This window comes from Nipponia nippon, unplaced genomic scaffold, assembly GCF_047370975.1.
Source record: "Nipponia nippon isolate SJK-2023a ecotype South Korea unplaced genomic scaffold, ASM4737097v1 scaffold_59, whole genome shotgun sequence".
Taxonomy (NCBI): domain Eukaryota; kingdom Metazoa; phylum Chordata; class Aves; order Pelecaniformes; family Threskiornithidae; genus Nipponia; species Nipponia nippon.
In genome coordinates, this window is record NW_028262379.1 from 419,632 (window position 1) to 486,004 (window position 66,373).

The 66,373-nt window shown below is 59.4% G+C and overlaps 5 protein-coding genes across 5 annotated transcripts; all 5 read right to left on the reverse strand.

Moving 5' to 3' along the window:
- Window positions 1-12,108: 12,108 nt before the first annotated feature.
- On the reverse strand, window positions 12,109-20,090 carry LOC148051664 (sperm-associated antigen 4 protein-like). Its single transcript, XM_087735490.1, has 12 exons — window positions 20,085-20,090; window positions 17,582-17,688; window positions 17,247-17,331; window positions 16,616-16,703; window positions 15,945-16,006; window positions 15,703-15,743; window positions 15,356-15,449; window positions 14,697-14,772; window positions 13,996-14,108; window positions 13,222-13,389; window positions 12,772-12,861; window positions 12,109-12,240 (listed from the first exon to the last, which is right to left on the reverse strand). The coding sequence occupies exons 1-12, from the start codon at window positions 20,088-20,090 to the stop codon at window positions 12,109-12,111; spliced, it is 1,062 nt and encodes a 353-aa protein (XP_087591616.1).
- A 1,100-nt stretch (window positions 20,091-21,190) lies between these two features.
- LOC148051665 (SUN domain-containing protein 5-like) lies at window positions 21,191-26,946 on the reverse strand. The gene is made up of 11 exons (XM_087735491.1): window positions 26,664-26,946; window positions 26,329-26,413; window positions 25,698-25,765; window positions 25,027-25,088; window positions 24,785-24,825; window positions 24,438-24,531; window positions 23,779-23,854; window positions 23,078-23,190; window positions 22,304-22,471; window positions 21,854-21,943; window positions 21,191-21,322 (listed from the first exon to the last, which is right to left on the reverse strand). The coding sequence occupies exons 1-11, from the start codon at window positions 26,944-26,946 to the stop codon at window positions 21,191-21,193; spliced, it is 1,212 nt and encodes a 403-aa protein (XP_087591617.1).
- A 3,328-nt stretch (window positions 26,947-30,274) lies between these two features.
- Window positions 30,275-36,029, reverse strand: LOC148051666 (SUN domain-containing protein 5-like). The gene is made up of 11 exons (XM_087735492.1): window positions 35,747-36,029; window positions 35,412-35,496; window positions 34,781-34,848; window positions 34,110-34,171; window positions 33,868-33,908; window positions 33,521-33,614; window positions 32,862-32,937; window positions 32,161-32,273; window positions 31,388-31,555; window positions 30,938-31,027; window positions 30,275-30,406 (listed from the first exon to the last, which is right to left on the reverse strand). The coding sequence occupies exons 1-11, from the start codon at window positions 36,027-36,029 to the stop codon at window positions 30,275-30,277; spliced, it is 1,212 nt and encodes a 403-aa protein (XP_087591618.1).
- Window positions 36,030-39,356: 3,327 nt separating this feature from the next.
- Window positions 39,357-45,112, reverse strand: LOC148051667 (SUN domain-containing protein 5-like). The gene is made up of 11 exons (XM_087735493.1): window positions 44,830-45,112; window positions 44,495-44,579; window positions 43,864-43,931; window positions 43,193-43,254; window positions 42,951-42,991; window positions 42,604-42,697; window positions 41,945-42,020; window positions 41,244-41,356; window positions 40,470-40,637; window positions 40,020-40,109; window positions 39,357-39,488 (listed from the first exon to the last, which is right to left on the reverse strand). The coding sequence occupies exons 1-11, from the start codon at window positions 45,110-45,112 to the stop codon at window positions 39,357-39,359; spliced, it is 1,212 nt and encodes a 403-aa protein (XP_087591619.1).
- A 3,328-nt stretch (window positions 45,113-48,440) lies between these two features.
- On the reverse strand, window positions 48,441-54,020 carry LOC148051668 (sperm-associated antigen 4 protein-like; the record flags this gene model as incomplete). The annotated part of the gene is made up of 11 exons (XM_087735494.1): window positions 48,441-48,572; window positions 49,104-49,193; window positions 49,554-49,721; window positions 50,328-50,440; window positions 51,029-51,104; window positions 51,688-51,781; window positions 52,035-52,075; window positions 52,277-52,338; window positions 52,948-53,035; window positions 53,579-53,663; window positions 53,914-54,020. Coding segments are annotated over 11 exons (1,056 nt in total), but the record flags the coding sequence as incomplete, so codon positions are not given.
- Window positions 54,021-66,373: the final 12,353 nt, after the last annotated feature.

The following is a 66,373-nucleotide window of genomic DNA, read 5'->3' on the forward strand; positions in this document are numbered from 1 at the left end:
AACATCACATGAAAGAAACTAAACTAAACTAACATGAACCAACATAACAAGACAGAAAATAAAATGTAGTAAAATCAAGTAAACTAAAATAAAATCCTGTGTCTACTTGTATCGCTTTTGATTTGTGTCCTCGAAAGTGTTTCTGGAGCTGTAAACCCCCTGGCATTTCAGGCAAAGAGTGGTCTCCTTGCTATGCGCCTCATCGTGAGTGCAGGGAATAGAAGAGAAGAGAAGGGTTGAGTTGGCAGGGACCTCCAGGGATCCTTCAGCTGAGGTGAAGACGACTAGCAGGAGCAAGACAAAGGCTGAGAGGGCTGCCGTCACTTTCAGGGAAGGTATTGAGGGTGAAGGTCAAAGGAGGAGAAAAGCTCTTGAGTGCAAGGAAAAAGATGGTCAAGAAGAGAAAACAATTTGGGACTTCTTTCCCAGAAGAAGACCTCACCATAAGCAGGGTAGTAGCAAATGTCCCTTGGTGCATCGGTCAGGAACGGCGAGGCCATCCTGCACGTGCTCTACGTCTCTGCACAGTTCACGCAGAGGGAACCCAAAGCCTTGCTTTCACCTCTGGCATCCCCACAACCAAATGAATGGCTATGGTACAAAGAGCCTTCACGACGCAGTCTGAATGTCCAGATGTATTTAGCGGGACGCCCAGCGGCTGTGCCCGGTGCATGGCCAGCAAGGGCAGGGACAGCCCCCTGAGCCTCCTGGGCCCAGGGACTGCCTCGGGGCCAGCAGCCCAAAGGCCTTCCTGGGAAGGATGCTGGGCGGAGGGCCGGCAGGCGGGGCTGCGCAGGGGGGGCCCTGTCCCCCCCGTGTCACAGTGCCACCACCCAGCAACGCAGCAGTCACCATGCCCCGGGACAGCATAAAAGGGAGCACGCTCCCACGGCCCGCTGCCATAACTGGCCTGGGGGCAGCCCAAAGACGAAGTGCGAGAGGAAGTCCTTGAGGAGCCGGTGGAATTACTTGGCGAGGGCTGAGGGAGGAAGGCCGGAGGAGGCTCGCCGAGGCTGCTGGAGACGAGAAGAACCACCAACACGTGGAGGTTCCCGAGGCTGGCTGGCCTTTTCAGCTGGGTAGCAGTGGCAAGAGCAAGGGAATGCCTTCTTGAAGAGCACTGCAGAGCTCACCGTCCTCATCCCCTGCGGAGCCAGTGGCAGCAGCCGTGAGGAATGGGATGCAGAGATGTTGGCGGGGGTCCCGGTGCTTTGGAGCAGCCACTGGTGCCTTGCCAGGCACAGGAAGGATCGTTGCCCCCCCGATAGATCAGGCCATGGGCATTTTGCCCCTCTGGGAAGGCCCTGAGGTGGCAGCAGGTGGAGGGAGAATCGGGCTTGAGCATCTCCTGGGAGGCGTGAGCAGCCTGTGGGCCGAGGAGGCAGGTCTTGCTCACGTGCTCAGGGAATAGCCGATCGCCGGCGGCGCTGGGGTCAGGAAGGAATTTTCCCCCGGGGCAGACTGGCACTGGTCCCCAGGGGTTTTTTGCCTTCCTCTGCAGCATTGAGCATGAGCGCTTGTCAGGGCTCCTCTGGGCCCTTTTGGCTGGGTTACTGCCTGCTGCTCATGCACCACGAAGATGGCCTCTCGTGCCCTGCAGCTGGGGGAGGAAGGCTTTTTTTCCCCCACGCTGGGCTAGTAAGTGTCCCAGGGGTCTTTGCCTTCCTCTGCAGCACTGAGCACGGCCCCTTGCCAGGGCTCCTTTGGGCCATTTTGGCTAGGTGCCTGCTGCTCCTGCTCCACGAAGGTGGCCTTTGTGTCCCACATGCGGGGGGAGGACACTTTCTAGACTCCCAGGGCGGATGCCCAGGGTGGCCCCTGGGGGGTTGCTTCTTCTCCTCTCTAACAGCATTGAGCGCAGCCCCTTGTCAGGGCTCCTCTGGGCCCTTTGGGCTCAGCTCTTGCCTGCTGCTCTTGCACCTCCGAGGCGCCGCTCGTGCCCTGGCGCTCCCTGCCTCTTTTGCCCATTGCAGGTTTGGAGCAGGAGCGAGCTCTGCTCTTCCCTTGGCTCCGTTTCCCGAGGTGTTCTTGCTTGTGCAAAACAGCCTGTGCTTGGAAGGGCTCCAGGCTTGCTGCGCCCTCCGGAGCTGCCGCTTTTCAGCTCTCCCTGCATGCGATCCAAGCGCAGGGCAGGCAGGAGAGCGCTTTTCCTGCCTCCCTGGCCAAGAAGCACAGCGGAGCAAGTTTTGGAAGGCAAAAGGTGTGCTTGTCATCGACACGTGTCCGACTTGTGAAAATACCCCAGGGCACCACACCCCTCTTCTTCTTCTACTTTTCTGGGTGTGGTCGGGACCCATCCTCCTTCTTCAAGTTCTTCTGCACTGTTGAGAAACGAGGGACTGCTTGGCCCGTATTCCTGCTGCTCCTTTCTGCGGCTTTCCTTTGCCACACTGCAGGGCATGATTTTTCCAACTAAACTGAAGAACACATCAGCCTGCTCCTGGCTCCACATGCGCATTGTGTTAATGCTTGTGAGCATCGGCTCTGAAAGAGATTCAGCAAAATAGCCTAAAATAGCCTCAAATAAAATAAGATAAAATAAAATAATAATAAGATAAAATAATAAAATAAAATAACAAAATAAAATAAAAACGCATAAAGCAAGGTAAAGTAAAACAAGATTAACCAACATAAAATAAAATAATAAAAAATAAACCCAAAGAAAATTTAATAAAATCAAATACAATAACATCACATGAAAGAAACTAAGCTAAAATAACATAAACCAACATAAGAAGACAGAAAATAAAATAAAGTAAAATTAAGTCAACTAAAATAAAATCCTGTGTCTACTTGTATCCCTTTTGATTTGTGTCCTCAGAAGTGTTTCTGGAGCTGTAAACCCCCTGGCATTTCAGGCAAATAGTGGTCTCCTTGTGTCCCGATCCAATGTCGGGGGAGGTTTCGATACGATCCCAAGGATGAGATTAAGACGCTGGAATCGGTCAGATGACATACAACCTTTCACTTTTATTTGAGGGGAGAAGAGAACAGAGGGAGGAGGGAGGGCAAGGGAGGAGGGGAAAAGAATAGGGGAGAGAGAAAGAAAGAGAAGAAGGTTACCACCACCACCTCGAGTCCTGATGATCTTCTGCTGGGTCTCCGGTGGCCTCGGGCGTCGTCGGGGACCGAAGCGGGGGGGAAGGCTTGAGGGTGCAGGACCAGAAGGAGTGGTCTCTCGCGCGCCGCCGCCCCGCCGAGGGGCACGTGTGGTCCTTATATAGGGGCTCACGCGTGCGCGGCTCACAAATGCATACATGCGGTTCGCCACGGATGTGCTGTCCCCGCCTCTGCTCTTTTCACGCCTTTTTGTCCCTGCCTCGGTTCTTTTCGCGCCTTTAGTCTGTGTGCAGACACACGAGGTTGTTTTTCTCAAAGCTGTGGAGAAGATGGTCTTTTCGAAGCGCGACGCTGGATGGCGCTATAGCGGCAATGTCGAGACAAAAACCATGTTTTTCTATCGGTCCTTTACAGCCCCCCGTGGCTCGACATTGCAGCTTGGTGGCATAAGAGAAAGAGAGAGGAAAAAAGGGGGAAAGGAAGAAAATGGGAGTTGAGGGAGTTGGGGATAAGGGTGGAGGAAAATTGTGGGAAGGAAGAAGGGAGCAACATTGTTTCAGGTGAAGGAACATCTTAAAACAGATTAACTGAGGTATTGCTCAATGCAACTTCGGAGGATGAACATTAGGAATGGGGTTAACAGTAACTGGCAATATGCAATTTCTTCCTTCAGGAGGAATTGGGAATGGGTTTAAATGATTGGTACGGAGGTTGGTTGTGGCTAATGGATGGTACGGATTTTTGTTACACCATCAGGTGGAGCGCTGGGAAGAAATTGCATATTTGACACAACATGTCGAATTAATTGAATAAAACAGGGAATTATGCAGGGTAGGAACAGTAAGGTGGCAGTTGCACATAATAGATACAATATTAATTGTTCCACCCTGGGTGCCCCTGGTAACCAGGACCACAAATCGCCATTCCAACCATTCCAGGTTTGAACAGGGACGTGGGCTATTTTCCTGATATCTTGGGTCAATTGGAGGACTACTTCTCCCACATCATCTATTTCTAGGCAGCAGTTAGAGACATTCAGTTTTCCACACACTCCTCCCTCCTCAGCCAATAAATAATCTAAAACCATATGGTGTTGAAGGATTGCCGTGCGCATTTGTTGCGATTGTCGAGTTAATAGGTCTATGGCATCAGTGGTTTTGTTGGTGATAATTTCTAGGGCCGCTTGTAGTCTCATTATTTGATTTAGATTATAAATCGGTTCTCTTGCCCCTGCAATTGGCTCGTTAGGATTCCAGGTTGCTGGCCCATAGTGTTCAATTATTCGCTCAGGGGGCCATTCGTCATTTCCCCATTTTTGTGTCCCACCTAAATTTATCTTGGTAGATTGCGTCTTACGGGCAATCCTTCTATCCCCGAGGTTATCATACACTTTTACGCCTAGTTGGGGTCCACCAGTTTCTGGCAGGAGGAAAAATAGGGGCCTTATAATCCCTATATAACAAACTCCCGACCAGCCCGCGGGTAAGAACTTATATGCCGTGTTCCCACAAATCCAATAATGCCCCTTTTTGGCTTTATTTCCCTTAGCAAATGGCCCATCTTTCCCCGGTGGAAACTGAAAATAAGTTGTGTCTTTGTCACCCAGAGGGCTGAAAAAGGTGGTTGCCCCATCCCTTATTCGGCCGGTACAATACCAAGCCCCATAAGTACCCCTCCATTTACAAGTTTGTTTGTAATGCCAGAGAATTAAAAACAGAAACAGGAACAAAACTCGCTCCTTGGGTTAGAAGGAGGGAATAATCCATTTGGTGTGGATTTTGTGGGTTCTCCCACTGGTATCTTTCGCTTTCCAGGTATGTTTGTTTAGGGGGGTATCTAATACAAGAGGCACAGCTCCCACGGTAGGAAGCTCAACCAGGACCGGCTGACCAGGAGAGAAAAATGGTGCACTGGGGAAGTTGGGGTTTCGAGAGACAGATACCATGGTTGGGGCTTGCGGGCAAAATGCCGCAATTTTCGGGCACCCGTTTGTACCCCAGCGATTATTGACATTGGTCACCACCTCCCCCACCCGCTCGGCCCATCCCGGTTGGTGGGGTTTTAAAAAGTGCTTAAGCAGCCCGTTGGTCCGTTCCACAATTCCGTTTGCCTGTGGGTAATATAGAGTGTGGAACATGCACGAGATCCCTTCCCGAGCCGCCCATTATTGGACTATTTTGGCGGTGAAGTGCGTGCCGTTGTCTGACTGGATGGTCCGTGGTTTAGGGAAGGTCCCAAACCATTCTTTGAGGGCCTTTACAGTATTTTCCCCAGTTGCTTTTGCACAAGCCTGGGCTTGTACGAGTCCGGAGACTATCTCAACCCCCACCAATATGTATCGTTTCCCTGCGGATTTTTGGAAGGGCCCAATATAGTCAATCTGCCAGGCCTCCCACAAACCCTTCCCTTCCCTGAGGTGCAGGGGCTCGTTTTCCAGGGGGTGTCTGTCCAAACAGACACGGCATTGTTCACAGGAGGATATGCAAGTCTTGCACTCCTCCCTAGTGACTGGCCATCCCCGAGCTTGTGCTTCCCGGTACAAATCATTGATCCCTGAGTGCCTCCACTTTACATGTAGCCACTCTAGTAGGTGTTCCCAATTTTCCTGCACTTGGGTGCTCTGTAGCGGGGCTAGTCGGGCCAACTCGTCCGCCTCTGCATTCCACCGGCCCGCTGGGCTATCGGTTTGTTGGTGGGAAGCTACCCACGCCACCGCAAATGTCCCCCGTTTTGCAATTTTGAGAATATCTTGCCACTTCTCCTTCTGCCAGATTGGTAGTCTGTTGACTTCCCAGCCATTCTGCTCCCAAAATGGGAGTCACTCTGTGCAGCCCTTGAATACTGCATAGGAGTCTGTATAAATGTGCACAGGGGAGGTGGTCTGGCTTTCGCGTTGAAAAACGCTCCACACGGCGACCAGCTCCCCTACCTGTGCACTGCCTTCTCCCTCTGTAATTATTTTCTCCTTAGTTGTTACTTGAAGGGCTACAGCCCGGTATCTCCAAACCTTCCCTTCCCGCTTTAGGGAAGCGTCAGTGAACCATGCGTTTAGGACCTGCTCTGAAAACGGGGGAGCTACTTTGACCACGGGGGGCAGTGGACGGTATTCCTTATTTAAGTCTGCCTCGTCTTTTATAGTTAGCATTTTAGCAGCCCCTTCGGTAACGGAGAAGACCTCACAATAGTGTTCTATCTGAGCATACCATTTCCTTACGGACGCTCGCTGAGCCACCCCGTCGGGGGGTGGGGTTCCTGCCAAGACTGCCTTAGTCACCTTAAACGGGCCCCGAAGGACTATCGGCTGTTTCCGAATAGTTCGTTCGGCCTCCCGTAAAGCTAGGCTAACTACAAACAACCCCTTCTCCCAAGTAGTGTATCGCTTTTCGGCATCCTTGAAGCTGCGTGAGTAGAATCCGATGGGCCGGGTGGGCCCTTCGGGTCCCTTTTGCCACAGGTGGATGGAGAGCCCGGTACGGGCAAATCCCCATTCGATCTGAACCGGATCGGTGGGGTGAATTGGCCCTAGGGCTTCATGGGCGTTTGCCTCAAAAATTAGTAGCTGCAAGGCTTCCTCGTGGATTGGGGTCCACTCCCACTGAGCCCTTTTCCTTAGTAGGTCGTATAGTGGCCTAGCAATAATCGAAAAGTCGGGAATATGTTTTCTCCAAAATACAAGCAGCTCTAGAGCGTGTTGCAAGTCTTTTTTGGATTCAGGCATTTTGAGGGAGTCTAATGAGGATAGGGTATCCGGAGGAATACAGGCCATTCCCCCCCCTCCACCAGATTCCTAAAAATTTTACCTCACTGGAAGGGGTTTGGACCTTTTCGGGTGGGATTGTCAATCCTATCCATTCCAGGTGGGTGACAATATCACGTTGTGTTTTTCCAACGTCCTCTACCTGGGTCCCTCCTATAAGCCCATCATCTATATACTGATAAAGTCTGACTCATGCTTGTATAGGGATAATTTCAAGTTCTTGTGCCAGTGCATGGTGGGCCAACGTAGGGGAATGTTTGTATCCTTGGGGCAGTCGAGTGAATGTATATTGCTGTCCCTCTCACGTGAAGGCAAAGCGCTCCTGGTCCCCAGGCTGCAGCGGGACCATAAAAAACATGTCTTTGACATCAATGGTAGCCATCACTGGATGGGCTTGTTCCTGAATGGTTGCAATTAATTCAGCAATATTTGGCACGGCAGCTGTTAAAGGGCCGGTATTGCTATTGAGGCGCCGGTAATCTACGGTTAATCTCCATTTACCATTGGGTTTTCTAACAGGCCACACAGGAGAGTTAAAGGGGGATTGTATGGGAATTACGACCCCTTGCCGTTTAAGGTCCTCTAGTACAGGGGTGATGCCTTCCCTTGCTCCCAAGGGTAGCGGGTAAGGTTTCACATTGGTCAACCGGGAAGGAGGAAGGGGAGGCGCTGCTTGCAACAGGCGCATTTCTGCACTAGGGCTCCTGGCTAATCTTCTGACCTGGGGAACACCGAAGGACCACGAGTTCCCTTGGGTGTCCCACCACTGTTTCCCTTTTAAAACATCTATTCCCAGGAGATTCATTTGAAAAGGTCCTACAGCCGCCATGGTCTTCACCGGACTCTCATCTCCTGGTAGCCATAAGGTTACCGGGCTCATGGGCACAGATTGGGTTTTCCCTAGGGCATTTAATACTATCAGGTGCTTAGAAGGGGTTGAAATGCCGCACCGTTCTGCCTCACTCTGTTTTATTGCTGTAATTTGGGCCCCTGTATCAATTAAAAAGGTCATGGGCCTCTTCCTCGGCCCTACTGCGACGGTAATGAGGAGGTCCCCTTTATTGTTGCAGGTGAGTTGTCTAATGAACATCCACCCTCCGCCTGCCCCCTCTCCCTGAGGGGGCGGAGGCTTTAGTTTCCCGCCGCCCTTTCGTCCCCTTTAACCCCATCCTCCCTGTCCAATGCCGGTGCAGGAGGCGGGTTCGCTTTGGGAGGGGGTCCTTGCCCAGACCACCTCCGCACCAGGAGCTCCAACTTTTTGGTGGGGAGCCCATCCGTTAGGTCTCAGGGCACACCCTTTTGCAGTCCCTTCTGCCACAATTCTTGTCGGAGCAGGGGTTTTTCCCTTTTTGTTAGGTCGGGGCTTCCCCCTGAAGGAGCCAGCGGTTTGTTTGCCGGCTCCGTTGTCCGCACGGCCCTAGTTTCCACTTTATTGTAAGTTCTGCCTACTGGCCCATATTTTCTCCCATAGTTTATTAGTTCCTGGGCTATCTCCCCCCAGGTCCACACCTTCCTCCCCCACTGCCGCTGTTCGGGGGTTAGCGTTCCCTCCAGGGCAGCTGCAATTCGCTCCTCGCGAGGCACATTTTGAATTCTCCCCTGTAACTGGATCCCGATAGGTTTTAGAGAGTCGGGGAGTCCTCTTATTAGCGGCGTCAGCCACTCGCAGTCTACCGGTAGCAACATTGGAGAGCTTAGAATTGGTTTAAGTTCCCGGTCGTACATCATTTGTAGGCAAGCCGCCTTTTGTACGTTTTCTAGTAGTTGATCGACCGAACCAATTAGAGCTAGGGGATCCCCCTCTCCAATGGGTTCAGCCCCCCCGCCCAATATGCAGCCCTCTGGGTCAGAGACCATGGGGCTCGGCGACCGCCCGTTGTGAGAAAGACGCCCGGGCCCCAATACCCCTCTGCTTCCTTTTCCGATAGCATGATCCCATCCCCCCGACAGGGATACCCTCCACACGTATTCGGTTTTGGACTCCCTTGCTGTTCTAGCAAAGTCCTTTCGGAGCTTAGCCAATTCGGTGGCGGTAAAAGGGATTTCTTTCGTTACAACTTGGGGACGGTTGTCACTATCGTCCTCATATATGTATTCTGTCTTTACCAGCGGGCGCACATGGGGGCGGTTATCCACAGTCTCCCTTAATCACTTTAGATCTTTCTGGGGGTAAATTTGGCGTACCCCTTTCTCCTCCAGCATTACCTCCGCCTCAGCGGGGGTGTCTGCCTCCCTCAGGAGCTGAACTCTCAGCTCCTCCTTCAGAATCATATTCTGGCGCTTCTCCTCCTCTAGCACCCGTTTGGTCTCTAGTAGTTGCTCTCGCAGTGGTATTATTGCTGCTTGCAACGAAGCGGCCAGAGCCTCCGATGGGCAGGGCACTCGTTTCTTATCCTCCACCGCCGCTGCCAGACACGCTCCTAACACAGCACATACGATGGCTTTCCCTTTCCCTTTCTTCACTCTAGCTTCTTTATGTAAGACCGCTATTCGGTCCATAGCACTTTGCAGTTGGAACCAGTGGTCCCGTGCCCAATCTTGTCCTGGGGGTGAGGGGCGAGAGCGGTACGTTTCTAAAAACTCATATAATCTCTCCGTCTCTTCACAAAAATCGCCTGCCTTTTGGGCGGCCATGTCCTACAAAGGGGAATTCGTCCCGGGAGGGTCAAACCTTAAAAAAGACCAAGTTTCCCCTATACGCTCCCAGGAGGCCAATCCGCACACTATTACAAGAAAAAGACAAGCCTACAAAGGGGATATCGTCCTGAGGGGGTCACACCGTAAAATTCAAGCTTCCCCTATACTCCCCCAGGAGGCCAGACCATAAGCTAGTATGAGACAGAGAAGAGCCTACAAAGGGGATATCATCCTGAGGGGGTCACAGCATAAAATTCAAGTTTCCCCTATCCTCCCTCAGGAGCTCAAATCACAAACTAGTATGCACGCTTCAGTGCCAAGGTCTCAACACCCACTCCTTCCTTACGCTTCGTTTGTCTCCGGCTGCTTCCCTCACGGGAGAGCAGAACCGCGGATCGGAACTCCGCACTCGCTTCGTACTTATTTGTACGTCTCGTTCACACACAATCTCTCAGCACACCATAAGATTGTATGACACTCTCATCTCAAAGGATCCTGTCCATGATGCCAATTAAATGTCCCGATCCAATGTCGGGGGAGGTTTCGATACGATCCCAAGGACGAGATTAAGACGCTGGAATTGGTCAGATGACATACAACCTTTCACTTTTATTTGAGGGGAGAAGAGAACGGAGAGAGGAGGGAGGGCAAGGGAGGAGGGGAAAAGAATAGGGGAGAGAGAAAGAAAGAGAAGGAGGAGTTTATCGCCACCACCTCGAGTCCTGATGATATTCTGCTGGGTCTCTGGTGGCCTCAGGCTTCGTCGGGGACCAAGTGGGGGGGGAAGGTTTGAGGGTGCAGGAACAGAAGGTGTGGTCTCTCACGCGCCACTGCCGCCGCCGCCCCGCCAAGGGGCACGTGTGGTCCTTATATAGGGGCTCACGCATGCGCGGCTCACAAATGCGTACATGCGGTTCGCCACGGATGTGCTGTCCCCGCCTCTGCTCTTTTCGCGCCTTTTTTGCCCCCGCCTCGGCTCTTTTCGCGCCTTTAGTCTGTGCGCAGGCGCAAGAGGTTGTTTTTCTCAAAGCTGTAAAGAAGATGGTCTTTTCAAAGCGCGACGCTGGATGGCGCTATAGCGGCAATGTCGAGACAAAAACCACTTTTTTCTATCGGTCCCTTACACCAACCCACCCCTTTGGCCAAAGGTTTCCAGACACAGCTGTCCTAGGGACTTTGGCCCGATAGGATCCAATCCTTCCCTTAGGTACCTTTACAGGCCAACCCTGCGAGGCCTTCGCCGCGCCTGACGGGCAGGCAACCGCCCTTTCAATCCGAAAAGGAATGCCTTTACCTTGCCAGGGGTCCTGCTCAGAGCTCTTCGGTCCGCGCTTCGGAGGTTCTTCCCGAGAATCCCTCGGAGCCGGCTGGGGGTCCTGCGATGCCGCGGATGCGTTGAGATTCAGAAGCAGAGTCCCATCTGGGTCGCCCAAACTGTCACCGAAATGGGGAATCAACCTCTTCACAGCAATGTAGCATCGAGAAGCAGGCATTCTCTTTATTACAGCGCTGGATGCACGGGGGATGGTCCCACCTAAGGTGCCTACCGTCATGCAAAGCTAATGGGCAAATTGCCCTTTCTGCTTAGCTTTAGAAACCATTTGCAGCAGCAGGAGAACCCCAAAAGCAAGCGGGGATGCCCACTCCCCAGCCCCATCTCTCAGGAACCCCTTGGCAGCCTCCAGCACCCCCCAGGGAATGCTCCTGCCACCCTGACCCCCTCCCAATACTCCCTGCTGTTAGACAGCTGCCAGGAAGACGGGCTTCTAACCCTCCCCATCCCTGGAATCCTTTGGAGGAGCTTTCCGAGTGGCTGCCCGCGATGTCCTTAGCGGAGAAGGCGTTGTAGCCCAGGACACGATGCCCATGATAGCAACAGCGGGAGGGAACAGCCAAGTGTTGCAAAATGCAGCACTGGGGGACCGAGGGGCCTCGAGTGTTAGATGGGGGAGCCCATGACGGGAACAGCGCAAGGGCTGCAGAACCGCACAGCCTTTCCGGGAAGCGCAGAGACGGTGGTCCGTCAAGAGGAAAGACGGGTCGGGGTCGTCCCAATGCCAAGGGGAGAATAACCAGGGGCCAAACGCTGGAAAATTCCCCGTCGACACTAATCAATGGGACACAAAAGGAGCCCCGACAGAGAGCAGCGAGCTCTAGAGCGGGGACGTTGATGGGCCGAGGAACGGGGGGGTTTCCCACAGGCCACTCAGACAGGCTCCCCACACCCCTTTCACAGAAACCGCGGGGTAACCGACAAACCGACAGCCGGGATGCTGGGAAGGTGCTAGGCCAAACGGTTCCGTCTGCTCCTGCGGCAGTTGTAAACTGCAGCCGGGCCCCTCTGCCTGCCCTGGGCTGGTGCCACTTGCGGAGCCTGCCGGGGTGGCGGGAGAAGGAGCGGTGCCAGGCTGGGCCTCTCCTCTCTGGAGTAAACCTTAGGAGTGCTTACTGCCTTCCTCAGGTTGAAGAAAAAATTCAGGAGAAGTCCTAACGCTTCCCACACGCTCCCGCCCTCCCCCCAGAGGGCCTTCTTGCGCACCCCGCTTTGGAGACAGATCTTCTGCACCAATCTGAAGTGCCACATCTTTTTTATTTTTTTCTTCCTTCCCCTTCTGCTGCTCTCTTCTCTATGCCCTTCTCTTTTTCCTCTGGTTTCAGGCGAGGCTTTCGGGTTTTGCCATCTTCCCGTGAACCTGCACTCGATAAATGCAGGTGTACGCTGGGTTTCCCCAGTTGCTCTTCACCAGAAGTTTGACACGGGCAAAGGCTCTGGGAAGCGGCGCGTTCTGGCAAGAAAAGCGGGAAAAGGAAGCGGGGGTGTTTGTTAGGAGCGACAATGCGATGAAGGTGTCTCCCCCTGCCAGCCCTGCTCCTGCTCAGGAACGAGCTCCTGAAAGTGGGTGGGAGCGGCTGCGGAAAGCTGAGGCTCGCTGCTGGTACCGGGGCTGCTGGGGAGGCTGGGGAGACGGGAAGGGGGAAGGCAGCTGGCAGCCTCTGCATGCCGGCCCTGCTGGGGCTCAGCCTCCCTGCCCTCTGCCCGTTCCCTCTGCTGCTTGCTCTGTGCTGGCAGAGAGGCCGGGGAGGTGCTCCTGCGCGTGGGGCGGCTGCTGTGCAACCCCACCAAGCTCCCGCTGTCTGCTCTGCCTGCTTTCCTCCTGGCAGGCGTGAGAGCACGGGGAGAGAAGGGGCACGCTGTGCTGGGAGGAGAGGACACTGTCCCTCGGCCCAGGGAGAAAGCCTTCACGCTCTTCCTGCCATGGACTTGCAGGCAAACCTGGTTTGCTCCCCGGCACCTTGCCCCTGCGCGTGGACCGTACCTTCAGAGGGAAGGTCTGCATGGGCTCCTTTGCCACGTTGTACGTGAACGTCCCAAGGAGAGTTTCCTCTTCTCCGTCCGCATCCACTCCCTCAGGGGCAAAGCAGAAGGAGAGCAGCTCAGACTCGTCCCCACAAAGAGGGGACGGAGGTGCGGGATCAGCCCTGCTATCTCCCCACCCTCTCCTGGGGCTCTAGCAGTAGGCTAGCACTCGCTATGGTGGAGCTCAGTCTCGGCCTTGACTTCTGCTCAGGAACCCTGAGGTGCTTGTCCCGAACAAGTCTCAAGAGGGATGAAACCCCTAGAGGCCTTGAAGTGTCCCGCTAGGGCCGTGCAGTGCTCAGGAGAGAGCAGGATGCAAAGCTCAGAGGACACACAAAAGCAAGCAAGACGCTGCCATGGCTTTCCCCCAGGGCCAGATCCCCGCCAGAAGCGCCCAGCAGAGACTCACAAAGACAGCGACGTCTCTGGGGGCGCTGGTGACGGTCCCATCTGGAGAGACTTCTTTGGAGATGTGCTGCACAGTGACGGCAGTCAGATGGACGCGTGCTGGCAACCTGATGACCACCTGGCCCTGATGCCCTTGTAAAGGCCAGCAGTTTCCTGGGGAAACATCCGGCTGCAAGCAGAACGCGAGAGCAAGGAAGAGTGAGAGAGTGTTGGGGCCAACACAACGGCGCGCGTAGCTTGAAGCGTAGGCGCCGTTGTGTCCGTGGGGTCTATTTTGGCTTGCAAAGGAGGCGCGTGGGAGGAAATGGACAGAAGCAGGAGGCCTTCGTCCCTGCCTGACTGAAAGGGGGCCCTCAGGATTATGGGGCAGAGGAGAACAGCGGTTCTGAAAGCGTCCCAGTCAGGGCCTAGCAGAAACACCTCTCTGCCCAGTGGCTCTGCAGGGCACCCCCCACCTCCCGCCTGCCAGCCCCAAAAAGGCGCTCTTAGGGATGGGCGTGGAAACGGGGTCACCAGGGAGAAAGTCTTTCACCCAGCTGGGGCAGAGCACTGTGGGCGAGGTGCAGCAGTTTGGCTCCGTTCAGCTCCATTCCCCTCCGGAGGGGAAGCGCTGATTGCTAGCAAGCCCAGCCCTGTGTTGGAGCTTTGCTTTCGGGAACCTGAGCAACACTGTGGGCTTGAGCAGTGCCACTGGAGCGAGGGGAGAGCCCCTGAGGTCGGTCCTCAACTTCAGAGGGAGGCAGGAAACCTTCCCTGAGGAGTTCTGCTAGGATACCTGCAAAATAGTGTCGGGAGGCTTGGCAGCGCACAAGAGCCACAAAAGCCTGCAGCCCCAGGTCTCTTTGCAGATGTAGGTCTCGGAAGTTCTCTGCATGTCGATGGTGGCACCTGGAAGGGAGGGAGAGCAGGTGACTACTGGAAGAGGGCACATTCTAGGAGCACTCGGTGCTCAGACAGTATTTCTGATGCTGCCGGCCAGCTCCACGTCTGTCAGTCCTCTCCTCCTCCCCACGCTGCTGGGGGTGCCCAGCTGCACAGGGGAATGACGGCAGCCACGTGCCTGGTGGTGACTGCGTCTCTCACAGCGCCACGAGGAGAAGGTCTGAGGGTTCTGGGAGACGGCGGGCGCCCACGTCAATGACAGCAGACCAAAAGTGAGGGCTTGCGGCATGGGCAGCAAAGGATGGCCCAGCCATTCCCTCTTCGAAGGCAGCGGAGAGGAAGAGAGCCCTTCCAAGAGCACGGGAACACGGGCGGGGGCAGCGGCGGAGGCACCCGTGCCGAGGCCCCTGTGCGGAGGCCGAGGGCAGGACTGGGAGGGAGTCTGAGAGAGCCACTGTGCCACAGCCTTGCTCTTGGACCCCAGGAAGCACTGAAGCTCCCCCACTTTGGAGAGCGGCGCCCGGAGCACAGGCTTCTTTGGGGAGTGCTCCAGGCAAGCGCAGGGCAAGGAGACTGGGCTGCTTGTGTCCATACCAGAGCTTTTCAGGGCCCAGTCAGACATCTCGACGGAGACTTCCGAAGCCATGTGGGACGCTGCCTGGTTCACTTCCTGGGAACGCCATAAAGGAACACAGAAAAGGACCACATCAGCGGGCAGCTCAGCGTGGCTGCTAGCGCCGGCAGAGGCAAAGGGTCAGTGTCAGAAAGGCAAGGCAAGCCTTGTCCACAGAGCTGCAAGACTCGCTGCTGCTGACGTGAGCCACGAGGAGTGAGGAAGAGAATCTGTGTCCGCGGCCGCGGCCATGGCCGGCAGGTGGGCTGACGAGGGTCCCCACGCCCTCGTCCCCACCCTCCACGCTCTGCCCGTCAGCGGGGAGATGGGCTCGGGCCCTGCAAGCGACGGCTGGCCCCGTGAGCGTGCCTGGGTCTCATCCCTGCCTCAGGAGCCCAGCCAGAGGAGCCAGAGTGCCGGCGTGCCAAGGGAAGGCTGTCGGGAGTCCTGTGCTGCCTGAAGCAGCCTGCTTAAAGTGGGCCTGGAGAAGGGCCTGTGCAGCGCAGCAGCTCACCCAGCAAGGCCCTGGGGCAAAGGCTGGGTTGCTGCAGTCAGCAGTGCGACCCCACCAACAAGCCCAAGGAGTGCTTTCTCGGGGGTTCTGCCCAGCCAAGCCTCCTTCCCCAAAACGCAGCATCACCTTTGCCCTGCTGATCTCTGCCCTCAGTTGAGCCACCTCCTCCGTCAGAAGCTGCATCTTCTGGCTATGCTCCGCCAAGGAAACGCAAAAGTTCCTGCATGACAGGAAAGCAGATCTTGTCAGAGAGCGGCCCGTCCCCTCTGGGGAGCGTCTCAGCTCGGCAAGAAGGAGAGACACGTGTGCTTTCCCTGCTTTGCGCGTGCTTCCCTTCCACACCAGTTTGAGCAGAAGGCAAAGGCAGGTAGGAGGTATGGGAGCCCTGGCTGTTAGCAAAAGGAGTGCAGGGAGCACGAGGGCGGCTGACGCTTCTGCACAGAAGCAATTCCAGCTCCGGAAACGTCTCTTACCGCAGGGTCTTCAGGTCTTCTGCAGACACAAGGGCCAGCTCCTGAAAGGGAAAAAGGCTCGGTTCGAGCATCCGCTACCAGAGCCGCCGGGGCTTCCCAGGAGAGGCTTCCCTAGGAAGACTCGGCACAAGCTGCTGCTTCTTTGGGTCAGCCTGCGTGGCAGCAGGAGAGCCCGTGATTTCTCCAGCCGCTCTCAGCAGTGCTGTGTTGCAGGAGGTGCCTGTGGCAGAGGAGTCACCGACCTCTAGCAGTGCCTTTGTCCGCATTGTCCACCCTGGCAGTGAGGTCCCGCAGTAAACACCAGCTGCAATTCACATCATCAAGAGAGAGTTATTTTACTGGGGTCGCTAGCGATGCCTGCAGTGGCGTTGTCTGCTGCCTGTTGCCTTAGGGGTGGGGCAGCAGGTGAGCTGAGGAGGTGGGGAAGGTGGGGTGCGGAGAGAGGACGCGCCTCTGGCCGGAAGCCATCGGCCCAGGCTGGAGGGGACTGCGCAGCCGTGAGCCTCAGGTGTGCTCAGTGCCCCAGAGCTATTCCCCGCTTCCCCTCGCTGCTTCGGGGAGCCCCGAGACCAGGCTGCATGGGCTAGGAGAGGTACCTCCCCATGGGTCCCCCTGCACGGCCCCTCCCCTCTGGGAATCCCCACTTCAGGCTTGGAAGTAGCTACGCCCTTCTCTCGCGGACTTGCAGACTAAGCAAGCCCTGTGGTCCAGTGGCCAGAGCAGCAGCATGGCTGGGAGGCTCCCAGTCTTACTGGCAGTCCAAAAGGCAGTCCCAGTGCAGGCCGTAGTCGGGAAGCGCTTGGGCCATGGGAGTTTCCGCCCAGAGCGGCCCAAAAGGAAAGCTGGCCAGCTGAAAGCTGGCATGCAGCACAGCCTGGCTGTCGCTCTCAGGTGTCTGCTCATGCAAACTCACCAAGAGCCACGGGGAGCCACAAGAAGACGACGTGGAAGATCCTCTTCTTCTGCAGGGCCATCTTTTGCCTGCAAAAGAGGAGGGAGTCCTGTGGCTGCCAATGCTCCAAGTCTTGGGCAAAGCCCTCCCCCGGTGGAGTTCCCTTTTCAGGCCGGAAAGCCAGCCTTTTGGAAGCCTCCTGCTGCCAGAGAGCTGCCAGAGCAGCGCCCAGGAGGAAGACGATTTCTGTCCACACCGTTCAACACTGCCGGCAGATCTCGCCCAGGGGAAGGGCTCCAGAAGCAGCATCCCAAAGGGACTGAAAATTATGCAGGGAAGTAAAGAGGCCGAGCAAATGAAGACTGCTTTTCAGCAGTCTTTCTGGTGGGGACCTTGCTCTCTCTTGGGCTGAGAAAGCAGGCCTGTTCTCACTTGCGATCACACAGCTCTCTCTTAGGGGTGCCGAGGGGCTTTGCTCTTGCCTCTCCCTGAGAACGGCCACAGCACGAGCAGCGCCCCAGCTTGGGCGCCCGACTGGGAGCCCTGGGCTGCTGCCTGGGGAACACCCTCTGCTCTCCCCTTGGCTTGCACCGGCCCTCAGACATCCCCTTTCTCTCCCCCGTCCACAGCAGAAACGTGATGTAATACGTACGCGGCGGAGATGCACGTCCTCAGCAGACGTCTCCACGGGGAGAGAAGGTCGCCTGCCGGATGGCAAGTAAGGCTGAAGGCTGTCCCTGCGCAAGGAAAGCAGAGAAAAGTTAGGCCTGCCTCTTGAGGTCTCTTCTCTAGGATGCCCAGCCCCGCGTGTCGCAGCTGCCTGCGGGGAGGCGGGCACCGTGTCCGACACACTCCCTCCCTGGGGCAAAGAGCAGGGCAGCCTGCACTTCTCCTGCCGCCTGTGACGTTTGGCCAGAGCTCCAGCGCAGCGCAGCTCTCCAAGTTCAGCCCCGAGGAGGTCACGGCAAGCAGCAGTGCTGAGCTTACTTGCAATTTCTGTGGCCTTGTCGCGCCACTTGGCAGGCCCTTGAGTGGCTGAGCCGGGAGCTGACATGGAAGAGAGTATCCCCAGCTCCACCTCCGTGCCGAGGTTCCTGTCGGAGGAAAAAGACAAGTGCCCGTTGCCCACCGTCCCCACGCCGCGGGAGCCGAGGCGGGCAGGAGTAGCCTGAGCGGCGGCCCTTGCCAGAGGACGGGCTGTCCCAGCAGCAGCGAGAGAGGCCAGCACAGCTGGGCTGCTCCCAGCGGGCCCCCCTCTCCTTTCCCCATCCTTTGCTTTACAGGCCTGCAGTGGGAGCAAGCTGGCAGCAGCAGACCCGCGCCTCGGGAAGCCCAGCCGGCAGCACAGCGCGATTCTCAGCCCGTCCCTCCCTGCTCCCTGGCCCCTGGCCCCAACCTGCCCCGCGGCAGACACCTCCCAGTGGCCGTTCGCAGAGGGGGCACGGGCTGCTGTCCCCCGCCACGGCCCCCCCCACCTCTTCCCTGGGCACTCCCAGGTCTCCCGACCCCTCTCTGCGCCGCACAGCTGCTCCCATCAGCCAGGCAGGATCGCGCCTCAGCGTCCCGAGGGGGCCAGTCTCAGGCCCCAGGGGCTTGGCCTCCCCGTGCACCAAAAGCGCCCCGTGCAGCAGGGCTGGGCTCCGACCCTGCAGCACGAGGCTACCGCCTCCCCAAAAGCCCCTGCTGCACACTGCCTTTTGGCTGGGAGAGTGAGGCAGGCTTTCCGCCGAGACCCGTCCCCACAGAAGGGGGGCTTCGCAAGCCACGGGGCTCTTCTTCAGAAAACTTCTGTCGGCTTCCCCAGGCTGCTCCGCACCGCGCTGACCGTGCTAGGCCACGTCCCTGCTACCAGCCCAGCCTGATGCCCCGGGCAGATGCCAGGCTTCGTACCTACTCGTCTGGCAGCGGCTCGGCCCCGCTGCCTCCCCTGCCGGCTGTTGGCCAGCCTCGTTCCCCAAGGAGCCTTGGGAGGGCCCTTGGCGTCTTCTCTCGGGGGCCTTGCTCCTCGCCATCTCTGGGCAAAGGCAGGCGCCCCGCTCCGCTCTTCCCCCTCAGCCCCAGCAGTGTGGCCTGCCCAGGCAAAAACAGCTCCGGCAGCAGCCCCACGCTGCCCCACAGCAGGAGCGCGCCTGCCCAGGGCAAGAGCCACACGGCAGCTGTGGGCTCCTTGCCCGCGCGCCACAGGGCTGTGCGGGCGGCCAGCTCTGACCTCACAGTGGTGGCTCTGACGTCACACTGGGGCTCCCCAGGGCGCAGCAGGCCGGGGAGACCCGGTGGGCTCCCCTGGGGCAGCACGGCTCTCCTGGGCGGTGGGAGCCCATGCCTGTGGGCCTCCCGAACCCTGCCACGTTCCCGTGCCGGGCGGCTGCCTGGCCTGTGCTGCCGGGCAGGCTTCCAGCTCTCCTGGGCATCCCCGGGAAACCAGAAAGGCTGCTGGAACGGGGGCTTTGCTCTCAACCCACGGGGCAGCTGCTTCTGCCAGCGTTTCTCCTTTCGGAACCGTTTTGTACGCCAAGAAGAAGAACCCAGGAAGAGGCAAGACGGGCTTGTACGAAAGGAGCTGATTTTCTACAAGCAGAACACCATTGTTTTAAATTCCTACCCCTCCCCTCCTTTGCTAGAGCCAAGATCAGAGGATCGTGTGGGATTATTCCGCATTCCTTCTGCCATTCCGGGTGGCTTCTTCGTGTGAAAAAGAAATGCACGGATGGTACTTCATCCCATTTACCCTCCCGCCTGCAAAGTACCATCAGTTGTACTACAGTAGTATATCTTAGAGTTCCATTCTTTGGCCATTTTTCCTGATCTTCGAGACTATTCATTGGCCACCAATTGTCACCATATTCTAGAAGCTGTTTTCGAGTGAGAGGCTCCCCTCCCAATTTCCTCCAATGTTTCAAGATACGGCCTAGGGGAGATCTTTTCCGAATGCCCCCTTCCGCAGAGGGCTTAGTACCCGCCATCAGAGATACGGCAACACCAAAGAGAGAGACCATCACTTTGCACAAACTAGTCAGAGGCATTCCCCAGAAGGGGACTCGAACCCCTAGATTACCCTCAGTGGGACTCCAACCCACCCCTTTGGCCAAAGGTTTCCAGACACAGCTGTCCTAGGGACTTTGGCCCGATAGGATCCAATCCTTCCCTTAGGTACCTTTACAGGCCAACCCTGCGAGGCCTTCGCCGCGCCTGACGGGCAGGCAACCGCCCTTTCAATCCGAAAAGGAATGCCTTTACCTTGCCAGGGGTCCTGCTCAGAGCTCTTCGGTCCGCGCTTCCGAGGTTCTTCCCGAGAATCCCTCGGAGCCGGCTGGGGGTCCTGCGATGCCGCGGATGCGTTGAGATTCAGAAGCAGAGTCCCATCTGGGTCGCCCAAACTGTCACCGAAATGGGGAATCAACCTCTTCACAGCAATGTAGCATCGAGAAGCAGGCATTCTCTTTATTACAGCGCTGGATGCACGGGGGATGGTCCCACCTAAGGTGCCTACCGTCATGCAAAGCTAATGGGCAAATTGCCCTTTCTGCTTAGCTTTAGAAACCATTTGCAGCAGCAGGAGAACCCCAAAAGCAAGCGGGGATGCCCACTCCCCAGCCCCATCTCTCAGGAACCCCTTGGCAGCCTCCAGCACCCCCCAGGGAATGCTCCTGCCACCCTGACCCCCTCCCAATACTCCCTGCTGTTAGACAGCTGCCAGGAAGACGGGCTTCTAACCCTCCCCATCCCTGGAATCCTTTGGAGGAGCTTTCCGAGTGGCTGCCCGCGATGTCCTTAGCGGAGAAGGCGTTGTAGCCCAGGACACGATGCCCATGATAGCAACAGCGGGAGGGAACAGCCAAGTGTTGCAAAATGCAGCACTGGGGGACCGAGGGGCCTCGAGTGTTAGATGGGGGAGCCCATGACGGGAACAGCGCAAGGGCTGCAGAACCGCACAGCCTTTCCGGGAAGCGCAGAGACGGTGGTCCGTCAAGAGGAAAGACGGGTCGGGGTCGTCCCAATGCCAAGGGGAGAATAACCAGGGGCCAAACGCTGGAAAATTCCCCGTCGACACTAATCAATGGGACACAAAAGGAGCCCCGACAGAGAGCAGCGAGCTCTAGAGCGGGGACGTTGATGGGCCGAGGAACGGGGGGGTTTCCCACAGGCCACTCAGACAGGCTCCCCACACCCCTTTCACAGAAACCGCGGGGTAACCGACAAACCGACAGCCGGGATGCTGGGAAGGTGCTAGGCCAAACGGTTCCGTCTGCTCCTGCGGCAGTTGTAAACTGCAGCCGGGCCCCTCTGCCTGCCCTGGGCTGGTGCCACTTGCGGAGCCTGCCGGGGTGGCGGGAGAAGGAGCGGTGCCAGGCTGGGCCTCTCCTCTCTGGAGTAAACCTTAGGAGTGCTTACTGCCTTCCTCAGGTTGAAGAAAAAATTCAGGAGAAGTCCTAACGCTTCCCACACGCTCCCGCCCTCCCCCAGAGGGCCTTCTTGCGCACCCCGCTTTGGAGACAGATCTTCTGCACCAATCTGAAGTGCCACATCTTTTTTATTTTTTTCTTCCTTCCCCTTCTGCTGCTCTCTTCTCTATGCCCTTCTCTTTTTCCTCTGGTTTCAGGCGAGGCTTTCGGGTTTTGCCATCTTCCCGTGAACCTGCACTCGATAAATGCAGGTGTACGCTGGGTTTCCCCAGTTGCTCTTCACCAGAAGTTTGACACGGGCAAAGGCTCTGGGAAGCGGCGCGTTCTGGCAAGAAAAGCGGGAAAAGGAAGCGGGGGTGTTTGTTAGGAGCGACAATGCGATGAAGGTGTCTCCCCCTGCCAGCCCTGCTCCTGCTCAGGAACGAGCTCCTGAAAGTGGGTGGGAGCGGCTGCGGAAAGCTGAGGCTCGCTGCTGGTACCGGGGCTGCTGGGGAGGCTGGGGAGACGGGAAGGGGGAAGGCAGCTGGCAGCCTCTGCATGCCGGCCCTGCTGGGGCTCAGCCTCCCTGCCCTCTGCCCGTTCCCTCTGCTGCTTGCTCTGTGCTGGCAGAGAGGCCGGGGAGGTGCTCCTGCGCGTGGGGCGGCTGCTGTGCAACCCCACCAAGCTCCCGCTGTCTGCTCTGCCTGCTTTCCTCCTGGCAGGCGTGAGAGCACGGGGAGAGAAGGGGCACGCTGTGCTGGGAGGAGAGGACACTGTCCCTCGGCCCAGGGAGAAAGCCTTCACGCTCTTCCTGCCATGGACTTGCAGGCAAACCTGGTTTGCTCCCCGGCACCTTGCCCCTGCGCGTGGACCGTACCTTCAGAGGGAAGGTCTGCATGGGCTCCTTTGCCACGTTGTACGTGAACGTCCCAAGGAGAGTTTCCTCTTCTCCGTCCGCATCCACTCCCTCAGGGGCAAAGCAGAAGGAGAGCAGCTCAGACTCGTCCCCACAAAGAGGGGACGGAGGTGCGGGATCAGCCCTGCTATCTCCCCACCCTCTCCTGGGGCTCTAGCAGTAGGCTAGCACTCGCTATGGTGGAGCTCAGTCTCGGCCTTGACTTCTGCTCAGGAACCCTGAGGTGCTTGTCCCGAACAAGTCTCAAGAGGGATGAAACCCCTAGAGGCCTTGAAGTGTCCCGCTAGGGCCGTGCAGTGCTCAGGAGAGAGCAGGATGCAAAGCTCAGAGGACACACAAAAGCAAGCAAGACGCTGCCATGGCTTTCCCCCAGGGCCAGATCCCCGCCAGAAGCGCCCAGCAGAGACTCACAAAGACAGCGACGTCTCTGGGGGCGCTGGTGACGGTCCCATCTGGAGAGACTTCTTTGGAGATGTGCTGCACAGTGACGGCAGTCAGATGGACGCGTGCTGGCAACCTGATGACCACCTGGCCCTGATGCCCTTGTAAAGGCCAGCAGTTTCCTGGGGAAACATCCGGCTGCAAGCAGAACGCGAGAGCAAGGAAGAGTGAGAGAGTGTTGGGGCCAACACAACGGCGCGCGTAGCTTGAAGCGTAGGCGCCGTTGTGTCCGTGGGGTCTATTTTGGCTTGCAAAGGAGGCGCGTGGGAGGAAATGGACAGAAGCAGGAGGCCTTCGTCCCTGCCTGACTGAAAGGGGGCCCTCAGGATTATGGGGCAGAGGAGAACAGCGGTTCTGAAAGCGTCCCAGTCAGGGCCTAGCAGAAACACCTCTCTGCCCAGTGGCTCTGCAGGGCACCCCCCACCTCCCGCCTGCCAGCCCCAAAAAGGCGCTCTTAGGGATGGGCGTGGAAACGGGGTCACCAGGGAGAAAGTCTTTCACCCAGCTGGGGCAGAGCACTGTGGGCGAGGTGCAGCAGTTTGGCTCCGTTCAGCTCCATTCCCCTCCGGAGGGGAAGCGCTGATTGCTAGCAAGCCCAGCCCTGTGTTGGAGCTTTGCTTTCGGGAACCTGAGCAACACTGTGGGCTTGAGCAGTGCCACTGGAGCGAGGGGAGAGCCCCTGAGGTCGGTCCTCAACTTCAGAGGGAGGCAGGAAACCTTCCCTGAGGAGTTCTGCTAGGATACCTGCAAAATAGTGTCGGGAGGCTTGGCAGCGCACAAGAGCCACAAAAGCCTGCAGCCCCAGGTCTCTTTGCAGATGTAGGTCTCGGAAGTTCTCTGCATGTCGATGGTGGCACCTGGAAGGGAGGGAGAGCAGGTGACTACTGGAAGAGGGCACATTCTAGGAGCACTCGGTGCTCAGACAGTATTTCTGATGCTGCCGGCCAGCTCCACGTCTGTCAGTCCTCTCCTCCTCCCCACGCTGCTGGGGGTGCCCAGCTGCACAGGGGAATGACGGCAGCCACGTGCCTGGTGGTGACTGCGTCTCTCACAGCGCCACGAGGAGAAGGTCTGAGGGTTCTGGGAGACGGCGGGCGCCCACGTCAATGACAGCAGACCAAAAGTGAGGGCTTGCGGCATGGGCAGCAAAGGATGGCCCAGCCATTCCCTCTTCGAAGGCAGCGGAGAGGAAGAGAGCCCTTCCAAGAGCACGGGAACACGGGCGGGGGCAGCGGCGGAGGCACCCGTGCCGAGGCCCCTGTGCGGAGGCCGAGGGCAGGACTGGGAGGGAGTCTGAGAGAGCCACTGTGCCACAGCCTTGCTCTTGGACCCCAGGAAGCACTGAAGCTCCCCCACTTTGGAGAGCGGCGCCCGGAGCACAGGCTTCTTTGGGGAGTGCTCCAGGCAAGCGCAGGGCAAGGAGACTGGGCTGCTTGTGTCCATACCAGAGCTTTTCAGGGCCCAGTCAGACATCTCGACGGAGACTTCCGAAGCCATGTGGGACGCTGCCTGGTTCACTTCCTGGGAACGCCATAAAGGAACACAGAAAAGGACCACATCAGCGGGCAGCTCAGCGTGGCTGCTAGCGCCGGCAGAGGCAAAGGGTCAGTGTCAGAAAGGCAAGGCAAGCCTTGTCCACAGAGCTGCAAGACTCGCTGCTGCTGACGTGAGCCACGAGGAGTGAGGAAGAGAATCTGTGTCCGCGGCCGCGGCCATGGCCGGCAGGTGGGCTGACGAGGGTCCCCACGCCCTCGTCCCCACCCTCCACGCTCTGCCCGTCAGCGGGGAGATGGGCTCGGGCCCTGCAAGCGACGGCTGGCCCCGTGAGCGTGCCTGGGTCTCATCCCTGCCTCAGGAGCCCAGCCAGAGGAGCCAGAGTGCCGGCGTGCCAAGGGAAGGCTGTCGGGAGTCCTGTGCTGCCTGAAGCAGCCTGCTTAAAGTGGGCCTGGAGAAGGGCCTGTGCAGCGCAGCAGCTCACCCAGCAAGGCCCTGGGGCAAAGGCTGGGTTGCTGCAGTCAGCAGTGCGACCCCACCAACAAGCCCAAGGAGTGCTTTCTCGGGGGTTCTGCCCAGCCAAGCCTCCTTCCCCAAAACGCAGCATCACCTTTGCCCTGCTGATCTCTGCCCTCAGTTGAGCCACCTCCTCCGTCAGAAGCTGCATCTTCTGGCTATGCTCCGCCAAGGAAACGCAAAAGTTCCTGCATGACAGGAAAGCAGATCTTGTCAGAGAGCGGCCCGTCCCCTCTGGGGAGCGTCTCAGCTCGGCAAGAAGGAGAGACACGTGTGCTTTCCCTGCTTTGCGCGTGCTTCCCTTCCACACCAGTTTGAGCAGAAGGCAAAGGCAGGTAGGAGGTATGGGAGCCCTGGCTGTTAGCAAAAGGAGTGCAGGGAGCACGAGGGCGGCTGACGCTTCTGCACAGAAGCAATTCCAGCTCCGGAAACGTCTCTTACCGCAGGGTCTTCAGGTCTTCTGCAGACACAAGGGCCAGCTCCTGAAAGGGAAAAAGGCTCGGTTCGAGCATCCGCTACCAGAGCCGCCGGGGCTTCCCAGGAGAGGCTTCCCTAGGAAGACTCGGCACAAGCTGCTGCTTCTTTGGGTCAGCCTGCGTGGCAGCAGGAGAGCCCGTGATTTCTCCAGCCGCTCTCAGCAGTGCTGTGTTGCAGGAGGTGCCTGTGGCAGAGGAGTCACCGACCTCTAGCAGTGCCTTTGTCCGCATTGTCCACCCTGGCAGTGAGGTCCCGCAGTAAACACCAGCTGCAATTCACATCATCAAGAGAGAGTTATTTTACTGGGGTCGCTAGCGATGCCTGCAGTGGCGTTGTCTGCTGCCTGTTGCCTTAGGGGTGGGGCAGCAGGTGAGCTGAGGAGGTGGGGAAGGTGGGGTGCGGAGAGAGGACGCGCCTCTGGCCGGAAGCCATCGGCCCAGGCTGGAGGGGACTGCGCAGCCGTGAGCCTCAGGTGTGCTCAGTGCCCCAGAGCTATTCCCCGCTTCCCCTCGCTGCTTCGGGGAGCCCCGAGACCAGGCTGCATGGGCTAGGAGAGGTACCTCCCCATGGGTCCCCCTGCACGGCCCCTCCCCTCTGGGAATCCCCACTTCAGGCTTGGAAGTAGCTACGCCCTTCTCTCGCGGACTTGCAGACTAAGCAAGCCCTGTGGTCCAGTGGCCAGAGCAGCAGCATGGCTGGGAGGCTCCCAGTCTTACTGGCAGTCCAAAAGGCAGTCCCAGTGCAGGCCGTAGTCGGGAAGCGCTTGGGCCATGGGAGTTTCCGCCCAGAGCGGCCCAAAAGGAAAGCTGGCCAGCTGAAAGCTGGCATGCAGCACAGCCTGGCTGTCGCTCTCAGGTGTCTGCTCATGCAAACTCACCAAGAGCCACGGGGAGCCACAAGAAGACGACGTGGAAGATCCTCTTCTTCTGCAGGGCCATCTTTTGCCTGCAAAAGAGGAGGGAGTCCTGTGGCTGCCAATGCTCCAAGTCTTGGGCAAAGCCCTCCCCCGGTGGAGTTCCCTTTTCAGGCCGGAAAGCCAGCCTTTTGGAAGCCTCCTGCTGCCAGAGAGCTGCCAGAGCAGCGCCCAGGAGGAAGACGATTTCTGTCCACACCGTTCAACACTGCCGGCAGATCTCGCCCAGGGGAAGGGCTCCAGAAGCAGCATCCCAAAGGGACTGAAAATTATGCAGGGAAGTAAAGAGGCCGAGCAAATGAAGACTGCTTTTCAGCAGTCTTTCTGGTGGGGACCTTGCTCTCTCTTGGGCTGAGAAAGCAGGCCTGTTCTCACTTGCGATCACACAGCTCTCTCTTAGGGGTGCCGAGGGGCTTTGCTCTTGCCTCTCCCTGAGAACGGCCACAGCACGAGCAGCGCCCCAGCTTGGGCGCCCGACTGGGAGCCCTGGGCTGCTGCCTGGGGAACACCCTCTGCTCTCCCCTTGGCTTGCACCGGCCCTCAGACATCCCCTTTCTCTCCCCCGTCCACAGCAGAAACGTGATGTAATACGTACGCGGCGGAGATGCACGTCCTCAGCAGACGTCTCCACGGGGAGAGAAGGTCGCCTGCCGGATGGCAAGTAAGGCTGAAGGCTGTCCCTGCGCAAGGAAAGCAGAGAAAAGTTAGGCCTGCCTCTTGAGGTCTCTTCTCTAGGATGCCCAGCCCCGCGTGTCGCAGCTGCCTGCGGGGAGGCGGGCACCGTGTCCGACACACTCCCTCCCTGGGGCAAAGAGCAGGGCAGCCTGCACTTCTCCTGCCGCCTGTGACGTTTGGCCAGAGCTCCAGCGCAGCGCAGCTCTCCAAGTTCAGCCCCGAGGAGGTCACGGCAAGCAGCAGTGCTGAGCTTACTTGCAATTTCTGTGGCCTTGTCGCGCCACTTGGCAGGCCCTTGAGTGGCTGAGCCGGGAGCTGACATGGAAGAGAGTATCCCCAGCTCCACCTCCGTGCCGAGGTTCCTGTCGGAGGAAAAAGACAAGTGCCCGTTGCCCACCGTCCCCACGCCGCGGGAGCCGAGGCGGGCAGGAGTAGCCTGAGCGGCGGCCCTTGCCAGAGGACGGGCTGTCCCAGCAGCAGCGAGAGAGGCCAGCACAGCTGGGCTGCTCCCAGCGGGCCCCCCCTCTCCTTTCCCCATCCTTTGCTTTACAGGCCTGCAGTGGGAGCAAGCTGGCAGCAGCAGACCCGCGCCTCGGGAAGCCCAGCCGGCAGCACAGCGCGATTCTCAGCCCGTCCCTCCCTGCTCCCTGGCCCCTGGCCCCAACCTGCCCCGCGGCAGACACCTCCCAGTGGCCGTTCGCAGAGGGGGCACGGGCTGCTGTCCCCCGCCACGGCCCCCCCCACCTCTTCCCTGGGCACTCCCAGGTCTCCCGACCCCTCTCTGCGCCGCACAGCTGCTCCCATCAGCCAGGCAGGATCGCGCCTCAGCGTCCCGAGGGGGCCAGTCTCAGGCCCCAGGGGCTTGGCCTCCCCGTGCACCAAAAGCGCCCCGTGCAGCAGGGCTGGGCTCCGACCCTGCAGCACGAGGCTACCGCCTCCCCAAAAGCCCCTGCTGCACACTGCCTTTTGGCTGGGAGAGTGAGGCAGGCTTTCCGCCGAGACCCGTCCCCACAGAAGGGGGGCTTCGCAAGCCACGGGGCTCTTCTTCAGAAAACTTCTGTCGGCTTCCCCAGGCTGCTCCGCACCGCGCTGACCGTGCTAGGCCACGTCCCTGCTACCAGCCCAGCCTGATGCCCCGGGCAGATGCCAGGCTTCGTACCTACTCGTCTGGCAGCGGCTCGGCCCCGCTGCCTCCCCTGCCGGCTGTTGGCCAGCCTCGTTCCCCAAGGAGCCTTGGGAGGGCCCTTGGCGTCTTCTCTCGGGGGCCTTGCTCCTCGCCATCTCTGGGCAAAGGCAGGCGCCCCGCTCCGCTCTTCCCCCTCAGCCCCAGCAGTGTGGCCTGCCCAGGCAAAAACAGCTCCGGCAGCAGCCCCACGCTGCCCCACAGCAGGAGCGCGCCTGCCCAGGGCAAGAGCCACACGGCAGCTGTGGGCTCCTTGCCCGCGCGCCACAGGGCTGTGCGGGCGGCCAGCTCTGACCTCACAGTGGTGGCTCTGACGTCACACTGGGGCTCCCCAGGGCGCAGCAGGCCGGGGAGACCCGGTGGGCTCCCCTGGGGCAGCACGGCTCTCCTGGGCGGTGGGAGCCCATGCCTGTGGGCCTCCCGAACCCTGCCACGTTCCCGTGCCGGGCGGCTGCCTGGCCTGTGCTGCCGGGCAGGCTTCCAGCTCTCCTGGGCATCCCCGGGAAACCAGAAAGGCTGCTGGAACGGGGGCTTTGCTCTCAACCCACGGGGCAGCTGCTTCTGCCAGCGTTTCTCCTTTCGGAACCGTTTTGTACGCCAAGAAGAAGAACCCAGGAAGAGGCAAGACGGGCTTGTACGAAAGGAGCTGATTTTCTACAAGCAGAACACCATTGTTTTAAATTCCTACCCCTCCCCTCCTTTGCTAGAGCCAAGATCAGAGGATCGTGTGGGATTATTCCGCATTCCTTCTGCCATTCCGGGTGGCTTCTTCGTGTGAAAAAGAAATGCACGGATGGTACTTCATCCCATTTACCCTCCCGCCTGCAAAGTACCATCAGTTGTACTACAGTAGTATATCTTAGAGTTCCATTCTTTGGCCATTTTTCCTGATCTTCGAGACTATTCATTGGCCACCAATTGTCACCATATTCTAGAAGCTGTTTTCGAGTGAGAGGCTCCCCTCCCAATTTCCTCCAATGTTTCAAGATACGGCCTAGGGGAGATCTTTTCCGAATGCCCCCTTCCGCAGAGGGCTTAGTACCCGCCATCAGAGATACGGCAACACCAAAGAGAGAGACCATCACTTTGCACAAACTAGTCAGAGGCATTCCCCAGAAGGGGACTCGAACCCCTAGATTACCCTCAGTGGGACTCCAACCCACCCCTTTGGCCAAAGGTTTCCAGACACAGCTGTCCTAGGGACTTTGGCCCGATAGGATCCAATCCTTCCCTTAGGTACCTTTACAGGCCAACCCTGCGAGGCCTTCGCCGCGCCTGACGGGCAGGCAACCGCCCTTTCAATCCGAAAAGGAATGCCTTTACCTTGCCAGGGGTCCTGCTCAGAGCTCTTCGGTCCGCGCTTCCGAGGTTCTTCCCGAGAATCCCTCGGAGCCGGCTGGGGGTCCTGCGATGCCGCGGATGCGTTGAGATTCAGAAGCAGAGTCCCATCTGGGTCGCCCAAACTGTCACCGAAATGGGGAATCAACCTCTTCACAGCAATGTAGCATCGAGAAGCAGGCATTCTCTTTATTACAGCGCTGGATGCACGGGGGATGGTCCCACCTAAGGTGCCTACCGTCATGCAAAGCTAATGGGCAAATTGCCCTTTCTGCTTAGCTTTAGAAACCATTTGCAGCAGCAGGAGAACCCCAAAAGCAAGCGGGGATGCCCACTCCCCAGCCCCATCTCTCAGGAACCCCTTGGCAGCCTCCAGCACCCCCCAGGGAATGCTCCTGCCACCCTGACCCCCTCCCAATACTCCCTGCTGTTAGACAGCTGCCAGGAAGACGGGCTTCTAACCCTCCCCATCCCTGGAATCCTTTGGAGGAGCTTTCCGAGTGGCTGCCCGCGATGTCCTTAGCGGAGAAGGCGTTGTAGCCCAGGACACGATGCCCATGATAGCAACAGCGGGAGGGAACAGCCAAGTGTTGCAAAATGCAGCACTGGGGGACCGAGGGGCCTCGAGTGTTAGATGGGGGAGCCCATGACGGGAACAGCGCAAGGGCTGCAGAACCGCACAGCCTTTCCGGGAAGCGCAGAGACGGTGGTCCGTCAAGAGGAAAGACGGGTCGGGGTCGTCCCAATGCCAAGGGGAGAATAACCAGGGGCCAAACGCTGGAAAATTCCCCGTCGACACTAATCAATGGGACACAAAAGGAGCCCCGACAGAGAGCAGCGAGCTCTAGAGCGGGGACGTTGATGGGCCGAGGAACGGGGGGGTTTCCCACAGGCCACTCAGACAGGCTCCCCACACCCCTTTCACAGAAACCGCGGGGTAACCGACAAACCGACAGCCGGGATGCTGGGAAGGTGCTAGGCCAAACGGTTCCGTCTGCTCCTGCGGCAGTTGTAAACTGCAGCCGGGCCCCTCTGCCTGCCCTGGGCTGGTGCCACTTGCGGAGCCTGCCGGGGTGGCGGGAGAAGGAGCGGTGCCAGGCTGGGCCTCTCCTCTCTGGAGTAAACCTTAGGAGTGCTTACTGCCTTCCTCAGGTTGAAGAAAAAATTCAGGAGAAGTCCTAACGCTTCCCACACGCTCCCGCCCTCCCCCCAGAGGGCCTTCTTGCGCACCCCGCTTTGGAGACAGATCTTCTGCACCAATCTGAAGTGCCACATCTTTTTTATTTTTTTCTTCCTTCCCCTTCTGCTGCTCTCTTCTCTATGCCCTTCTCTTTTTCCTCTGGTTTCAGGCGAGGCTTTCGGGTTTTGCCATCTTCCCGTGAACCTGCACTCGATAAATGCAGGTGTACGCTGGGTTTCCCCAGTTGCTCTTCACCAGAAGTTTGACACGGGCAAAGGCTCTGGGAAGCGGCGCGTTCTGGCAAGAAAAGCGGGAAAAGGAAGCGGGGGTGTTTGTTAGGAGCGACAATGCGATGAAGGTGTCTCCCCCTGCCAGCCCTGCTCCTGCTCAGGAACGAGCTCCTGAAAGTGGGTGGGAGCGGCTGCGGAAAGCTGAGGCTCGCTGCTGGTACCGGGGCTGCTGGGGAGGCTGGGGAGACGGGAAGGGGGAAGGCAGCTGGCAGCCTCTGCATGCCGGCCCTGCTGGGGCTCAGCCTCCCTGCCCTCTGCCCGTTCCCTCTGCTGCTTGCTCTGTGCTGGCAGAGAGGCCGGGGAGGTGCTCCTGCGCGTGGGGCGGCTGCTGTGCAACCCCACCAAGCTCCCGCTGTCTGCTCTGCCTGCTTTCCTCCTGGCAGGCGTGAGAGCACGGGGAGAGAAGGGGCACGCTGTGCTGGGAGGAGAGGACACTGTCCCTCGGCCCAGGGAGAAAGCCTTCACGCTCTTCCTGCCATGGACTTGCAGGCAAACCTGGTTTGCTCCCCGGCACCTTGCCCCTGCGCGTGGACCGTACCTTCAGAGGGAAGGTCTGCATGGGCTCCTTTGCCACGTTGTACGTGAACGTCCCAAGGAGAGTTTCCTCTTCTCCGTCCGCATCCACTCCCTCAGGGGCAAAGCAGAAGGAGAGCAGCTCAGACTCGTCCCCACAAAGAGGGGACGGAGGTGCGGGATCAGCCCTGCTATCTCCCCACCCTCTCCTGGGGCTCTAGCAGTAGGCTAGCACTCGCTATGGTGGAGCTCAGTCTCGGCCTTGACTTCTGCTCAGGAACCCTGAGGTGCTTGTCCCGAACAAGTCTCAAGAGGGATGAAACCCCTAGAGGCCTTGAAGTGTCCCGCTAGGGCCGTGCAGTGCTCAGGAGAGAGCAGGATGCAAAGCTCAGAGGACACACAAAAGCAAGCAAGACGCTGCCATGGCTTTCCCCCAGGGCCAGATCCCCGCCAGAAGCGCCCAGCAGAGACTCACAAAGACAGCGACGTCTCTGGGGGCGCTGGTGACGGTCCCATCTGGAGAGACTTCTTTGGAGATGTGCTGCACAGTGACGGCAGTCAGATGGACGCGTGCTGGCAACCTGATGACCACCTGGCCCTGATGCCCTTGTAAAGGCCAGCAGTTTCCTGGGGAAACATCCGGCTGCAAGCAGAACGCGAGAGCAAGGAAGAGTGAGAGAGTGTTGGGGCCAACACAACGGCGCGCGTAGCTTGAAGCGTAGGCGCCGTTGTGTCCGTGGGGTCTATTTTGGCTTGCAAAGGAGGCGCGTGGGAGGAAATGGACAGAAGCAGGAGGCCTTCGTCCCTGCCTGACTGAAAGGGGGCCCTCAGGATTATGGGGCAGAGGAGAACAGCGGTTCTGAAAGCGTCCCAGTCAGGGCCTAGCAGAAACACCTCTCTGCCCAGTGGCTCTGCAGGGCACCCCCACCTCCCGCCTGCCAGCCCCAAAAAGGCGCTCTTAGGGATGGGCGTGGAAACGGGGTCACCAGGGAGAAAGTCTTTCACCCAGCTGGGGCAGAGCACTGTGGGCGAGGTGCAGCAGTTTGGCTCCGTTCAGCTCCATTCCCCTCCGGAGGGGAAGCGCTGATTGCTAGCAAGCCCAGCCCTGTGTTGGAGCTTTGCTTTCGGGAACCTGAGCAACACTGTGGGCTTGAGCAGTGCCACTGGAGCGAGGGGAGAGCCCCTGAGGTCGGTCCTCAACTTCAGAGGGAGGCAGGAAACCTTCCCTGAGGAGTTCTGCTAGGATACCTGCAAAATAGTGTCGGGAGGCTTGGCAGCGCACAAGAGCCACAAAAGCCTGCAGCCCCAGGTCTCTTTGCAGATGTAGGTCTCGGAAGTTCTCTGCATGTCGATGGTGGCACCTGGAAGGGAGGGAGAGCAGGTGACTACTGGAAGAGGGCACATTCTAGGAGCACTCGGTGCTCAGACAGTATTTCTGATGCTGCCGGCCAGCTCCACGTCTGTCAGTCCTCTCCTCCTCCCCACGCTGCTGGGGGTGCCCAGCTGCACAGGGGAATGACGGCAGCCACGTGCCTGGTGGTGACTGCGTCTCTCACAGCGCCACGAGGAGAAGGTCTGAGGGTTCTGGGAGACGGCGGGCGCCCACGTCAATGACAGCAGACCAAAAGTGAGGGCTTGCGGCATGGGCAGCAAAGGATGGCCCAGCCATTCCCTCTTCGAAGGCAGCGGAGAGGAAGAGAGCCCTTCCAAGAGCACGGGAACACGGGCGGGGGCAGCGGCGGAGGCACCCGTGCGGAGGCCCCTGTGCGGAGGCCGAGGGCAGGACTGGGAGGGAGTCTGAGAGAGCCACTGTGCCACAGCCTTGCTCTTGGACCCCAGGAAGCACTGAAGCTCCCCCACTTTGGAGAGCGGCGCCCGGAGCACAGGCTTCTTTGGGGAGTGCTCCAGGCAAGCGCAGGGCAAGGAGACTGGGCTGCTTGTGTCCATACCAGAGCTTTTCAGGGCCCAGTCAGACATCTCGACGGAGACTTCCGAAGCCATGTGGGACGCTGCCTGGTTCACTTCCTGGGAACGCCATAAAGGAACACAGAAAAGGACCACATCAGCGGGCAGCTCAGCGTGGCTGCTAGCGCCGGCAGAGGCAAAGGGTCAGTGTCAGAAAGGCAAGGCAAGCCTTGTCCACAGAGCTGCAAGACTCGCTGCTGCTGACGTGAGCCACGAGGAGTGAGGAAGAGAATCTGTGTCCGCGGCCGCGGCCATGGCCGGCAGGTGGGCTGACGAGGGTCCCCACGCCCTCGTCCCCACCCTCCACGCTCTGCCCGTCAGCGGGGAGATGGGCTCGGGCCCTGCAAGCGACGGCTGGCCCCGTGAGCGTGCCTGGGTCTCATCCCTGCCTCAGGAGCCCAGCCAGAGGAGCCAGAGTGCCGGCGTGCCAAGGGAAGGCTGTCGGGAGTCCTGTGCTGCCTGAAGCAGCCTGCTTAAAGTGGGCCTGGAGAAGGGCCTGTGCAGCGCAGCAGCTCACCCAGCAAGGCCCTGGGGCAAAGGCTGGGTTGCTGCAGTCAGCAGCGCGACCCCACCAACAAGCCCAAGGAGTGCTTTCTCGGGGGTTCTGCCCAGCCAAGCCTCCTTCCCCAAAACGCAGCATCACCTTTGCCCTGCTGATCTCTGCCCTCAGTTGAGCCACCTCCTCCGTCAGAAGCTGCATCTTCTGGCTATGCTCCGCCAAGGAAACGCAAAAGTTCCTGCATGACAGGAAAGCAGATCTTGTCAGAGAGCGGCCCGTCCCCTCTGGGGAGCGTCTCAGCTCGGCAAGAAGGAGAGACACGTGTGCTTTCCCTGCTTTGCGCGTGCTTCCCTTCCACACCAGTTTGAGCAGAAGGCAAAGGCAGGTAGGAGGTATGGGAGCCCTGGCTGTTAGCAAAAGGAGTGCAGGGAGCACGAGGGCGGCTGACGCTTCTGCACAGAAGCAATTCCAGCTCCGGAAACGTCTCTTACCGCAGGGTCTTCAGGTCTTCTGCAGACACAAGGGCCAGCTCCTGAAAGGGAAAAAGGCTCGGTTCGAGCATCCGCTACCAGAGCCGCCGGGGCTTCCCAGGAGAGGCTTCCCTAGGAAGACTCGGCACAAGCTGCTGCTTCTTTGGGTCAGCCTGCGTGGCAGCAGGAGAGCCCGTGATTTCTCCAGCCGCTCTCAGCAGTGCTGTGTTGCAGGAGGTGCCTGTGGCAGAGGAGTCACCGACCTCTAGCAGTGCCTTTGTCCGCATTGTCCACCCTGGCAGTGAGGTCCCGCAGTAAACACCAGCTGCAATTCACATCATCAAGAGAGAGTTATTTTACTGGGGTCGCTAGCGATGCCTGCAGTGGCGTTGTCTGCTGCCTGTTGCCTTAGGGGTGGGGCAGCAGGTGAGCTGAGGAGGTGGGGAAGGTGGGGTGCGGAGAGAGGACGCGCCTCTGGCCGGAAGCCATCGGCCCAGGCTGGAGGGGACTGCGCAGCCGTGAGCCTCAGGTGTGCTCAGTGCCCCAGAGCTATTCCCCGCTTCCCCTCGCTGCTTCGGGGAGCCCCGAGACCAGGCTGCATGGGCTAGGAGAGGTACCTCCCCATGGGTCCCCCTGCACGGCCCCTCCCCTCTGGGAATCCCCACTTCAGGCTTGGAAGTAGCTACGCCCTTCTCTCGCGGACTTGCAGACTAAGCAAGCCCTGTGGTCCAGTGGCCAGAGCAGCAGCATGGCTGGGAGGCTCCCAGTCTTACTGGCAGTCCAAAAGGCAGTCCCAGTGCAGGCCGTAGTCGGGAAGCGCTTGGGCCATGGGAGTTTCCGCCCAGAGCGGCCCAAAAGGAAAGCTGGCCAGCTGAAAGCTGGCATGCAGCACAGCCTGGCTGTCGCTCTCAGGTGTCTGCTCATGCAAACTCACCAAGAGCCACGGGGAGCCACAAGAAGACGACGTGGAAGATCCTCTTCTTCTGCAGGGCCATCTTTTGCCTGCAAAAGAGGAGGGAGTCCTGTGGCTGCCAATGCTCCAAGTCTTGGGCAAAGCCCTCCCCCGGTGGAGTTCCCTTTTCAGGCCGGAAAGCCAGCCTTTTGGAAGCCTCCTGCTGCCAGAGAGCTGCCAGAGCAGCGCCCAGGAGGAAGACGATTTCTGTCCACACCGTTCAACACTGCCGGCAGATCTCGCCCAGGGGAAGGGCTCCAGAAGCAGCATCCCAAAGGGACTGAAAATTATGCAGGGAAGTAAAGAGGCCGAGCAAATGAAGACTGCTTTTCAGCAGTCTTTCTGGTGGGGACCTTGCTCTCTCTTGGGCTGAGAAAGCAGGCCTGTTCTCACTTGCGATCACACAGCTCTCTCTTAGGGGTGCCGAGGGGCTTTGCTCTTGCCTCTCCCTGAGAACGGCCACAGCACGAGCAGCGCCCCAGCTTGGGCGCCCGACTGGGAGCCCTGGGCTGCTGCCTGGGGAACACCCTCTGCTCTCCCCTTGGCTTGCACCGGCCCTCAGACATCCCCTTTCTCTCCCCCGTCCACAGCAGAAACGTGATGTAATACGTACGCGGCGGAGATGCACGTCCTCAGCAGACGTCTCCACGGGGAGAGAAGGTCGCCTGCCGGATGGCAAGTAAGGCTGAAGGCTGTCCCTGCGCAAGGAAAGCAGAGAAAAGTTAGGCCTGCCTCTTGAGGTCTCTTCTCTAGGATGCCCAGCCCCGCGTGTCGCAGCTGCCTGCGGGGAGGCGGGCACCGTGTCCGACACACTCCCTCCCTGGGGCAAAGAGCAGGGCAGCCTGCACTTCTCCTGCCGCCTGTGACGTTTGGCCAGAGCTCCAGCGCAGCGCAGCTCTCCAAGTTCAGCCCCGAGGAGGTCACGGCAAGCAGCAGTGCTGAGCTTACTTGCAATTTCTGTGGCCTTGTCGCGCCACTTGGCAGGCCCTTGAGTGGCTGAGCCGGGAGCTGACATGGAAGAGAGTATCCCCAGCTCCACCTCCGTGCCGAGGTTCCTGTCGGAGGAAAAAGACAAGTGCCCGTTGCCCACCGTCCCCACGCCGCGGGAGCCGAGGCGGGCAGGAGTAGCCTGAGCGGCGGCCCTTGCCAGAGGACGGGCTGTCCCAGCAGCAGCGAGAGAGGCCAGCACAGCTGGGCTGCTCCCAGCGGGCCCCCCCTCTCCTTTCCCCATCCTTTGCTTTACAGGCCTGCAGTGGGAGCAAGCTGGCAGCAGCAGACCCGCGCCTCGGGAAGCCCAGCCGGCAGCACAGCGCGATTCTCAGCCCGTCCCTCCCTGCTCCCTGGCCCCTGGCCCCAACCTGCCCCGCGGCAGACACCTCCCAGTGGCCGTTCGCAGAGGGGGCACGGGCTGCTGTCCCCCGCCACGGCCCCCCCCACCTCTTCCCTGGGCACTCCCAGGTCTCCCGACCCCTCTCTGCGCCGCACAGCTGCTCCCATCAGCCAGGCAGGATCGCGCCTCAGCGTCCCGAGGGGGCCAGTCTCAGGCCCCAGGGGCTTGGCCTCCCCGTGCACCAAAAGCGCCCCGTGCAGCAGGGCTGGGCTCCGACCCTGCAGCACGAGGCTACCGCCTCCCCAAAAGCCCCTGCTGCACACTGCCTTTTGGCTGGGAGAGTGAGGCAGGCTTTCCGCCGAGACCCGTCCCCACAGAAGGGGGGCTTCGCAAGCCACGGGGCTCTTCTTCAGAAAACTTCTGTCGGCTTCCCCAGGCTGCTCCGCACCGCGCTGACCGTGCTAGGCCACGTCCCTGCTACCAGCCCAGCCTGATGCCCCGGGCAGATGCCAGGCTTCGTACCTACTCGTCTGGCAGCGGCTCGGCCCCGCTGCCTCCCCTGCCGGCTGTTGGCCAGCCTCGTTCCCCAAGGAGCCTTGGGAGGGCCCTTGGCGTCTTCTCTCGGGGGCCTTGCTCCTCGCCATCTCTGGGCAAAGGCAGGCGCCCCGCTCCGCTCTTCCCCCTCAGCCCCAGCAGTGTGGCCTGCCCAGGCAAAAACAGCTCCGGCAGCAGCCCCACGCTGCCCCACAGCAGGAGCGCGCCTGCCCAGGGCAAGAGCCACACGGCAGCTGTGGGCTCCTTGCCCGCGCGCCACAGGGCTGTGCGGGCGGCCAGCTCTGACCTCACAGTGGTGGCTCTGACGTCACACTGGGGCTCCCCAGGGCGCAGCAGGCCGGGGAGACCCGGTGGGCTCCCCTGGGGCAGCACGGCTCTCCTGGGCGGTGGGAGCCCATGCCTGTGGGCCTCCCGAACCCTGCCACGTTCCCGTGCCGGGCGGCTGCCTGGCCTGTGCTGCCGGGCAGGCTTCCAGCTCTCCTGGGCATCCCCGGGAAACCAGAAAGGCTGCTGGAACGGGGGCTTTGCTCTCAACCCACGGGGCAGCTGCTTCTGCCAGCGTTTCTCCTTTCGGAACCGTTTTGTACGCCAAGAAGAAGAACCCAGGAAGAGGCAAGACGGGCTTGTACGAAAGGAGCTGATTTTCTACAAGCAGAACACCATTGTTTTAAATTCCTACCCCTCCCCTCCTTTGCTAGAGCCAAGATCAGAGGATCGTGTGGGATTATTCCGCATTCCTTCTGCCATTCCGGGTGGCTTCTTCGTGTGAAAAAGAAATGCACGGATGGTACTTCATCCCATTTACCCTCCCGCCTGCAAAGTACCATCAGTTGTACTACAGTAGTATATCTTAGAGTTCCATTCTTTGGCCATTTTTCCTGATCTTCGAGACTATTCATTGGCCACCAATTGTCACCATATTCTAGAAGCTGTTTTCGAGTGAGAGGCTCCCCTCCCAATTTCCTCCAATGTTTCAAGATACGGCCTAGGGGAGATCTTTTCCGAATGCCCCCTTCCGCAGAGGGCTTAGTACCCGCCATCAGAGATACGGCAACACCAAAGAGAGAGACCATCACTTTGCACAAACTAGTCAGAGGCATTCCCCAGAAGGGGACTCGAACCCCTAGATTACCCTCAGTGGGACTCCAACCCACCCCTTTGGCCAAAGGTTTCCAGACACAGCTGTCCTAGGGACTTTGGCCCGATAGGATCCAATCCTTCCCTTAGGTACCTTTACAGGCCAACCCTGCGAGGCCTTCGCCGCGCCTGACGGGCAGGCAACCGCCCTTTCAATCCGAAAAGGAATGCCTTTACCTTGCCAGGGGTCCTGCTCAGAGCTCTTCGGTCCGCGCTTCGGAGGTTCTTCCCGAGAATCCCTCGGAGCCGGCTGGGGGTCCTGCGATGCCGCGGATGCGTTGAGATTCAGAAGCAGAGTCCCATCTGGGTCGCCCAAACTGTCACCGAAATGGGGAATCAACCTCTTCACAGCAATGTAGCATCGAGAAGCAGGCATTCTCTTTATTACAGCGCTGGATGCACGGGGGATGGTCCCACCTAAGGTGCCTACCGTCATGCAAAGCTAATGGGCAAATTGCCCTTTCTGCTTAGCTTTAGAAACCATTTGCAGCAGCAGGAGAACCCCAAAAGCAAGCGGGGATGCCCACTCCCCAGCCCCATCTCTCAGGAACCCCTTGGCAGCCTCCAGCACCCCCCAGGGAATGCTCCTGCCACCCTGACCCCCTCCCAATACTCCCTGCTGTTAGACAGCTGCCAGGAAGACGGGCTTCTAACCCTCCCCATCCCTGGAATCCTTTGGAGGAGCTTTCCGAGTGGCTGCCCGCGATGTCCTTAGCGGAGAAGGCGTTGTAGCCCAGGACACGATGCCCATGATAGCAACAGCGGGAGGGAACAGCCAAGTGTTGCAAAATGCAGCACTGGGGGACCGAGGGGCCTCGAGTGTTAGATGGGGGAGCCCATGACGGGAACAGCGCAAGGGCTGCAGAACCGCACAGCCTTTCCGGGAAGCGCAGAGACGGTGGTCCGTCAAGAGGAAAGACGGGTCGGGGTCGTCCCAATGCCAAGGGGAGAATAACCAGGGGCCAAACGCTGGAAAATTCCCCGTCGACACTAATCAATGGGACACAAAAGGAGCCCCGACAGAGAGCAGCGAGCTCTAGAGCGGGGACGTTGATGGGCCGAGGAACGGGGGGGTTTCCCACAGGCCACTCAGACAGGCTCCCCACACCCCTTTCACAGAAACCGCGGGGTAACCGACAAACCGACAGCCGGGATGCTGGGAAGGTGCTAGGCCAAACGGTTCCGTCTGCTCCTGCGGCAGTTGTAAACTGCAGCCGGGCCCCTCTGCCTGCCCTGGGCTGGTGCCACTTGCGGAGCCTGCCGGGGTGGCGGGAGAAGGAGCGGTGCCAGGCTGGGCCTCTCCTCTCTGGAGTAAACCTTAGGAGTGCTTACTGCCTTCCTCAGGTTGAAGAAAAAATTCAGGAGAAGTCCTAACGCTTCCCACACGCTCCCGCCCTCCCCCAGAGGGCCTTCTTGCGCACCCCGCTTTGGAGACAGATCTTCTGCACCAATCTGAAGTGCCACATCTTTTTTATTTTTTTCTTCCTTCCCCTTCTGCTGCTCTCTTCTCTATGCCCTTCTCTTTTTCCTCTGGTTTCAGGCGAGGCTTTCGGGTTTTGCCATCTTCCCGTGAACCTGCACTCGATAAATGCAGGTGTACGCTGGGTTTCCCCAGTTGCTCTTCACCAGAAGTTTGACACGGGCAAAGGCTCTGGGAAGCGGCGCGTTCTGGCAAGAAAAGCGGGAAAAGGAAGCGGGGGTGTTTGTTAGGAGCGACAATGCGATGAAGGTGTCTCCCCCTGCCAGCCCTGCTCCTGCTCAGGAACGAGCTCCTGAAAGTGGGTGGGAGCGGCTGCGGAAAGCTGAGGCTCGCTGCTGGTACCGGGGCTGCTGGGGAGGCTGGGGAGACGGGAAGGGGGAAGGCAGCTGGCAGCCTCTGCATGCCGGCCCTGCTGGGGCTCAGCCTCCCTGCCCTCTGCCCGTTCCCTCTGCTGCTTGCTCTGTGCTGGCAGAGAGGCCGGGGAGGTGCTCCTGCGCGTGGGGCGGCTGCTGTGCAACCCCACCAAGCTCCCGCTGTCTGCTCTGCCTGCTTTCCTCCTGGCAGGCGTGAGAGCACGGGGAGAGAAGGGGCACGCTGTGCTGGGAGGAGAGGACACTGTCCCTCGGCCCAGGGAGAAAGCCTTCACGCTCTTCCTGCCATGGACTTGCAGGCAAACCTGGTTTGCTCCCCGGCACCTTGCCCCTGCGCGTGGACCGTACCTTCAGAGGGAAGGTCTGCATGGGCTCCTTTGCCACGTTGTACGTGAACGTCCCAAGGAGAGTTTCCTCTTCTCCGTCCGCATCCACTCCCTCAGGGGCAAAGCAGAAGGAGAGCAGCTCAGACTCGTCCCCACAAAGAGGGGACGGAGGTGCGGGATCAGCCCTGCTATCTCCCCACCCTCTCCTGGGGCTCTAGCAGTAGGCTAGCACTCGCTATGGTGGAGCTCAGTCTCGGCCTTGACTTCTGCTCAGGAACCCTGAGGTGCTTGTCCCGAACAAGTCTCAAGAGGGATGAAACCCCTAGAGGCCTTGAAGTGTCCCGCTAGGGCCGTGCAGTGCTCAGGAGAGAGCAGGATGCAAAGCTCAGAGGACACACAAAAGCAAGCAAGACCCTGCCATGGCTTTCCCCCAGGGCCAGATCCCCGCCAGAAGCGCCCAGCAGAGACTCACAAAGACAGCGACGTCTCTGGGGGCGCTGGTGACGGTCCCATCTGGAGAGACTTCTTTGGAGATGTGCTGCACAGTGACGGCAGTCAGATGGACGCGTGCTGGCAACCTGATGACCACCTGGCCCTGATGCCCTTGTAAAGGCCAGCAGTTTCCTGGGGAAACATCCGGCTGCAAGCAGAACGCGAGAGCAAGGAAGAGTGAGAGAGTGTTGGGGCCAACACAACGGCGCGCGTAGCTTGAAGCGTAGGCGCCGTTGTGTCCGTGGGGTCTATTTTGGCTTGCAAAGGAGGCGCGTGGGAGGAAATGGACAGAAGCAGGAGGCCTTCGTCCCTGCCTGACTGAAAGGGGGCCCTCAGGATTATGGGGCAGAGGAGAACAGCGGTTCTGAAAGCGTCCCAGTCAGGGCCTAGCAGAAACACCTCTCTGCCCAGTGGCTCTGCAGGGCACCCCCCACCTCCCGCCTGCCAGCCCCAAAAAGGCGCTCTTAGGGATGGGCGTGGAAACGGGGTCACCAGGGAGAAAGTCTTTCACCCAGCTGGGGCAGAGCACTGTGGGCGAGGTGCAGCAGTTTGGCTCCGTTCAGCTCCATTCCCCTCCGGAGGGGAAGCGCTGATTGCTAGCAAGCCCAGCCCTGTGTTGGAGCTTTGCTTTCGGGAACCTGAGCAACACTGTGGGCTTGAGCAGTGCCACTGGAGCGAGGGGAGAGCCCCTGAGGTCGGTCCTCAACTTCAGAGGGAGGCAGGAAACCTTCCCTGAGGAGTTCTGCTAGGATACCTGCAAAATAGTGTCGGGAGGCTTGGCAGCGCACAAGAGCCACAAAAGCCTGCAGCCCCAGGTCTCTTTGCAGATGTAGGTCTCGGAAGTTCTCTGCATGTCGATGGTGGCACCTGGAAGGGAGGGAGAGCAGGTGACTACTGGAAGAGGGCACATTCTAGGAGCACTCGGTGCTCAGACAGTATTTCTGATGCTGCCGGCCAGCTCCACGTCTGTCAGTCCTCTCCTCCTCCCCACGCTGCTGGGGGTGCCCAGCTGCACAGGGGAATGACGGCAGCCACGTGCCTGGTGGTGACTGCGTCTCTCACAGCGCCACGAGGAGAAGGTCTGAGGGTTCTGGGAGACGGCGGGCGCCCACGTCAATGACAGCAGACCAAAAGTGAGGGCTTGCGGCATGGGCAGCAAAGGATGGCCCAGCCATTCCCTCTTCGAAGGCAGCGGAGAGGAAGAGAGCCCTTCCAAGAGCACGGGAACACGGGCGGGGGCAGCGGCGGAGGCACCCGTGCCGAGGCCCCTGTGCGGAGGCCGAGGGCAGGACTGGGAGGGAGTCTGAGAGAGCCACTGTGCCACAGCCTTGCTCTTGGACCCCAGGAAGCACTGAAGCTCCCCCACTTTGGAGAGCGGCGCCCGGAGCACAGGCTTCTTTGGGGAGTGCTCCAGGCAAGCGCAGGGCAAGGAGACTGGGCTGCTTGTGTCCATACCAGAGCTTTTCAGGGCCCAGTCAGACATCTCGACGGAGACTTCCGAAGCCATGTGGGACGCTGCCTGGTTCACTTCCTGGGAACGCCATAAAGGAACACAGAAAAGGACCACATCAGCGGGCAGCTCAGCGTGGCTGCTAGCGCCGGCAGAGGCAAAGGGTCAGTGTCAGAAAGGCAAGGCAAGCCTTGTCCACAGAGCTGCAAGACTCGCTGCTGCTGACGTGAGCCACGAGGAGTGAGGAAGAGAATCTGTGTCCGCGGCCGCGGCCATGGCCGGCAGGTGGGCTGACGAGGGTCCCCACGCCCTCGTCCCCACCCTCCACGCTCTGCCCGTCAGCGGGGAGATGGGCTCGGGCCCTGCAAGCGACGGCTGGCCCCGTGAGCGTGCCTGGGTCTCATCCCTGCCTCAGGAGCCCAGCCAGAGGAGCCAGAGTGCCGGCGTGCCAAGGGAAGGCTGTCGGGAGTCCTGTGCTGCCTGAAGCAGCCTGCTTAAAGTGGGCCTGGAGAAGGGCCTGTGCAGCGCAGCAGCTCACCCAGCAAGGCCCTGGGGCAAAGGCTGGGTTGCTGCAGTCAGCAGTGCGACCCCACCAACAAGCCCAAGGAGTGCTTTCTCGGGGGTTCTGCCCAGCCAAGCCTCCTTCCCCAAAACGCAGCATCACCTTTGCCCTGCTGATCTCTGCCCTCAGTTGAGCCACCTCCTCCGTCAGAAGCTGCATCTTCTGGCTATGCTCCGCCAAGGAAACGCAAAAGTTCCTGCATGACAGGAAAGCAGATCTTGTCAGAGAGCGGCCCGTCCCCTCTGGGGAGCGTCTCAGCTCGGCAAGAAGGAGAGACACGTGTGCTTTCCCTGCTTTGCGCGTGCTTCCCTTCCACACCAGTTTGAGCAGAAGGCAAAGGCAGGTAGGAGGTATGGGAGCCCTGGCTGTTAGCAAAAGGAGTGCAGGGAGCACGAGGGCGGCTGACGCTTCTGCACAGAAGCAATTCCAGCTCCGGAAACGTCTCTTACCGCAGGGTCTTCAGGTCTTCTGCAGACACAAGGGCCAGCTCCTGAAAGGGAAAAAGGCTCGGTTCGAGCATCCGCTACCAGAGCCGCCGGGGCTTCCCAGGAGAGGCTTCCCTAGGAAGACTCGGCACAAGCTGCTGCTTCTTTGGGTCAGCCTGCGTGGCAGCAGGAGAGCCCGTGATTTCTCCAGCCGCTCTCAGCAGTGCTGTGTTGCAGGAGGTGCCTGTGGCAGAGGAGTCACCGACCTCTAGCAGTGCCTTTGTCCGCATTGTCCACCCTGGCAGTGAGGTCCCGCAGTAAACACCAGCTGCAATTCACATCATCAAGAGAGAGTTATTTTACTGGGGTCGCTAGCGATGCCTGCAGTGGCGTTGTCTGCTGCCTGTTGCCTTAGGGGTGGGGCAGCAGGTGAGCTGAGGAGGTGGGGAAGGTGGGGTGCGGAGAGAGGACGCGCCTCTGGCCGGAAGCCATCGGCCCAGGCTGGAGGGGACTGCGCAGCCGTGAGCCTCAGGTGTGCTCAGTGCCCCAGAGCTATTCCCCGCTTCCCCTCGCTGCTTCGGGGAGCCCCGAGACCAGGCTGCATGGGCTAGGAGAGGTACCTCCCCATGGGTCCCCCTGCACGGCCCCTCCCCTCTGGGAATCCCCACTTCAGGCTTGGAAGTAGCTACGCCCTTCTCTCGCGGACTTGCAGACTAAGCAAGCCCTGTGGTCCAGTGGCCAGAGCAGCAGCATGGCTGGGAGGCTCCCAGTCTTACTGGCAGTCCAAAAGGCAGTCCCAGTGCAGGCCGTAGTCGGGAAGCGCTTGGGCCATGGGAGTTTCCGCCCAGAGCGGCCCAAAAGGAAAGCTGGCCAGCTGAAAGCTGGCATGCAGCACAGCCTGGCTGTCGCTCTCAGGTGTCTGCTCATGCAAACTCACCAAGAGCCACGGGGAGCCACAAGAAGACGACGTGGAAGATCCTCTTCTTCTGCAGGGCCATCTTTTGCCTGCAAAAGAGGAGGGAGTCCTGTGGCTGCCAATGCTCCAAGTCTTGGGCAAAGCCCTCCCCCGGTGGAGTTCCCTTTTCAGGCCGGAAAGCCAGCCTTTTGGAAGCCTCCTGCTGCCAGAGAGCTGCCAGAGCAGCGCCCAGGAGGAAGACGATTTCTGTCCACACCGTTCAACACTGCCGGCAGATCTCGCCCAGGGGAAGGGCTCCAGAAGCAGCATCCCAAAGGGACTGAAAATTATGCAGGGAAGTAAAGAGGCCGAGCAAATGAAGACTGCTTTTCAGCAGTCTTTCTGGTGGGGACCTTGCTCTCTCTTGGGCTGAGAAAGCAGGCCTGTTCTCACTTGCGATCACACAGCTCTCTCTTAGGGGTGCCGAGGGGCTTTGCTCTTGCCTCTCCCTGAGAACGGCCACAGCACGAGCAGCGCCCCAGCTTGGGCGCCCGACTGGGAGCCCTGGGCTGCTGCCTGGGGAACACCCTCTGCTCTCCCCTTGGCTTGCACCGGCCCTCAGACATCCCCTTTCTCTCCCCCGTCCACAGCAGAAACGTGATGTAATACGTACGCGGCGGAGATGCACGTCCTCAGCAGACGTCTCCACGGGGAGAGAAGGTCGCCTGCCGGATGGCAAGTAAGGCTGAAGGCTGTCCCTGCGCAAGGAAAGCAGAGAAAAGTTAGGCCTGCCTCTTGAGGTCTCTTCTCTAGGATGCCCAGCCCCGCGTGTCGCAGCTGCCTGCGGGGAGGCGGGCACCGTGTCCGACACACTCCCTCCCTGGGGCAAAGAGCAGGGCAGCCTGCACTTCTCCTGCCGCCTGTGACGTTTGGCCAGAGCTCCAGCGCAGCGCAGCTCTCCAAGTTCAGCCCCGAGGAGGTCACGGCAAGCAGCAGGGCTGAGCTTACTTGCAATTTCTGTGGCCTTGTCGCGCCACTTGGCAGGCCCTTGAGTGGCTGAGCCGGGAGCTGACATGGAAGAGAGTATCCCCAGCTCCACCTCCGTGCCGAGGTTCCTGTCGGAGGAAAAAGACAAGTGCCCGTTGCCCACCGTCCCCACGCCGCGGGAGCCGAGGCGGGCAGGAGTAGCCTGAGCGGCGGCCCTTGCCAGAGGACGGGCTGTCCCAGCAGCAGCGAGAGAGGCCAGCACAGCTGGGCTGCTCCCAGCGGGCCCCCCCTCTCCTTTCCCCATCCTTTGCTTTACAGGCCTGCAGTGGGAGCAAGCTGGCAGCAGCAGACCCGCGCCTCGGGAAGCCCAGCCGGCAGCACAGCGCGATTCTCAGCCCGTCCCTCCCTGCTCCCTGGCCCCTGGCCCCAACCTGCCCCGCGGCAGACACCTCCCAGTGGCCGTTCGCAGAGGGGGCACGGGCTGCTGTCCCCCGCCACGGCCCCCCCCACCTCTTCCCTGGGCACTCCCAGGTCTCCCGACCCCTCTCTGCGCCGCACAGCTGCTCCCATCAGCCAGGCAGGATCGCGCCTCAGCGTCCCGAGGGGGCCAGTCTCAGGCCCCAGGGGCTTGGCCTCCCCGTGCACCAAAAGCGCCCCGTGCAGCAGGGCTGGGCTCCGACCCTGCAGCACGAGGCTACCGCCTCCCCAAAAGCCCCTGCTGCACACTGCCTTTTGGCTGGGAGAGTGAGGCAGGCTTTCCGCCGAGACCCGTCCCCACAGAAGGGGGGCTTCGCAAGCCACGGGGCTCTTCTTCAGAAAACTTCTGTCGGCTTCCCCAGGCTGCTCCGCACCGCGCTGACCGTGCTAGGCCACGTCCCTGCTACCAGCCCAGCCTGATGCCCCGGGCAGATGCCAGGCTTCGTACCTACTCGTCTGGCAGCGGCTCGGCCCCGCTGCCTCCCCTGCCGGCTGTTGGCCAGCCTCGTTCCCCAAGGAGCCTTGGGAGGGCCCTTGGCGTCTTCTCTCGGGGGCCTTGCTCCTCGCCATCTCTGGGCAAAGGCAGGCGCCCCGCTCCGCTCTTCCCCCTCAGCCCCAGCAGTGTGGCCTGCCCAGGCAAAAACAGCTCCGGCAGCAGCCCCACGCTGCCCCACAGCAGGAGCGCGCCTGCCCAGGGCAAGAGCCACACGGCAGCTGTGGGCTCCTTGCCCGCGCGCCACAGGGCTGTGCGGGCGGCCAGCTCTGACCTCACAGTGGTGGCTCTGACGTCACACTGGGGCTCCCCAGGGCGCAGCAGGCCGGGGAGACCCGGTGGGCTCCCCTGGGGCAGCACGGCTCTCCTGGGCGGTGGGAGCCCATGCCTGTGGGCCTCCCGAACCCTGCCACGTTCCCGTGCCGGGCGGCTGCCTGGCCTGTGCTGCCGGGCAGGCTTCCAGCTCTCCTGGGCATCCCCGGGAAACCAGAAAGGCTGCTGGAACGGGGGCTTTGCTCTCAACCCACGGGGCAGCTGCTTCTGCCAGCGTTTCTCCTTTCGGAACCGTTTTGTACGCCAAGAAGAAGAACCCAGGAAGAGGCAAGACGGGCTTGTACGAAAGGAGCTGATTTTCTACAAGCAGAACACCATTGTTTTAAATTCCTACCCCTCCCCTCCTTTGCTAGAGCCAAGATCAGAGGATCGTGTGGGATTATTCCGCATTCCTTCTGCCATTCCGGGTGGCTTCTTCGTGTGAAAAAGAAATGCACGGATGGTACTTCATCCCATTTACCCTCCCGCCTGCAAAGTACCATCAGTTGTACTACAGTAGTATATCTTAGAGTTCCATTCTTTGGCCATTTTTCCTGATCTTCGAGACTATTCATTGGCCACCAATTGTCACCATATTCTAGAAGCTGTTTTCGAGTGAGAGGCTCCCCTCCCAATTTCCTCCAATGTTTCAAGATACGGCCTAGGGGAGATCTTTTCCGAATGCCCCCTTCCGCAGAGGGCTTAGTACCCGCCATCAGAGATACGGCAACACCAAAGAGAGAGACCATCACTTTGCACAAACTAGTCAGAGGCATTCCCCAGAAGGGGACTCGAACCCCTAGATTACCCTCAGTGGGACTCCAACCCACCCCTTTGGCCAAAGGTTTCCAGACACAGCTGTCCTAGGGACTTTGGCCCGATAGGATCCAATCCTTCCCTTAGGTACCTTTACAGGCCAACCCTGCGAGGCCTTCGCCGCGCCTGACGGGCAGGCAACCGCCCTTTCAATCCGAAAAGGAATGCCTTTACCTTGCCAGGGGTCCTGCTCAGAGCTCTTCGGTCCGCGCTTCGGAGGTTCTTCCCGAGAATCCCTCGGAGCCGGCTGGGGGTCCTGCGATGCCGCGGATGCGTTGAGATTCAGAAGCAGAGTCCCATCTGGGTCGCCCAAACTGTCACCGAAATGGGGAATCAACCTCTTCACAGCAATGTAGCATCGAGAAGCAGGCATTCTCTTTATTACAGCGCTGGATGCACGGGGGATGGTCCCACCTAAGGTGCCTACCGTCATGCAAAGCTAATGGGCAAATTGCCCTTTCTGCTTAGCTTTAGAAACCATTTGCAGCAGCAGGAGAACCCCAAAAGCAAGCGGGGATGCCCACTCCCCAGCCCCATCTCTCAGGAACCCCTTGGCAGCCTCCAGCACCCCCCAGGGAATGCTCCTGCCACCCTGACCCCCTCCCAATACTCCCTGCTGTTAGACAGCTGCCAGGAAGACGGGCTTCTAACCCTCCCCATCCCTGGAATCCTTTGGAGGAGCTTTCCGAGTGGCTGCCCGCGATGTCCTTAGCGGAGAAGGCGTTGTAGCCCAGGACACGATGCCCATGATAGCAACAGCGGGAGGGAACAGCCAAGTGTTGCAAAATGCAGCACTGGGGGACCGAGGGGCCTCGAGTGTTAGATGGGGGAGCCCATGACGGGAACAGCGCACGGGCTGCAGAACCGCACAGCCTTTCCGGGAAGCGCAGAGACGGTGGTCCGTCAAGAGGAAAGACGGGTCGGGGTCGTCCCAATGCCAAGGGGAGAATAACCAGGGGCCAAACGCTGGAAAATTCCCCGTCGACACTAATCAATGGGACACAAAAGGAGCCCCGACAGAGAGCAGCGAGCTCTAGAGCGGGGACGTTGATGGGCCGAGGAACGGGGGGGTTTCCCACAGGCCACTCAGACAGGCTCCCCACACCCCTTTCACAGAAACCGCGGGGTAACCGACAAACCGACAGCCGGGATGCTGGGAAGGTGCTAGGCCAAACGGTTCCGTCTGCTCCTGCGGCAGTTGTAAACTGCAGCCGGGCCCCTCTGCCTGCCCTGGGCTGGTGCCACTTGCGGAGCCTGCCGGGGTGGCGGGAGAAGGAGCGGTGCCAGGCTGGGCCTCTCCTCTCTGGAGTAAACCTTAGGAGTGCTTACTGCCTTCCTCAGGTTGAAGAAAAAATTCAGGAGAAGTCCTAACGCTTCCCACACGCTCCCGCCCTCCCCCCAGAGGGCCTTCTTGCGCACCCCGCTTTGGAGACAGATCTTCTGCACCAATCTGAAGTGCCACATCTTTTTTATTTTTTTCTTCCTTCCCCTTCTGCTGCTCTCTTCTCTATGCCCTTCTCTTTTTCCTCTGGTTTCAGGCGAGGCTTTCGGGTTTTGCCATCTTCCCGTGAACCTGCACTCGATAAATGCAGGTGTACGCTGGGTTTCCCCAGTTGCTCTTCACCAGAAGTTTGACACGGGCAAAGGCTCTGGGAAGCGGCGCGTTCTGGCAAGAAAAGCGGGAAAAGGAAGCGGGGGTGTTTGTTAGGAGCGACAATGCGATGAAGGTGTCTCCCCCTGCCAGCCCTGCTCCTGCTCAGGAACGAGCTCCTGAAAGTGGGTGGGAGCGGCTGCGGAAAGCTGAGGCTCGCTGCTGGTACCGGGGCTGCTGGGGAGGCTGGGGAGACGGGAAGGGGGAAGGCAGCTGGCAGCCTCTGCATGCCGGCCCTGCTGGGGCTCAGCCTCCCTGCCCTCTGCCCGTTCCCTCTGCTGCTTGCTCTGTGCTGGCAGAGAGGCCGGGGAGGTGCTCCTGCGCGTGGGGCGGCTGCTGTGCAACCCCACCAAGCTCCCGCTGTCTGCTCTGCCTGCTTTCCTCCTGGCAGGCGTGAGAGCACGGGGAGAGAAGGGGCACGCTGTGCTGGGAGGAGAGGACACTGTCCCTCGGCCCAGGGAGAAAGCCTTCACGCTCTTCCTGCCATGGACTTGCAGGCAAACCTGGTTTGCTCCCCGGCACCTTGCCCCTGCGCGTGGACCGTACCTTCAGAGGGAAGGTCTGCATGGGCTCCTTTGCCACGTTGTACGTGAACGTCCCAAGGAGAGTTTCCTCTTCTCCGTCCGCATCCACTCCCTCAGGGGCAAAGCAGAAGGAGAGCAGCTCAGACTCGTCCCCACAAAGAGGGGACGGAGGTGCGGGATCAGCCCTGCTATCTCCCCACCCTCTCCTGGGGCTCTAGCAGTAGGCTAGCACTCGCTATGGTGGAGCTCAGTCTCGGCCTTGACTTCTGCTCAGGAACCCTGAGGTGCTTGTCCCGAACAAGTCTCAAGAGGGATGAAACCCCTAGAGGCCTTGAAGTGTCCCGCTAGGGCCGTGCAGTGCTCAGGAGAGAGCAGGATGCAAAGCTCAGAGGACACACAAAAGCAAGCAAGACGCTGCCATGGCTTTCCCCCAGGGCCAGATCCCCGCCAGAAGCGCCCAGCAGAGACTCACAAAGACAGCGACGTCTCTGGGGGCGCTGGTGACGGTCCCATCTGGAGAGACTTCTTTGGAGATGTGCTGCACAGTGACGGCAGTCAGATGGACGCGTGCTGGCAACCTGATGACCACCTGGCCCTGATGCCCTTGTAAAGGCCAGCAGTTTCCTGGGGAAACATCCGGCTGCAAGCAGAACGCGAGAGCAAGGAAGAGTGAGAGAGTGTTGGGGCCAACACAACGGCGCGCGTAGCTTGAAGCGTAGGCGCCGTTGTGTCCGTGGGGTCTATTTTGGCTTGCAAAGGAGGCGCGTGGGAGGAAATGGACAGAAGCAGGAGGCCTTCGTCCCTGCCTGACTGAAAGGGGGCCCTCAGGATTATGGGGCAGAGGAGAACAGCGGTTCTGAAAGCGTCCCAGTCAGGGCCTAGCAGAAACACCTCTCTGCCCAGTGGCTCTGCAGGGCACCTCCCACCTCCCGCCTGCCAGCCCCAAAAAGGCGCTCTTAGGGATGGGCGTGGAAACGGGGTCACCAGGGAGAAAGTCTTTCACCCAGCTGGGGCAGAGCACTGTGGGCGAGGTGCAGCAGTTTGGCTCCGTTCAGCTCCATTCCCCTCCGGAGGGGAAGCGCTGATTGCTAGCAAGCCCAGCCCTGTGTTGGAGCTTTGCTTTCGGGAACCTGAGCAACACTGTGGGCTTGAGCAGTGCCACTGGAGCGAGGGGAGAGCCCCTGAGGTCGGTCCTCAACTTCAGAGGGAGGCAGGAAACCTTCCCTGAGGAGTTCTGCTAGGATACCTGCAAAATAGTGTCGGGAGGCTTGGCAGCGCACAAGAGCCACAAAAGCCTGCAGCCCCAGGTCTCTTTGCAGATGTAGGTCTCGGAAGTTCTCTGCATGTCGATGGTGGCACCTGGAAGGGAGGGAGAGCAGGTGACTACTGGAAGAGGGCACATTCTAGGAGCACTCGGTGCTCAGACAGTATTTCTGATGCTGCCGGCCAGCTCCACGTCTGTCAGTCCTCTCCTCCTCCCCACGCTGCTGGGGGTGCCCAGCTGCACAGGGGAATGACGGCAGCCACGTGCCTGGTGGTGACTGCGTCTCTCACAGCGCCACGAGGAGAAGGTCTGAGGGTTCTGGGAGACGGCGGGCGCCCACGTCAATGACAGCAGACCAAAAGTGAGGGCTTGCGGCATGGGCAGCAAAGGATGGCCCAGCCATTCCCTCTTCGAAGGCAGCGGAGAGGAAGAGAGCCCTTCCAAGAGCACGGGAACACGGGCGGGGGCAGCGGCGGAGGCACCCGTGCCGAGGCCCCTGTGCGGAGGCCGAGGGCAGGACTGGGAGGGAGTCTGAGAGAGCCACTGTGCCACAGCCTTGCTCTTGGACCCCAGGAAGCACTGAAGCTCCCCCACTTTGGAGAGCGGCGCCCGGAGCACAGGCTTCTTTGGGGAGTGCTCCAGGCAAGCGCAGGGCAAGGAGACTGGGCTGCTTGTGTCCATACCAGAGCTTTTCAGGGCCCAGTCAGACATCTCGACGGAGACTTCCGAAGCCATGTGGGACGCTGCCTGGTTCACTTCCTGGGAACGCCATAAAGGAACACAGAAAAGGACCACATCAGCGGGCAGCTCAGCGTGGCTGCTAGCGCCGGCAGAGGCAAAGGGTCAGTGTCAGAAAGGCAAGGCAAGCCTTGTCCACAGAGCTGCAAGACTCGCTGCTGCTGACGTGAGCCACGAGGAGTGAGGAAGAGAATCTGTGTCCGCGGCCGCGGCCATGGCCGGCAGGTGGGCTGACGAGGGTCCCCACGCCCTCGTCCCCACCCTCCACGCTCTGCCCGTCAGCGGGGAGATGGGCTCGGGCCCTGCAAGCGACGGCTGGCCCCGTGAGCGTGCCTGGGTCTCATCCCTGCCTCAGGAGCCCAGCCAGAGGAGCCAGAGTGCCGGCGTGCCAAGGGAAGGCTGTCGGGAGTCCTGTGCTGCCTGAAGCAGCCTGCTTAAAGTGGGCCTGGAGAAGGGCCTGTGCAGCGCAGCAGCTCACCCAGCAAGGCCCTGGGGCAAAGGCTGGGTTGCTGCAGTCAGCAGTGCGACCCCACCAACAAGCCCAAGGAGTGCTTTCTCGGGGGTTCTGCCCAGCCAAGCCTCCTTCCCCAAAACGCAGCATCACCTTTGCCCTGCTGATCTCTGCCCTCAGTTGAGCCACCTCCTCCGTCAGAAGCTGCATCTTCTGGCTATGCTCCGCCAAGGAAACGCAAAAGTTCCTGCATGACAGGAAAGCAGATCTTGTCAGAGAGCGGCCCGTCCCCTCTGGGGAGCGTCTCAGCTCGGCAAGAAGGAGAGACACGTGTGCTTTCCCTGCTTTGCGCGTGCTTCCCTTCCACACCAGTTTGAGCAGAAGGCAAAGGCAGGTAGGAGGTATGGGAGCCCTGGCTGTTAGCAAAAGGAGTGCAGGGAGCACGAGGGCGGCTGACGCTTCTGCACAGAAGCAATTCCAGCTCCGGAAACGTCTCTTACCGCAGGGTCTTCAGGTCTTCTGCAGACACAAGGGCCAGCTCCTGAAAGGGAAAAAGGCTCGGTTCGAGCATCCGCTACCAGAGCCGCCGGGGCTTCCCAGGAGAGGCTTCCCTAGGAAGACTCGGCACAAGCTGCTGCTTCTTTGGGTCAGCCTGCGTGGCAGCAGGAGAGCCCGTGATTTCTCCAGCCGCTCTCAGCAGTGCTGTGTTGCAGGAGGTGCCTGTGGCAGAGGAGTCACCGACCTCTAGCAGTGCCTTTGTCCGCATTGTCCACCCTGGCAGTGAGGTCCCGCAGTAAACACCAGCTGCAATTCACATCATCAAGAGAGAGTTATTTTACTGGGGTCGCTAGCGATGCCTGCAGTGGCGTTGTCTGCTGCCTGTTGCCTTAGGGGTGGGGCAGCAGGTGAGCTGAGGAGGTGGGGAAGGTGGGGTGCGGAGAGAGGACGCGCCTCTGGCCGGAAGCCATCGGCCCAGGCTGGAGGGGACTGCGCAGCCGTGAGCCTCAGGTGTGCTCAGTGCCCCAGAGCTATTCCCCGCTTCCCCTCGCTGCTTCGGGGAGCCCCGAGACCAGGCTGCATGGGCTAGGAGAGGTACCTCCCCATGGGTCCCCCTGCACGGCCCCTCCCCTCTGGGAATCCCCACTTCAGGCTTGGAAGTAGCTACGCCCTTCTCTCGCGGACTTGCAGACTAAGCAAGCCCTGTGGTCCAGTGGCCAGAGCAGCAGCATGGCTGGGAGGCTCCCAGTCTTACTGGCAGTCCAAAAGGCAGTCCCAGTGCAGGCCGTAGTCGGGAAGCGCTTGGGCCATGGGAGTTTCCGCCCAGAGCGGCCCAAAAGGAAAGCTGGCCAGCTGAAAGCTGGCATGCAGCACAGCCTGGCTGTCGCTCTCAGGTGTCTGCTCATGCAAACTCACCAAGAGCCACGGGGAGCCACAAGAAGACGACGTGGAAGATCCTCTTCTTCTGCAGGGCCATCTTTTGCCTGCAAAAGAGGAGGGAGTCCTGTGGCTGCCAATGCTCCAAGTCTTGGGCAAAGCCCTCCCCCGGTGGAGTTCCCTTTTCAGGCCGGAAAGCCAGCCTTTTGGAAGCCTCCTGCTGCCAGAGAGCTGCCAGAGCAGCGCCCAGGAGGAAGACGATTTCTGTCCACACCGTTCAACACTGCCGGCAGATCTCCCCCAGGGGAAGGGCTCCAGAAGCAGCATCCCAAAGGGACTGAAAATTATGCAGGGAAGTAAAGAGGCCGAGCAAATGAAGACTGCTTTTCAGCAGTCTTTCTGGTGGGGACCTTGCTCTCTCTTGGGCTGAGAAAGCAGGCCTGTTCTCACTTGCGATCACACAGCTCTCTCTTAGGGGTGCCGAGGGGCTTTGCTCTTGCCTCTCCCTGAGAACGGCCACAGCACGAGCAGCGCCCCAGCTTGGGCGCCCGACTGGGAGCCCTGGGCTGCTGCCTGGGGAACACCCTCTGCTCTCCCCTTGGCTTGCACCGGCCCTCAGACATCCCCTTTCTCTCCCCCGTCCACAGCAGAAACGTGATGTAATACGTACGCGGCGGAGATGCACGTCCTCAGCAGACGTCTCCACGGGGAGAGAAGGTCGCCTGCCGGATGGCAAGTAAGGCTGAAGGCTGTCCCTGCGCAAGGAAAGCAGAGAAAAGTTAGGCCTGCCTCTTGAGGTCTCTTCTCTAGGATGCCCAGCCCCGCGTGTCGCAGCTGCCTGCGGGGAGGCGGGCACCGTGTCCGACACACTCCCTCCCTGGGGCAAAGAGCAGGGCAGCCTGCACTTCTCCTGCCGCCTGTGACGTTTGGCCAGAGCTCCAGCGCAGCGCAGCTCTCCAAGTTCAGCCCCGAGGAGGTCACGGCAAGCAGCAGGGCTGAGCTTACTTGCAATTTCTGTGGCCTTGTCGCGCCACTTGGCAGGCCCTTGAGTGGCTGAGCCGGGAGCTGACATGGAAGAGAGTATCCCCAGCTCCACCTCCGTGCCGAGGTTCCTGTCGGAGGAAAAAGACAAGTGCCCGTTGCCCACCGTCCCCACGCCGCGGGAGCCGAGGCGGGCAGGAGTAGCCTGAGCGGCGGCCCTTGCCAGAGGACGGGCTGTCCCAGCAGCAGCGAGAGAGGCCAGCACAGCTGGGCTGCTCCCAGCGGGCCCCCCTCTCCTTTCCCCATCCTTTGCTTTACAGGCCTGCAGTGGGAGCAAGCTGGCAGCAGCAGACCCGCGCCTCGGGAAGCCCAGCCGGCAGCACAGCGCGATTCTCAGCCCGTCCCTCCCTGCTCCCTGGCCCCTGGCCCCAACCTGCCCCGCGGCAGACACCTCCCAGTGGCCGTTCGCAGAGGGGGCACGGGCTGCTGTCCCCCGCCACGGCCCCCCCCACCTCTTCCCTGGGCACTCCCAGGTCTCCCGACCCCTCTCTGCGCCGCACAGCTGCTCCCATCAGCCAGGCAGGATCGCGCCTCAGCGTCCCGAGGGGGCCAGTCTCAGGCCCCAGGGGCTTGGCCTCCCCGTGCGCCAAAGCGCCCCGTGCAGCAGGGCTGGGCTCCGACCCTGCAGCACGAGGCTACCGCCTCCCCAAAAGCCCCTGCTGCACACTGCCTTTTGGCTGGGAGAGTGAGGCAGGCTTTCCGCCGAGACCCGTCCCCACAGAAGGGGGGCTTCGCAAGCCACGGGGCTCTTCTTCAGAAAACTTCTGTCGGCTTCCCCAGGCTGCTCCGCACCGCGCTGACCGTGCTAGGCCACGTCCCTGCTACCAGCCCAGCCTGATGCCCCGGGCAGATGCCAGGCTTCGTACCTACTCGTCTGGCAGCGGCTCGGCCCCGCTGCCTCCCCTGCCGGCTGTTGGCCAGCCTCGTTCCCCAAGGAGCCTTGGGAGGGCCCTTGGCGTCTTCTCTCGGGGGCCTTGCTCCTCGCCATCTCTGGGCAAAGGCAGGCGCCCCGCTCCGCTCTTCCCCCTCAGCCCCAGCAGTGTGGCCTGCCCAGGCAAAAACAGCTCCGGCAGCAGCCCCACGCTGCCCCACAGCAGGAGCGCGCCTGCCCAGGGCAAGAGCCACACGGCAGCTGTGGGCTCCTTGCCCGCGCGCCACAGGGCTGTGCGGGCGGCCAGCTCTGACCTCACAGTGGTGGCTCTGACGTCACACTGGGGCTCCCCAGGGCGCAGCAGGCCGGGGAGACCCGGTGGGCTCCCCTGGGGCAGCACGGCTCTCCTGGGCGGTGGGAGCCCATGCCTGTGGGCCTCCCGAACCCTGCCACGTTCCCGTGCCGGGCGGCTGCCTGGCCTGTGCTGCCGGGCAGGCTTCCAGCTCTCCTGGGCATCCCCGGGAAACCAGAAAGGCTGCTGGAACGGGGGCTTTGCTCTCAACCCACGGGGCAGCTGCTTCTGCCAGCGTTTCTCCTTTCGGAACCGTTTTGTACGCCAAGAAGAAAAACCCAGGAAGAGGCAAGACGGGCTTGTACGAAAGGAGCTGATTTTCTACAAGCAGAACACCATTGTTTTAAATTCCTACCCCTCCCCTCCTTTGCTAGAGCCAAGATCAGAGGATCGTGTGGGATTATTCCGCATTCCTTCTGCCATTCCGGGTGGCTTCTTCGTGTGAAAAAGAAATGCACGGATGGTACTTCATCCCATTTACCCTCCCGCCTGCAAAGTACCATCAGTTGTACTACAGTAGTATATCTTAGAGTTCCATTCTTTGGCCATTTTCCAGTATCCAGGCAACTGCATTCACTGCCCCACAAACGCTGGGGCTGTCTCTTTCTGTACTCTCCCAAAGTCCAATACTATCTGCCTGGGCTGCTGAGCCGGAGCCAGCTCAGCAATTCCGAACGTCCAGGGATTCCTCCCACACCAAAGGTGCCGGCACCAAAAGCTCTTGCTGCTCTTCCAGTATCCAGGCAACTGCATTCACTGCCCCACAAACGCTGGGGCTGTCTCTTTCTGTACTCTCCCAAAGTCCAATACTATCTGCCTGGGCTGCTGAGCCGGAGCCAGCTCACCAATTCCGAACGTCCAGGGATTCCTCCCACACCAAAGGTGCCGGCACCAAAAGCTCTTGCTGCTCTTCCAGTATCCAGGCAACCGCATTCACTGCCCCACAAACGCTGGGGCTGTCTCTTTCTGGACTCTCCCAAAGTCCAATACTATCTGCCTGGGCTGCTGAGCCGGAGCCAGCTCACCAATTCCGAACGTCCAGGGATTCCTCCCACACCAAAGGTGCCGGCACCAAAAGCTCTTGCTGCTCTTCCAGTATCCAGGCAACTGCATTCACTGCCCCACAAACGCTGGGGCTGTCTCTTTCTGTACTCTCCCAAAGTCCAATACTATCTGCCTGGGCTGCTGAGCCGGAGCCAGCTCAGCAATTCCGAACGTCCAGGGATTCCTCCCACACCAAAGGTGCCGGCACCAAAAGCTCTTGCTGCTCTTCCAGTATCCAGGCAACTGCATTCACTGCCCCACAAACGCTGGGGCTGTCTCTTTCTGTACTCTCCCAAAGTCCAATACTATCTGCCTGGGCTGCTGAGCCGGAGCCAGCTCACCAATTCCGAACGTCCAGGGATTCCTCCCACACCAAAGGTGCCGGGACCAAAAGCTCTTGCTGCTCTTCCAGTATCCAGGCAACCGCATTCACTGCCCCACAAACGCTGGGGCTGTCTCTTTCTGTACTCTCCCAAAGTCCAATACTATCTGCCTGGGCTGCTGAGCCGGAGCCAGCTCAGCAATTCCGAACGTCCAGGGATTCCTCCCACACCAAAGGTGCCGGGACCAAAAGCTCTTGCTGCTCTTCCAGTATCCAGGCAACCGCATTCACTGCCCCACAAACGCTGGGGCTGTCTCTTTCTGTACTCTCCCAAAGTCCAATACTATCTGCCTGGGCTGCTGAGCCGGAGCCAGCTCAGCAATTCCGAACGTCCAGGGATTCCTCCCACACCAAAGGTGCCGGCACCAAAAGCTCTTGCTGCTCTTCCAGTATCCAGGCAACCGCATTCACTGCCCCACAAACGCTGGGGCTGTCTCTTTCTGGACTCTCCCAAAGTCCAATACTATCTGCCTGGGCTGCTGAGCCGGAGCCAGCTCAGCAATTCCGAACGTCCAGGGATTCCTCCCACACCAAAGGTGCCGGCACCAAAAGCTCTTGCTGCTCTTCCAGTATCCAGGCAACCGCATTCACTGCCCCACAAACGCTGGGGCTGTCTCTTTCTGTACTCTCCCAAAGTCCAATACTATCTGCCTGGGCTGCTGAGCCGGAGCCAGCTCAGCAATTCCGAACGTCCAGGGATTCCTCCCACACCAAAGGTGCCGGCACCAAAAGCTCTTGCTGCTCTTCCAGTATCCAGGCAACCGCATTCACTGCCCCACAAACGCTGGGGCTGTCTCTTTCTGGACTCTCCCAAAGTCCAATACTATCTGCCTGGGCTGCTGAGCCGGAGCCAGCTCACCAATTCCGAACGTCCAGGGATTCCTCCCACACCAAAGGTGCCGGCACCAAAAGCTCTTGCTGCTCTTCCAGTATCCAGGCAACTGCATTCACTGCCCCACAAACGCTGGGGCTGTCTCTTTCTGTACTCTCCCAAAGTCCAATACTATCTGCCTGGGCTGCTGAGCCGGAGCCAGCTCAGCAATTCCGAACGTCCAGGGATTCCTCCCACACCAAAGGTGCCGGCACCAAAAGCTCTTGCTGCTCTTCCAGTATCCAGGCAACCGCATTCACTGCCCCACAAACGCTGGGGCTGTCTCTTTCTGTACTCTCCCAAAGTCCAATACTATCTGCCTGGGCTGCTGAGCCGGAGCCAGCTCAGCAATTCCGAACGTCCAGGGATTCCTCCCACACCAAAGGTGCCGGCACCAAAAGCTCTTGCTGCTCTTCCAGTATCCAGGCAACCGCATTCACTGCCCCACAAACGCTGGGGCTGTCTCTTTCTGTACTCTCCCAAAGTCCAATACTATCTGCCTGGGCTGCTGAGCCGGAGCCAGCTCAGCAATTCCGAACGTCCAGGGATTCCTCCCACACCAAAGGTGCCGGCACCAAAAGCTCTTGCTGCTCTTCCAGTATCCAGGCAACCGCATTCACTGCCCCACAAACGCTGGGGCTGTCTCTTTCTGGACTCTCCCAAAGTCCAATACTATCTGCCTGGGCTGCTGAGCCGGAGCCAGCTCAGCAATTCCGAACGTCCAGGGATTCCTCCCACACCAAAGGTGCCGGCACCAAAAGCTCTTGCTGCTCTTCCAGTATCCAGGCAACCGCATTCACTGCCCCACAAACGCTGGGGCTGTCTCTTTCTGTACTCTCCCAAAGTCCAATACTATCTGCCTGGGCTGCTGAGCCGGAGCCAGCTCAGCAATTCCGAACGTCCAGGGATTCCTCCCACACCAAAGGTGCCGGCACCAAAAGCTCTTGCTGCTCTTCCAGTATCCAGGCAACTGCATTCACTGCCCCACAAACGCTGGGGCTGTCTCTTTCTGTACTCTCCCAAAGTCCAATACTATCTGCCTGGGCTGCTGAGCCGGAGCCAGCTCAGCAATTCCGAACGTCCAGGGATTCCTCCCACACCAAAGGTGCCGGCACCAAAAGCTCTTGCTGCTCTTCCAGTATCCAGGCAACCGCATTCACTGCCCCACAAACGCTGGGGCTGTCTCTTTCTGTACTCTCCCAAAGTCCAATACTATCTGCCTGGGCTGCTGAGCCGGAGCCAGCTCAGCAATTCCGAACGTCCAGGGATTCCTCCCACACCAAAGGTGCCGGCACCAAAAGCTCTTGCTGCTCTTCCAGTATCCAGGCAACCGCATTCACTGCCCCACAAACGCTGGGGCTGTCTCTTTCTGGACTCTCCCAAAGTCCAATACTATCTGCCTGGGCTGCTGAGCCGGAGCCAGCTCAGCAATTCCGAACGTCCAGGGATTCCTCCCACACCAAAGGTGCCGGCACCAAAAGCTCTTGCTGCTCTTCCAGTATCCAGGCAACCGCATTCACTGCCCCACAAACGCTGGGGCTGTCTCTTTCTGTACTCTCCCAAAGTCCAATACTATCTGCCTGGGCTGCTGAGCCGGAGCCAGCTCAGCAATTCCGAACGTCCAGGGATTCCTCCCACACCAAAGGTGCCGGCACCAAAAGCTCTTGCTGCTCTTCCAGTATCCAGGCAACTGCATTCACTGCCCCACAAACGCTGGGGCTGTCTCTTTCTGTACTCTCCCAAAGTCCAATACTATCTGCCTGGGCTGCTGAGCCGGAGCCAGCTCAGCAATTCCGAACGTCCAGGGATTCCTCCCACACCAAAGGTGCCGGCACCAAAAGCTCTTGCTGCTCTTCCAGTATCCAGGCAACCGCATTCACTGCCCCACAAACGCTGGGGCTGTCTCTTTCTGTACTCTCCCAAAGTCCAATACTATCTGCCTGGGCTGCTGAGCCGGAGCCAGCTCAGCAATTCCGAACGTCCAGGGATTCCTCCCACACCAAAGGTGCCGGCACCAAAAGCTCTTGCTGCTCTTCCAGTATCCAGGCAACTGCATTCACTGCCCCACAAACGCTGGGGCTGTCTCTTTCTGTACTCTCCCAAAGTCCAATACTATCTGCCTGGGCTGCTGAGCCGGAGCCAGCTCAGCAATTCCGAACGTCCAGGGATTCCTCCCACACCAAAGGTGCCGGCACCAAAAGCTCTTGCTGCTCTTCCAGTATCCAGGCAACCGCATTCACTGCCCCACAAACGCTGGGGCTGTCTCTTTCTGTACTCTCCCAAAGTCCAATACTATCTGCCTGGGCTGCTGAGCCGGAGCCAGCTCAGCAATTCCGAACGTCCAGGGATTCCTCCCACACCAAAGGTGCCGGCACCAAAAGCTCTTGCTGCTCTTCCAGTATCCAGGCAACCGCATTCACTGCCCCACAAACGCTGGGGCTGTCTCTTTCTGGACTCTCCCAAAGTCCAATACTATCTGCCTGGGCTGCTGAGCCGGAGCCAGCTCAGCAATTCCGAACGTCCAGGGATTCCTCCCACACCAAAGGTGCCGGCACCAAAAGCTCTTGCTGCTCTTCCAGTATCCAGGCAACCGCATTCACTGCCCCACAAACGCTGGGGCTGTCTCTTTCTGTACTCTCCCAAAGTCCAATACTATCTGCCTGGGCTGCTGAGCCGGAGCCAGCTCAGCAATTCCGAACGTCCAGGGATTCCTCCCACACCAAAGGTGCCGGCACCAAAAGCTCTTGCTGCTCTTCCAGTATCCAGGCAACTGCATTCACTGCCCCACAAACGCTGGGGCTGTCTCTTTCTGTACTCTCCCAAAGTCCAATACTATCTGCCTGGGCTGCTGAGCCGGAGCCAGCTCAGCAATTCCGAACGTCCAGGGATTCCTCCCACACCAAAGGTGCCGGCACCAAAAGCTCTTGCTGCTCTTCCAGTATCCAGGCAACTGCATTCACTGCCCCACAAACGCTGGGGCTGTCTCTTTCTGTACTCTCCCAAAGTCCAATACTATCTGCCTGGGCTGCTGAGCCGGAGCCAGCTCAGCAATTCCGAACGTCCAGGGATTCCTCCCACACCAAAGGTGCCGGCACCAAAAGCTCTTGCTGCTCTTCCAGTATCCAGGCAACCGCATTCACTGCCCCACAAACGCTGGGGCTGTCTCTTTCTGTACTCTCCCAAAGTCCAATACTATCTGCCTGGGCTGCTGAGCCGGAGCCAGCTCAGCAATTCCGAACGTCCAGGGATTCCTCCCACACCAAAGGTGCCGGCACCAAAAGCTCTTGCTGCTCTTCCAGTATCCAGGCAACTGCATTCACTGCCCCACAAACGCTGGGGCTGTCTCTTTCTGTACTCTCCCAAAGTCCAATACTATCTGCCTGGGCTGCTGAGCCGGAGCCAGCTCAGCAATTCCGAACGTCCAGGGATTCCTCCCACACCAAAGGTGCCGGCACCAAAAGCTCTTGCTGCTCTTCCAGTATCCAGGCAACTGCATTCACTGCCCCACAAACGCTGGGGCTGTCTCTTTCTGTACTCTCCCAAAGTCCAATACTATCTGCCTGGGCTGCTGAGCCGGAGCCAGCTCAGCAATTCCGAACGTCCAGGGATTCCTCCCACACCAAAGGTGCCGGCACCAAAAGCTCTTGCTGCTCTTCCAGTATCCAGGCAACCGCATTCACTGCCCCACAAACGCTGGGGCTGTCTCTTTCTGTACTCTCCCAAAGTCCAATACTATCTGCCTGGGCTGCTGAGCCGGAGCCAGCTCAGCAATTCCGAACGTCCAGGGATTCCTCCCACACCAAAGGTGCCGGCACCAAAAGCTCTTGCTGCTCTTCCAGTATCCAGGCAACTGCATTCACTGCCCCACAAACGCTGGGGCTGTCTCTTTCTGTACTCTCCCAAAGTCCAATACTATCTGCCTGGGCTGCTGAGCCGGAGCCAGCTCAGCAATTCCGAACGTCCAGGGATTCCTCCCACACCAAAGGTGCCGGCACCAAAAGCTCTTGCTGCTCTTCCAGTATCCAGGCAACTGCATTCACTGCCCCACAAACGCTGGGGCTGTCTCTTTCTGGACTCTCCCAAAGTCCAATACTATCTGCCTGGGCTGCTGAGCCGGAGCCAGCTCAGCAATTCCGAACGTCCAGGGATTCCTCCCACACCAAAGGTGCCGGCACCAAAAGCTCTTGCTGCTCTTCCAGTATCCAGGCAACCGCATTCACTGCCCCACAAACGCTGGGGCTGTCTCTTTCTGTACTCTCCCAAAGTCCAATACTATCTGCCTGGGCTGCTGAGCCGGAGCCAGCTCAGCAATTCCGAACGTCCAGGGATTCCTCCCACACCAAAGGTGCCGGCACCAAAAGCTCTTGCTGCTCTTCCAGTATCCAGGCAACTGCATTCACTGCCCCACAAACGCTGGGGCTGTCTCTTTCTGTACTCTCCCAAAGTCCAATACTATCTGCCTGGGCTGCTGAGCCGGAGCCAGCTCAGCAATTCCGAACGTCCAGGGATTCCTCCCACACCAAAGGTGCCGGCACCAAAAGCTCTTGCTGCTCTTCCAGTATCCAGGCAACTGCATTCACTGCCCCACAAACGCTGGGGCTGTCTCTTTCTGTACTCTCCCAAAGTCCAATACTATCTGCCTGGGCTGCTGAGCCGGAGCCAGCTCAGCAATTCCGAACGTCCAGGGATTCCTCCCACACCAAAGGTGCCGGCACCAAAAGCTCTTGCTGCTCTTCCAGTATCCAGGCAACCGCATTCACTGCCCCACAAACGCTGGGGCTGTCTCTTTCTGTACTCTCCCAAAGTCCAATACTATCTGCCTGGGCTGCTGAGCCGGAGCCAGCTCAGCAATTCCGAACGTCCAGGGATTCCTCCCACACCAAAGGTGCCGGCACCAAAAGCTCTTGCTGCTCTTCCAGTATCCAGGCAACTGCATTCACTGCCCCACAAACGCTGGGGCTGTCTCTTTCTGTACTCTCCCAAAGTCCAATACTATCTGCCTGGGCTGCTGAGCCGGAGCCAGCTCAGCAATTCCGAACGTCCAGGGATTCCTCCCACACCAAAGGTGCCGGCACCAAAAGCTCTTGCTGCTCTTCCAGTATCCAGGCAACTGCATTCACTGCCCCACAAACGCTGGGGCTGTCTCTTTCTGTACTCTCCCAAAGTCCAATACTATCTGCCTGGGCTGCTGAGCCGGAGCCAGCTCAGCAATTCCGAACGTCCAGGGATTCCTCCCACACCAAAGGTGCCGGCACCAAAAGCTCTTGCTGCTCTTCCAGTATCCAGGCAACCGCATTCACTGCCCCACAAACGCTGGGGCTGTCTCTTTCTGTACTCTCCCAAAGTCCAATACTATCTGCCTGGGCTGCTGAGCCGGAGCCAGCTCAGCAATTCCGAACGTCCAGGGATTCCTCCCACACCAAAGGTGCCGGCACCAAAAGCTCTTGCTGCTCTTCCAGTATCCAGGCAACCGCATTCACTGCCCCACAAACGCTGGGGCTGTCTCTTTCTGTACTCTCCCAAAGTCCAATACTATCTGCCTGGGCTGCTGAGCCGGAGCCAGCTCAGCAATTCCGAACGTCCAGGGATTCCTCCCACACCAAAGGTGCCGGCACCAAAAGCTCTTGCTGCTCTTCCAGTATCCAGGCAACTGCATTCACTGCCCCACAAACGCTGGGGCTGTCTCTTTCTGTACTCTCCCAAAGTCCAATACTATCTGCCTGGGCTGCTGAGCCGGAGCCAGCTCAGCAATTCCGAACGTCCAGGGATTCCTCCCACACCAAAGGTGCCGGCACCAAAAGCTCTTGCTGCTCTTCCAGTATCCAGGCAACTGCATTCACTGCCCCACAAACGCTGGGGCTGTCTCTTTCTGGACTCTCCCAAAGTCCAATACTATCTGCCTGGGCTGCTGAGCCGGAGCCAGCTCAGCAATTCCGAACGTCCAGGGATTCCTCCCACACCAAAGGTGCCGGCACCAAAAGCTCTTGCTGCTCTTCCAGTATCCAGGCAACCGCATTCACTGCCCCACAAACGCTGGGGCTGTCTCTTTCTGTACTCTCCCAAAGTCCAATACTATCTGCCTGGGCTGCTGAGCCGGAGCCAGCTCAGCAATTCCGAACGTCCAGGGATTCCTCCCACACCAAAGGTGCCGGCACCAAAAGCTCTTGCTGCTCTTCCAGTATCCAGGCAACTGCATTCACTGCCCCACAAACGCTGGGGCTGTCTCTTTCTGTACTCTCCCAAAGTCCAATACTATCTGCCTGGGCTGCTGAGCCGGAGCCAGCTCAGCAATTCCGAACGTCCAGGGATTCCTCCCACACCAAAGGTGCCGGCACCAAAAGCTCTTGCTGCTCTTCCAGTATCCAGGCAACCGCATTCACTGCCCCACAAACGCTGGGGCTGTCTCTTTCTGTACTCTCCCAAAGTCCAATACTATCTGCCTGGGCTGCTGAGCCGGAGCCAGCTCAGCAATTCCGAACGTCCAGGGATTCCTCCCACACCAAAGGTGCCGGCACCAAAAGCTCTTGCTGCTCTTCCAGTATCCAGGCAACTGCATTCACTGCCCCACAAACGCTGGGGCTGTCTCTTTCTGTACTCTCCCAAAGTCCAATACTATCTGCCTGGGCTGCTGAGCCGGAGCCAGCTCAGCAATTCCGAACGTCCAGGGATTCCTCCCACACCAAAGGTGCCGGCACCAAAAGCTCTTGCTGCTCTTCCAGTATCCAGGCAACTGCATTCACTGCCCCACAAACGCTGGGGCTGTCTCTTTCTGTACTCTCCCAAAGTCCAATACTATCTGCCTGGGCTGCTGAGCCGGAGCCAGCTCAGCAATTCCGAACGTCCAGGGATTCCTCCCACACCAAAGGTGCCGGCACCAAAAGCTCTTGCTGCTCTTCCAGTATCCAGGCAACTGCATTCACTGCCCCACAAACGCTGGGGCTGTCTCTTTCTGTACTCTCCCAAAGTCCAATACTATCTGCCTGGGCTGCTGAGCCGGAGCCAGCTCAGCAATTCCGAACGTCCAGGGATTCCTCCCACACCAAAGGTGCCGGCACCAAAAGCTCTTGCTGCTCTTCCAGTATCCAGGCAACCGCATTCACTGCCCCACAAACGCTGGGGCTGTCTCTTTCTGTACTCTCCCAAAGTCCAATACTATCTGCCTGGGCTGCTGAGCCGGAGCCAGCTCAGCAATTCCGAACGTCCAGGGATTCCTCCCACACCAAAGGTGCCGGCACCAAAAGCTCTTGCTGCTCTTCCAGTATCCAGGCAACTGCATTCACTGCCCCACAAACGCTGGGGCTGTCTCTTTCTGTACTCTCCCAAAGTCCAATACTATCTGCCTGGGCTGCTGAGCCGGAGCCAGCTCAGCAATTCCGAACGTCCAGGGATTCCTCCCACACCAAAGGTGCCGGCACCAAAAGCTCTTGCTGCTCTTCCAGTATCCAGGCAACCGCATTCACTGCCCCACAAACGCTGGGGCTGTCTCTTTCTGTACTCTCCCAAAGTCCAATACTATCTGCCTGGGCTGCTGAGCCGGAGCCAGCTCAGCAATTCCGAACGTCCAGGGATTCCTCCCACACCAAAGGTGCCGGCACCAAAAGCTCTTGCTGCTCTTCCAGTATCCAGGCAACTGCATTCACTGCCCCACAAACGCTGGGGCTGTCTCTTTCTGTACTCTCCCAAAGTCCAATACTATCTGCCTGGGCTGCTGAGCCGGAGCCAGCTCAGCAATTCCGAACGTCCAGGGATTCCTCCCACACCAAAGGTGCCGGCACCAAAAGCTCTTGCTGCTCTTCCAGTATCCAGGCAACCGCATTCACTGCCCCACAAACGCTGGGGCTGTCTCTTTCTGTACTCTCCCAAAGTCCAATACTATCTGCCTGGGCTGCTGAGCCGGAGCCAGCTCAGCAATTCCGAACGTCCAGGGATTCCTCCCACACCAAAGGTGCCGGCACCAAAAGCTCTTGCTGCTCTTCCAGTATCCAGGCAACTGCATTCACTGCCCCACAAACGCTGGGGCTGTCTCTTTCTGTACTCTCCCAAAGTCCAATACTATCTGCCTGGGCTGCTGAGCCGGAGCCAGCTCAGCAATTCCGAACGTCCAGGGATTCCTCCCACACCAAAGGTGCCGGCACCAAAAGCTCTTGCTGCTCTTCCAGTATCCAGGCAACTGCATTCACTGCCCCACAAACGCTGGGGCTGTCTCTTTCTGTACTCTCCCAAAGTCCAATACTATCTGCCTGGGCTGCTGAGCCGGAGCCAGCTCAGCAATTCCGAACGTCCAGGGATTCCTCCCACACCAAAGGTGCCGGCACCAAAAGCTCTTGCTGCTCTTCCAGTATCCAGGCAACCGCATTCACTGCCCCACAAACGCTGGGGCTGTCTCTTTCTGTACTCTCCCAAAGTCCAATACTATCTGCCTGGGCTGCTGAGCCGGAGCCAGCTCAGCAATTCCGAACGTCCAGGGATTCCTCCCACACCAAAGGTGCCGGCACCAAAAGCTCTTGCTGCTCTTCCAGTATCCAGGCAACTGCATTCACTGCCCCACAAACGCTGGGGCTGTCTCTTTCTGTACTCTCCCAAAGTCCAATACTATCTGCCTGGGCTGCTGAGCCGGAGCCAGCTCAGCAATTCCGAACGTCCAGGGATTCCTCCCACACCAAAGGTGCCGGCACCAAAAGCTCTTGCTGCTCTTCCAGTATCCAGGCAACTGCATTCACTGCCCCACAAACGCTGGGGCTGTCTCTTTCTGTACTCTCCCAAAGTCCAATACTATCTGCCTGGGCTGCTGAGCCGGAGCCAGCTCAGCAATTCCGAACGTCCAGGGATTCCTCCCACACCAAAGGTGCCGGCACCAAAAGCTCTTGCTGCTCTTCCAGTATCCAGGCAACCGCATTCACTGCC

Coding starts and splice junctions, on each gene's coding strand:
- LOC148051664 (XM_087735490.1), bottom strand. Junction 14,773..15,355: donor CAGAGATCAGCAGGGCAAAG/GTGATGCTGCGT, acceptor TGGCGTTCCCAG/GAAGTGAACCAGGCAGCGTC. Junction 12,241..12,771: donor TGCAGACCTTCCCTCTGAAG/GTACGGTCCACG, acceptor TTTTCTTGCCAG/AACGCGCCGCTTCCCAGAGC.
- LOC148051665 (XM_087735491.1), bottom strand. CDS start 26,946: ATGGGGAAAGGAGAGGGGGGGCCCGCTGGGAGCAGCCCAGCTGTGCTG. Junction 26,414..26,663: donor CAAGGCCACAGAAATTGCAA/GTAAGCTCAGCA, acceptor TTCCTTGCGCAG/GGACAGCCTTCAGCCTTACT. Junction 23,191..23,778: donor CTGGGCCCTGAAAAGCTCTG/GTATGGACACAA, acceptor CCTCCCTTCCAG/GTGCCACCATCGACATGCAG.
- LOC148051666 (XM_087735492.1), bottom strand. CDS start 36,029: ATGGGGAAAGGAGAGGGGGGGCCCGCTGGGAGCAGCCCAGCTGTGCTG. Junction 33,615..33,867: donor GAAGACCTGAAGACCCTGCG/GTAAGAGACGTT, acceptor CCTGTCATGCAG/GAACTTTTGCGTTTCCTTGG. Junction 31,556..32,160: donor CTCCCGACACTATTTTGCAG/GTATCCTAGCAG, acceptor TTCTGCTTGCAG/CCGGATGTTTCCCCAGGAAA.
- LOC148051667 (XM_087735493.1), bottom strand. CDS start 45,112: ATGGGGAAAGGAGAGGGGGGGCCCGCTGGGAGCAGCCCAGCTGTGCTG. Junction 43,932..44,494: donor AGGACGTGCATCTCCGCCGC/GTACGTATTACA, acceptor CCTCTTTTGCAG/GCAAAAGATGGCCCTGCAGA. Junction 40,638..41,243: donor CTCCCGACACTATTTTGCAG/GTATCCTAGCAG, acceptor TTCTGCTTGCAG/CCGGATGTTTCCCCAGGAAA.